Source organism: Mesoplodon bidens, assembly GCF_964165515.1.
Source record: "Mesoplodon bidens genome assembly, chromosome: 3".
NCBI lineage: Eukaryota > Metazoa > Chordata > Mammalia > Artiodactyla > Ziphiidae > Mesoplodon > Mesoplodon bidens.
This window is the reverse complement of record NC_138178.1, coordinates 35,498,551-35,570,639: the sequence shown is the minus strand read 5'-3', so window position 1 is coordinate 35,570,639 and position 72,089 is coordinate 35,498,551. Positions and strand designations below refer to the sequence as shown.

Here is a 72,089-nt window from a genome sequence, read left to right as displayed (position 1 = left end):
AAAGTCATTGCAGACAACTTTATGCTGTTACATTTGGAAATTTAGATGAAACTGACAACATACTAGGAAAACACTTCTTAACAGAATTCAAACAAGAAGAAAGAGAAATGTGACTAGTCCTAAATCTACTACCGAAAGAAATTCCATCTGTAAGTGAAATCTGCCCCCAAAGAAAATTCCAGGCCCAGATGGCTTCACTGGTATATTACACTAAACATTTTAGGAAGAAATAGTGCCAATTCACAGAAACTCTTTCAGAGAATAGGAAAAGAGAGAAGACTGGAAAGTTGTTTTATGAGGCCAGCACAATCTTAATATCAAAACCTGACAAGTATATAACACAAGAAAGGAAAACTATATACCAATCACTCTCACAACACAGATAAAAAAATCTCAACCAAAATATCAGCAAACCAAATGCTGGTATACATAAAAAGAATAATATATTATGACAAATTTGAATCTAATCCAGAATGCAGGTTGTTTAACATTGAAAATGTCATTCACAACATTAATATAGTAAAGGAGAAAAATTACATGATCCTTTTAAGAAATTCAGGAAAAGTGATAAAATTCAGCATATATATATATATATATATATATATATTTTTTTTTTTTTTTTTTTTGCGGTATGTGGGCCTCTCACTGTTGTGGCCTCTCCCGTTGTGGAGCACAGGCTCCGGACGCACAGGCCCAGCGGCCATAGCTCACGGGCCCAGCCGCTCCGCGGCATGTGGGATCTTCCCAGACCAGGGCACGAACCCGTTTCCCCTGCATTGGCAGGCGGACTCTCAACCACTGCGCCACCAGGGAAGCCCCAGCATATATTTTTTAAGCAACAGCAAACTAGGTATAGATAGGCACTTTCTTAATAGAATAAAGGGTATATACAAAAATCTATAACAAACATCATACTTAATGGTGAAACATTGAAAATTTTCCCTATGACTGTGAACAAGGCAAGGATATCTGCTATAACACCTTCTATTCATGATTGTACTAGATACTTTAGCTTATGAATTAAGATAAAGAGAAAAAACAGGGACTTCCCTGGTGACGCAGTGGCTAAGAATCCACCTGCCAATGCAGGGGACAAGGGTTCCAGCCCTGGTCTGGGAAGATCCCACATGCTGCGGAGCAACTGAACCCATGCGCCACAACTACTGATCCTGTGCTCTAGAGCCCGCAAGCCACAACTTCTGAAGCCCATGTGCCTAGAGCCCATGCTCCGCAACAGGAGAAGCCACCACAATGAGAAGCCCGCGCACTGCAACAAAGAGTAGCACCTGCTCACCGCAGCTAGAGAAAGCCTGCGCACAGCAACGAAGACCCAACGCAGCCAAAAATAAATAAATAAAATAAATAAATGTATAAAAAAAGAAAAAAACAAAGTATGAGGATTGGAAAAGAATAAATGTACTGTTATTTGCAGATGACGTAATTATGTATGTACTAAGTCTAAAAGAACCCATAGATAAACTATTAGAATTAATAAGTGAATTCAACGTCACCAACAAAAGGTCAATATAGAAAAATGATCAATTGCATTTCTATACACCAGCAATAAACAATTAGAAAATGAAATTTTAGAAATGCTATCATTTTCAATAGCATCAAAAACATCAACTGCTTAGGAATAAATTTGATGAAAGATTTGTTAGAACTTTGCACAGAAACTATATTATTTAGAGAATTTAAAGAAGAACTAAATAAATGAAGAGATATACCATTTTCATAGATTGGAAGACCCAATATCATAAATGTGTTATTCCTTCCCAGGGTGATGTATGGAATCTAATTAAACCAAATTAAAATCCCAACAATTTTTTTGGGGGGGGGTGAAAATTGACAAGCTGCTTCTAAAACTTGTATAAAATGCAAGGAGGTAACAATAGCCAAGACAACACTAAAGAAGTGAGTAAAAAGACAAACCACACAGAGTATCAGAAAATATTTGCAAGACATGTAATCAACAAGGGGCTTGTATTCAGAAAACAAAAAACTCCTACAGATCAGTAAGAAAAAGCAACAATCCAAAAGAAAGATGGTTAAAAAACTTGAACAAGCACTTCACAAAAGATGTTAGGTCTATGGAAAAAAAAAATGAAAAGCTTCTCAAATCATTAGGTATCAGAGAAATGCAAATTAGAATAATAATGAAATACCACTATCTTCCTAAGAGAATGGCTAAAATTAAAAGCACAAACAATTCCATGTGTCGGCAAGAATGTGGAGTAATTGAAACTCTCAAACACTGCTGGCAGAAGAATAAGTTGGTATAACCAATTTGGAAAATAATTTATCATTATTTTACTGAAGTTGAATATATTTACTAAAGTTTAATATAAAGCAATTCACTCCATAGGCATATAAATGTGAACATAAGTACAACAAAAGTCATGTACAAGGGTTTTCTTAGAAGTGTTATTCATAATAGTTAAAACATGGAATAAATCCAGATGTCCATCAACACTAGAATGGATAAATAATGGAACAGTCATATAATAGAATAATTTATGGGATGCAATACCCATAAATACCATAAATACTACCACATGTAATAATATGGATTAATCTTATAAACATAATGTTGAACAAAAGTAGCCAGGCACACGAAAGAATAAGTATTATGAGATTCCATTCACAAAAAGTTCAAAAGTTATCCATGGTATTAGAAGTCAGGATAGTGGTTATCTTTAGGAAGGAAGATGGAGATAATAATTGGGAATGGGCACAGGGGACTTTTGGGTGCTGGTAATGTTCTGTTTTTCCACCTGGCGAGTGTTTACACAGGTGTGTTCACTTTATGATAATCATGCTGTACACATGGTAGGCATGTTTTTTCACATCTTTATAATTGTTATACTTGAATAAAGTTTATTTCAAATTAAAAATGAATATTGGTGGACTATGGCTTAAAAATTCTGAAATCAACTCCATGTACATGCCTTTATGTCTAATGTTTGCTTTCCTTGACAAATCCCTAAAGGATGAAGGGGATTTCTGACTTTCAAAGTGACTTCAGGAAAGGGAGATAATTCTTAGAAAGTATACAGAATCCTTTCCGGATCATTAAGGACCACTTGCCAATAAAGTTTGAACTTCTCAAGGAGAGAGACTATTTCATTTACTTCTGTATGCCCAGCACCTATCACAAGGTCTGACCTAGCTTTAGGCCAGGGATGGCAAATAGATTTCACTAACCGTGCCAACTCCAAATTATTAATAATGGCTACCTGGAACACCATGTAGGAGAATGTATTTTGAAACTGCATCCAGGATCAGTGGGAAAGATTCTGTGTTCAGTTAGCAGTGTCTGCCATATGTATCACATAAAAAATGATGGCACACACAACACGCACTTGTCATTTGTGGCTTAAAGATGCCACAACCATGAGATCTTGGTTGATGATGCAGAACACTCAATTAAGAGAATTGTTTGCCCACGAACTCACCATAGGACCAAAGGCTTTTAAGTTAATAATGGATGATATCGGAGAAAAGTCAATGAATCAATCTGTAGAAATAATTACTGTGGAGGAAGCAAGTTTTGATGGGAAGAAAAATAATAGTAAAGGATGTTGGCAGTAAGTCAAAGTGAAATGGAAAGGGAATCAGAAATAGTACTTATGACCTCCAGTGTCTACACATCAACTTTTCCCAAACAAATACTTCTTTTTTAGGATATTCACAAGCAGGTTTCCTAACATTTGTGAGACCCAGGTCAATAGTGTAAATTGAAGCCAGGTATCATACAAAAATATTTAGAAGTTATAAGTCAAGCTAACGTACTGTTAGATAAAATATGTTCTGCCCACTTAATTTGGCAAGCGTACTTTCAAAATGATAAAACTGAAAAATGTGTAAGCAGCTATAATCTTTATGTGATTGAAACACGGCAAAAATCAAAGATGATGAATTTAATTATTATCGTGCATGTCTGCCTGTTCTCTTGACGGTCCAGTGATGTTTGGGTGAGTAATAAATTAAAAGTATACATGGTTAATCAATTGTTTATATATTTACTCCATAACATTTATTTTCCTGCCTTCATTTCAGCAAAATCAAGATTTCCATAACATGCATTTTATTGATAATGATGTCAATTTGACATTACTAATGTCTGTAATATAAAACTGTAGTTCTTGGATGATTTAAAAATTTTTTTAAATTATTTCAATTTGGAGAAATGTTGCTCTGCTGGGGAGCGGTAACAACTATAATTGCCAATATTCTCAAAGCAATACCTACATTTGGAAAGAAACCAAGAATTTTACATATTTTATATATCATGTATATCATGATATGCAACAATGGGGTTGCATATATAAAATGATTATTACAGAATATATTATAAAAATATTTTAATTTCATCATATACTGTTAATATTTATTATGATTTTTATAATCTTCTAAAGGAATATCTGTATACATACAGTATTTATTCAGTTATTTTCAAATATTTTTCAATGTTGAAATATTCTATAGAAAACCAAAGTAGCAGTATCTTGCTTGATTGGTGCAAATTTCTCTTTAAAAGAAGACTACTTCTTGATTTAATTTGACCAGAAAGGGATCTCCACAGAATTAGTTTTAGGATCATTTGTAAGTAAATCTTCTCCTTCAGAATCAAGCAAATTGTCTGTTTCCGTGTTCTGATATCCTACTATTTTATTGGACTATCACTTTTTTTGCATATTTTATATGTAGCTTCTTTTGATTTAGAAAAACATGTTCTCAAAAAATTAAAAGAATCCTTTTAAAAGTGAAATAGTTTTAAAAAATAAACTTCTGCTAATACTTTTAGTAGCAAGCAACAGTTTATACCAAATAACTGGATAATGCAAATTCAAAATTATTTTAATTTTCCAACAAATACTATGATTTGTTTTTCACCTGAGGATTTTCTGTGATTTCACTGAACTCTTTTTGGGCATTTCATATCTTGTCTAAATTAAGTCTACTAGCCTTAAAAACATTCAGCTGGATATAATTAGTGTCCTAGAATGGTTGTAAGGTCACAGTTTATATATATTTTCATCAATATTGTTCTATCTTTGGGCAGACCTAGAAAAATTGTAAGGGAGGAAAAAAACTATTCCTCTATCTTTTTCAGTTCTGTGACTGGGGCCTGAGAATTAAACTGACAAAGACAGATTAACAAAAGGAGAGGCACACAAATTTTATGTGATGTTAGTATTTTAATCTTTACATGCATGGAGGCCTTCATAGAAAAGCAGTTAGGACCCCGAACAAGCAGTTAGACCCAGGAGCTTGTATACCATGTTAACAAAGAACAATCAATGTGGAGAAGTGACAAGTCAAAGGAAAAGGGGTTTGGGCTTCTACGGGTGGTAAATTATGGGAAGGGAGGAAACTAATGGAAGATAATGGTGATTTTGGCAAGATTTGTTTGTCAGCACCCATCTTGGTGCTGACTTTCTGTCTCCAGTAATAAGAATCATTTTCCGGGCTTCCCTGGTGGTGCAGTGGTTGAGAGTCCGCCTGTCGATGCAGGGGTCACGGGTTCGTGCCCTGCTCCGGGAAGATCCCACATGCCGCGGAGCGGCTAGGCCCATGGGCCATGGCCGCTGAGCCTGCGTGTCCGGCAAAGAATCGTTTTCCTCCTGGTATAGGAGAGGGGAGGGGGAACACCTTCACAAAGGGAAACTTATGACCTGCTTTTAGGGAAAAAGCTTTTTTTTTTTCATTTGCACCTTCTTAATTGCCTTCTGCTCAAAATAATCCTTATGTCAAAGAGGCATATTTTGAGGTGGCATATTATGATCTTCTGATCTCCTACAATATCATACACAACCTTTGAACTGTTTCCAAGTATGTCTCTTATCAGAACAGATAAGGCCCCATCTTTTAATATTAAATTTGAACAATATGCCATATATGGCACAAAGAATACGTCTATATCCAGGGCCAAAATTCTGGTTTATCCACCCTTTTCTTAACTGTTAGTACCCTTGACAGTTTTTTGCCAGCTTTATTGAGATATAACATTGTGTACGTTTAGGTTCATAATGTGATGATTTAATATACATGTATATAGTGAAATGATTACCACAATAATGTTGGTTAACACAACCATCACCTCATGTAATTACCATTTCTTTTTTTTTTAAATATAAATTTTATTTATTTATTTATTTATTTTTGGCTGTGTTGGGTCTTCATTGCTGCACATGGGCTATCTCTAGTTGTGGTGAGTGGGGGCTACTCTTCATTGCGGTGCACGGGCTTCTGATTGCAGTGGCTTCTCTTGTGGAGCATGGGCTCTAGGCACATGGGCTTCAGTAGTTGCAGCACATGGGCTCAGTAGTTGTGGCGCACGGGCTTAGTTGCTCTGTGGCATGTGGGATCTTCCCAGACCAGGGATCAAACCTGTGTCCCCTGCATTGGCAGGCGGACTCTCAACCACTGCACCACCAGGGAAGTCCCTAGTTACCATTTCTATTAACGCATATATGTGGAATCTAGAAAAACGGTATAGATGAACTTATTTGCAAAGCAGAAATAGAGACACATATAGAGAACAAACGAATGGTTACCAAGTGGGGAGGGATGGATTGGGAGATTGGGACTGACATATATACACTACTATGTATAAAATAGATAACTAATGAGAACCGACTGTATAGCACAGAGAACTCTACTCAGTGCTCTGTAGTGACCTAAATGGGAAGGAAATCAAAAAACAGGGAATATGTGTATATGTATAACTGACTGACTTTGCTGTACAGCAGAAACTAACACAACATTGTAAAGCAACTATACTCCAATGTAACAACAAAAAAAGATTTACTCTCTTGGCAACTTTCAAGTATATAATTCAGTACTGTTAATTATAGCCGCCATGCTGTGCATTAGATTCCCCAGAACTTACCCATCTTATAACTGGAAGTTTGTACCCGTTGACCACCATCATCCCTTCCTGGTACCCTGGCGACCACCCATCTACTCTCTGTTCTATAAGTTTAGTTTTTCTAGTTTCCATATATGAGATCAGACAGCACAATTGACGCTTGAACAGTGTAGGAGTTAGGGGTGCTGACTCTCCTCACAGTTGAAAACCTGCATATAACTCATAGCTGGCCCTCTGCATATGTGGTTCCTCCATATTCACAGTTCCAAATCTGCAGATTCAACCAACCTCCGATTGTGTAGTACCATAGTATTTACTATTGGAAAAAATCTGATTATAAGTGGACCCATGCCATTCAAACCCATGTTGTTCAAGGGTCACCTGTATTTTTTTTTCTCTGTCTGACATTTCACTTAGCATAATACCCTCAAGTTTTATCCATGTTGGTACAAATGGCAGAATTTCCTTCTTTTTTATGGCTGAATTATATTCCATTTATATATATATATATATATATATATATATATATATAAAACAAAAGAAGAACAGGGAATTCCCTGGCGGTCCAATGGTTAGGACTCTGTGCTTCCACTGTAGGGGCCATGGGTTTGATCCCTGGTTGGGGAACTAAGATCCCAAAAAAGAAGAGCTGAGTGTTTTGCCCACCATCCAATTTTACAAAGATTAACCCACTGTAGTCGTTGACTGACAGTGCACCCTGTGCTTCAGACAGAGAAATTAAGGTGATGACAGGATGAAGCAATCTGTGCTTCAGACAGAGGAAATTAAAGGCGATAAAAGGATGCTCTGTGCTTTGGACAAGCAGACCCCTTAGATAGTTAGATGTATCTCAGGAAGAATTTTAATGAACCCAGCTTCTTGAATCTTCCCATACATAGAAAAGCACTAAAATCATTAACTTGTGATATCTTCTCTTTGTGACTAGTGGCAAGCTTTTACAAAGATGTATGCTTGGCTGCGTGTATTCCCCAGCAAAAAAAAAAAAAAAAAAAAAAAAGAGTCATATATAAACTAGACTTCTACCACCTCTTCAGAGCAGTTTCTCAGAACCCTCTTCAGATCTCCCAGGCTATAGTTAGTCCTCAGCAAGTTTAACTCACAACTCTTGCATTGTGCATTTTTCTTTCAGTCGACAATATACCACACACACACGCACACACACACACACACACACCTCACATTTTCTTTATCCATTCATCCATTGATGGATGGGAACTTAGGTTGTTTCCATAACTTGGCTACAGTGAATAATGCTGCAATGAACACATGAGTTCACATATGAGAGAGTGACTTTATTTCTTTTAGATATAATACCCAGAAATGGGACTGCTGATCATATGGTAACTCTATTTTGAATTTTTTGAGGAACCTCCATACTGTTCTCCATAGTGGCTGCACCAATTTACATTCCCACCAACAGTGCACAGGCTTCCCTTTTCCCCACATCCTTGCCAACACTTGTCTCTTGTCTTTTTGAGAATAGCCATTCTCACAGGTGTGAAGTGATATCTCACTGTGGTTTTGGTTTATATTTCCCTGATAATTAGTGATACTGAGCACCTTTTCTTCTACTTGTTGGCCATTTGTATATCTTCTTTGGAAAAATAGCCCTCAACAATTTTTGACATTACTTACATAATTTATATAAAACCAAAATGTTATTTTATTTTATTTTATTTATTTATTTTTGGTTGTGTTAGGTCTTTGTTGCTGCGCGCACGCTTTCTTTAGCTGTGGCGAGTGGGGGGCTACTCTTCATTGTGGTGCACGGGCTTCTCATTGCGGTGGCTTCTCTTGTGGTGGAGCACGGGCTCTAGGCACACTGCGCCTTCAGTAGTTGTGGCACGTGGGTTCAGTTGTTGTGGCTCAAGGGCTTAGCTGCTCCACAGCATGTGGAGTCTTCCCAGACCAGGGATCCAACCCATGTTCCCTGCACCAGCAGGCAGATTCTTAACCACTGTACCACCAGGGAAGTCCCCAAACCAAAATGTTTTAATTTTAACTTCAATTAAACTTCATAAAATATTTTCATGGAAATAAAAGCATTTGCCATTCGAGCATAAAATGTCCATTTTATGCCAAGGTAAAGAATCAGTATTGTATAGTATATGATAAATCTATATGAATATATATATGTATACACATTTAAAATTAGTTTAGGTTTTTTTTTTTGGCCGTGTGGCATGTGGGATCTTAGTTCACCAACCAGGGACTGAACCTGCACCACCTGCAGTGGAAGCTCGGAGTCTTAACCACTGGACCACCAGGGAAGTCCCCTAAAATTAGTTTTAATTGTTTAGTATTGCAACATATTCTTCTCCACCCTGTGCAACTGTTTGCTGAAACCTTACTAATTCACACCAGAAAGATGAATTGGAATACAAAGAAAGGAAAACAAGTAAACTCAGCCCTACCTGGAGAAGACATTTTGTTATGCAAAAATGTATTCAAGCTATCAGAGAAGGATTTGACATGTTAATTTTTCCTTTCTCTTACCTAAGCACTTCTCCCACTCAGAACTTCTCCAGACTCCCAGCCGGTGTTGATCATTCACACTGGCAGCAGAGCCACCCACAAACCTTCATTGTGTTTTGACATAGTCACCTTTGGTTTTGAGGATGCAGGGAAGGTGATGCAGAGAAGCTTTTCTCTGGGTCCTGAACAACGTTTGTGATATGCAGGGCCCAGGGCAAGGATTCCTCTCGTCTGGATCTGTGACTGGTACAGTAATAAGTGTAGGGCAAAAAGAATAGTCACATAAGTTCAGCAAATGCTAAGTTAAAGCACAGTTAAGCCATCTTTACTGTGGGGATTCTTAGAGCCTCTAATACGTTAGAGAATCTAATAAATGGGGGACAAATCTAACAAAATTTTTAATCTTCAAAAGGGGACAAAGTATGTAGCTCATGTCAAATGAATTCACCCTCAGGATCCTTTATTCTTGGAACATCTTATAGGATGGGTGCTCCAGGGAGCAGAGGTTGGGAGATGCTGTTGTACCTCAGTGCACAAGATTTCCTCTCCACAAAGTGCTGGGAAGGGGAGGAAGACACCCTGCAGGGCAGTGCAGTGTTTGAGAAGAGACTCTTTCCTCCACTTACCTCTTCAAAGCCAAGTCAGGGATTCCCCAAGGGAATCACTCATAGAATTTGGGAAAGTCTGTGAGATGGGGAGCCTGAGGTTTCCATTTGTGATTGAGTTCTTGCTTAGTCACTTGACTTGCTGACCTTTCCCTGGGATACCAGAGCAAGGGAAAAGAGCACTGGAGAAGACAGACGAGGGCCCAGGACCACATCCTGTACTTTGCAGAAGCCAAACATATGGAAGGGAGATCCCACAGAACTCCAAGGGCCTGTCAACTGAAAATAAGCACAACCTACAAGTTGAGAATTATGTTTTATTTGGGGCATTACTGAGGATTTAAGATCAGAATACTGGGGCATTACTGAGGATTTAAGACCAGGATGCAGCCTCTCAGCTCTGAGGGACTATTCCAAAGAGGTAAGGGAGGAGCCAGGATCTATAGGAATTTTTGCAAAAACAAAACAAAACAAATCAGATAATCGAGCATCAAAAGATTATTGCTAATTAAAGAAAAACCAGATATCTCAAGTTAATGAATTTAACACTTTTCATTGTACAGGAAGATGCAAGAGACTGGGCTTAATGAAATCATTCCTTTGATATGCACCTTAACTATCTAGGGCCAGGACCCTGTTTTTCTCCATCCTGAATCCCCTCAGGGTACACCGTTGTGGGTGGCTGCAGTGGCTCCTGGCTTGATGGCCACAACATCCTTTGTTTTCTGATATGGCAGATGATACCCTTTGTTTATAGTCACACAGGTTGCCATGGAGAGCAGATGATATAGGGAGCCTTAGTCTTTCAGGGGCCACCACAAAGGGGAATGACATTGTACAGATATCCTAGGAATGCAACACCATACCACCAGCTGGGGAATCATGGCGAAGATGTGGCCAAGTCTCCTAATGGCACCAGTGGTAACCCCTCACCATTGTTCACACCACACCAACAGACAATGAGCTAAGAGAGGCTTGTAACGTGGAGGACCCCAGGTTTCTATCCTCCTCCTGCCCTGGAGAGAGAGGAAGTCACCAGGAAGAGGTGGGGGTTGAACAGATCTATCCTGCTACCAACACTTTACAACATGACTCTATACTTTAGTCAGGATGGTGAAGTGGAGAGGGAGCTTTAAACCACATTTGCAATTGATACATTAAAGTCAACTGGACTGAATCTTAAAAAAAAAAAAAGAAAAGGTAACTGAATTTAGGGAATTAGTATGAGAGGTTAAGAGAGCCCTCTCCGCAGTAGGAAAAAATTTCTCCAGAGAAGAAAATAATAAATAAAACTATTTCATAGTGGTGGTTAAAAACAGGTTCTGGAGCCAGACTACTACCTGCACTGACTTGTTGGTTCCTCTTCTTATTAGCTGAGTGACCTTTGACATTTTACTTAATTTCTCTGGGACTCAGTTACATCATCTGTAAAATGGGGATGATGAGAGTATCTATTTCACAGGGTTATTCTGAGGATTAAACAAGTTGCTATTCGTAGGGCACTTAAGAACATACATGGCACAGAGTAAACTTTTTATAAATGGTTGTTAAGAATAAAATAAGTTGGATTTCCATCATACTCAATGGTGAAAGGCTGAAAGCATTTCCTCTAAGATTAGGAACAAGACAAGGATGCCCGCTCTTGCCACTTTTATTCAACATAGTTTCGGAAGTCCTAGCCACAGCAATCAGAGAAGAAAAAGAAATAAAAGGAATCCAAATTGGAAAAGTAAAACTGTCACTGTTTGCAGATGACATGATGCTATACATAGAAAAATCCTAAAGACACTACCAGACAACTACTAGAGCTCATTGGTAAAGTTGCTGGATACAAAATTAATATACAGAAATCTGTTGCATTTGTACACTAACAATGAAATATCAGAAAGAGAAATTCAGGAAACAACCCCATTTACCATCACATCAAAAAGAATTAAATACCTAGGAAGAAACCCACCTAAGGAGGCAAAAGACCTGTGCTCTGAAAACTATAAGATGCTGATGAAAGAAATTGAAGAAGACATGGATGGAAAGATGTACCATGTTCTTGGATTGGAAGAATCAATATTGTTAAAAATGACCATACTACCCAAGGCAATCCACAGATTCAATGCAATCCCTATCAAGTTACCAATAGCATTTTTCACAGAACTAGAACAAAACATTTTTAAATATGTATGGAAACACGAAAGACCCTGAATTGCCACAACAATCTTGAGAAAGAACGGAGCTGGAGGAATCATGCTCTCTGACTTCAGACTATACTACAAAGAGACAGTAATCACAACAGTATAGTACTGGCACAAAAACTGACATATAGATCAATGGAACAGAATAGAAAGCCCAGAAATAAACCCTCGCATTTATGATCAATTAATCTACGACAAAGGAGGCAAGAATATACAATGGAGAAGAGACAGTCTCTTCAATAAGTGATGTTGGGAAAACTGGACAGCCACATGTAAAATAATGAAATTAGAACATTCTCTAACACCATACACAAAAATAAACTCAAAATGGATTAAAGATCTAAAGGTAAGACTGGCTACTATAAAACTCCTAGAGGAAAACATAGGCAGAACACTTTTGACATAAATCACAGCAATATTTTTTTGGATCCGTCTCTTAGAGTAATGGAAATAAACACAAAAATAAACAAATGGGGCCTAATTAAACTTAAAAGCTTTTGCATAGCAAAGGAAACCATAAACAAAAGGAAAAGACAACCTACAGACTGGGAGAAAATATTTGCAAATGATGCTCCTGACTAGGGATTAATTTCTAAAATATACAAATAGCTCATACAGCTTAATATAAAAAAGAAAACAACCCAATCAAAAAATGGGCAGAAGACCTAAATAAACATGTCTCCAAAGAAGACATACTGCGGCCAACAGGCACATGAAAAGATGCTCCATATCACTAACTATTAAAGAAATGCAAATCAAAACTACAGTGAGATATCACCTCACACCAGTCAGAATGGCCATCATTAAAACTTCTACATATAATAAATGCTGGAGAGGGTGTGGAGAAAAAGGAACCCTCCTACAATGTTGGTGGGAATGTAAATTGGTGCAGCCACTATGCAGAACAGTATGGAGGTTCCTTAAAAACCTAAAAATAGAGTTACCATATGATCCTGCAATCCCACTCCTGGGCATATATCTGGAGAAAACTCTTAATACAAAAAGATACACGTACCTCAACCTTCATAGCAGTACTATTTACAATAGCCAAGATACAGAAGCAACCTAAATGCCCATCGACAGATGAATGGATACAGAAGATGTGGTACATATATAAAATGGAATATTACTCAGCCATAAAAAGGAATGAAATTGAGTCATTTGTTGAGACGTGGATGGACCTAGAGACTGTCATAGAATGAAGCAGGTCAGAGAAAAACAAATATTGTATATTAATGCATGTATGTGGAACCTAGAAAAATGGTACAGATGAACTGGTGTGCAGGGCAGAAGTTGAGACACAGATGTAGAGAACAAACGTATGGACACCAAGTGGGGGAAAACCATGGTGGGGTGGGGATGGTGGTATGCTGAATTGGGCGATTGGGATTGACATGTATACACTGATGTGTATAAAATTGATGACTAATAAGAACATGCAGTATAATAAAACAAACAAAAAAACAACTAATACTAAACTTTCTTTGGGTTATTTGTATGGAAATATGTTAATATAAATGTTTCAGACATTACATGAAATTTCTAAAAATCTTATACATTCTGGTATAATGTTATGTCATAATTCTAGTTATTACTTTAAAATGTATATCTCAGAAATAACTAAATTTCCTTGTCAATTGCATTACTATGAACTTTCATCAAATTTTTAACCGTGGTCATTTTAAAGTCTTTTGTCATTACAGACAGTTCTGGGTGTACTCTGATGCTTTTGCAAAAATGTTCCTATAAAAGGGTTTCATCTTCAAGGAATTCATGGAAGACTCTGACAAGTACAGGTTTCTGGTAACTGACCATACCGCTGAACTGAATAAGCATTTTCAGAACTCTAATGGAAAACTGATGAATTCATAAAAGTGCTAACAAAAGATCAAGATGAAAAAAAATTAATTACATGGACTGAGTGCACTGATGAGGATGATTATAATTTTTGTGACTTTCTGTTTGAATGAAAAAAATAATAATAATAAAAAATAAAATAAATCCCACAAGGACTCAGAGGCAAAAAATATACAAATCAATTTTCACTGCAAAGTAAAGGACCTGTTACAGTGGAGGATTACTGGACTGAATGTCAATATTATGACATAGTATGAGTGTTTCGTGTTTGGTAATTGCAATCATTGTTGTTTTTGTTGTGGTCATCCATTTACAATGCTTGGTGTCAGTTTATTTATCTCTTGTAAAAATAAAATACAGTGTGTGTGTGTGAAAAAAAAAAGTTAAAAAAAAAAAGCCAAAAGTTAACGTGTTGGTGAGGATGTGGAGAAAGGGGAACACTTGTGCACTGTTGGTGCAAATATAACTTAGTACAGCCACTATGGAAAACAGTATGAAGGTTTTTCAAAAAATAAAAAATAGAACTACCATATGATCTAGCAATCCCTGTTCTGGGTGTATGTCCAAAAGAAATGAAGTCACTATCTCGAAGAGATATCTGCACTCCCATGTTTGTTGTTGAATTATGCACAGTAGCCAAGACATGGAAACAACCTAAGTGTCTGTTGACAGATGAATGGATAAAGAAGATGTGGCATATTGGGACTTCCTTGGTGGTCCAGTGGCTAAGACTTAGTGCTCCCAGTGCAATGCAGGGGGCCTGGGTTCAATCATTGGTCAGGGAACTAGGTCCCACATGCACAACTGAAGATCCCGTGTGCCACAACTAAGACCCAGCGCAGCCAAATAAATAAATAAATGTTAAAAAAGATGTGGCATATATATATAATATACATATATTATATATATATATATATTTTTTTTTTTAGCAGAACACAAAGTATTAAAACCTAACATATGAGACCAGATAGAAGGGGAATGAACTCCTCTGGTGCTGGTCATTGCCCTCTTGGCTACTCCTTATACCCGCTTTGGCCTGTGAGGTCCCTGTGAGGTTCCTAGAACACTATGAAATACAATCTGAAACCACCATTTGGTCGATGGAGAAATGAGGTCTCCAAGCGTTAGAGATGTTTAAGGCCCCACAGCTAGGGATGTGCAGAGGTGGAAGATGAAGCCAGGAGCCTGGGGGCCCTAAACGTGTCCTTCCCACCTCATCACTCCTCCACATGCAGGCAGGTTGGAGAGCTGGAAGGGCTCTGGTTTCACCTTCTGTTCTAGGAAGGCAAGTGCCAAACTGGGGAGTGACAGAAGGAGCCTGTGTGAACTTACCCTGAACCAGTGCCCTAGGTGGAGACACTCAACTCCACGAAGCGGGCTTAAGAACATTCAGGAAACATGTCTTCTTTTCACCTGGCCTTGGCATTGGAGGACATGAGGGGAATTTCCAAACACATTATTTCCCAGGACAGACAGGACTCCAGCAGCACACAATGCCAATTGCAATAACCAAGACATTCCAGCAGAGGGCACTATTCACCAACAATCTGAAAGGTGGCCAAGCATCAAGGAAGATTGGAAAGCCAAGCACCTCCTTTAAAAAATCGTTTGTTTTTTCTTAGTATTCCCAGCCCTCTGCAAAGAACATAAAGAAAATATAGCAATACAGATGAATTAAGAATCAATCACAGATTTCTGGGATGTAGCTTTAAAAGCATCAGGTGCCTAATTGGCATTCAGTTCTTTATACAATTTGTCTGAAGCCACTTCTAAAGTTTCTTGGGGGACTTCCCTGGTGGTCCAGTGGTTAAGACTCTGCGCTTCCAATGCAGGGGGCACGGGTTCGATCCCTGGTCGGGGAACTGAGATCCAGCGTGCTGCAAGGCGTGGCCAAAAGATGAAAAAAAAAGTTGATTGGAAAATCTGGTTTTAATGAGTAGCCAAAAGTAGACCTTGCACAGGAGTTAAGGGTGAGGAGGGAGGGTGACAGGGGCTGGGCTACCTGTCAGGACTATAAAGCTGGTGTTCAGAGATTCAGACGTTTCTCTTGTACCCCACAACTGCCAGGGAGCTGGGCCAGGGTCTCATTTCCCCGTGAGTAAATCTTGGGTGAAAGATGTTGCCCCAGGGTGTCTCAGGCTCCTTTGTCGATGCCCCGCAGGATCTGAGGGGGTGGGAGAAGAGGCTGAGAGAGGTTGCCTGAGCCAGGGGACAACTCTCCTCTCCCAGGAATGGGATGAGTGACAGACCCTACCTTTTAGGAACGGTCTTGACCAGTGGTTCTCAACTGGGGGCTATTTTGTTACCCACTCCCACTAGGGGATATTTGGCAATGCTAGACAGTTTTAGCTGTCACAATTTTGGGGGTGCTACTGGCCTCTCGTGGGTAGAAGCCAGAGAAGCAGTTGAACATCCTACAATGCACAGCGCAGCCCCCTACAGATAATAAAGAATTATCTGGCCCCATGTGTCAACAGTGCTGAGATTGAGAAACCCTGGTCTGGACTTTAGACCAGGGATTCTCAAAGTGTGGTCCCCAGTCCAAGTGTATCAGCATCACCTGTTACAAGTGTAGATTCTCCGGCCATGCCTCGACCTACTAAATGAGAAGCTCCGAGAGCCACTTGTGCTTCAATGAGCCTTTAAGATAATGTAATGCATGTCCACTTTGAGAACCACTTGTCCAGGGACGATACGGCTTGAGATTTAGGAGTCTAAGTGTGCTTTTAAGATACGAATGTGCTTGGGACTTCCCTGGCGGTCCAGTGGTTGAGACTTCACCTTCCAATGAAGGGGGTGAGGGTTCGATCCTTGGTCGGGGAGCTAAGATCCCACACGTCTCATGGCCAAAAAAACCAAAGCATAAAACAGAAGCAATATTGTAACCAATTCAATAAAGACTTTAAAAATGGTCCACATCAAAAAATCTTTAAAAAAAGGAAAGATACGAATGTGCTTATAATCACTGTGGAATTGCTAAAATGCAGATTCTGATTTAGTTGTATGAGAATTTGCATTTCTTACAAGCTCCAGGTGATGCTGATGTGGCTGGCTGAGGCCTACACTTTGAGAAGCAAGGATCTATGATATTGCTTCCAAAACCTGCCAGATCATAAGGTAGACCTGAAATGTGCGTCGAAACTTCAGATTCCCAGGATCCCCCTGAGGCCCACTCTCTAAGCCATCTCCAGAGGAGGGGCCTATGAATCTGTATTTTTAGTAAGTGCCTCAGAAAATTCTCACGATCAAGCAGGTCTGAAAACACTGACTTCTGACAGCAGATTCAGGAGTTATTGATTAATGACATCATCTCTGAGTCCTCTTTGTCTGTATACTGGAAGTTCTCAACCAGGGCTGAGGAGAAACATCTGGGGAGCTTTGAAACTCTCCCTGCAAAGGCCACAAAGCAGGTTGATTACATCAGAACCTCGGAGGATGGGACCTAGGAAGTGCTACTTTTAAAAGATGCCCAGGTGACTCCAATGTGCAACTACATTTAAGAATTAGTGACCTTAGAAAACAGTCCCGCAGTTCCTCAGAAAGTTAAACATACAGTTACCATATGACCCAACAATTCCACTGCTAGGTACATACCCAAGTGAATTGAAAACGTATGTCTACATAAAAATTTGTATATGAATGTTCAGAGCAGCATTATTCAAAATAGTCAAAAAGTGGAAACAATCCAAATGTCCAGAAAAACAAGTTAAACATGGATGAACTTTGAAAACATTACATTAACTGAAAGAAGCCAGATACAAAAGACTATATATTTTATGATTCCATTTATATGATATACCCAGAATAAGCAAATCCATAGAGGTAGAAAGTAGATCAGTGGTTTCCAGGGGCCGGTGTGAAGGGGGAATGGAGAGTGATTGTTAATGGGTACAGGGTTGTATTTTGGGGTTATGAAAATGTTTTGGAACTAGATAGAGGTCGTGGTTGCACAACACTGTAAATGTACTAAATGCTGCTGAACTGTATACTTTAAAATAGTTAAAATGGTAAATTTTACATCATGTGAATTTTATCTCAAAAAAAGAAAAAGAAACAGTGACCTATACAATTCCTAATAGAGGTATAGAGTCTAAGAAATCAGGGAAAATCTGGATGTGAGTGGATTAGCTCATTCAGAATAAACCTTAAGATAGGCCATATTTATGCCCCCATGGTCTTTGACCCTCTGCTAGAGGAGGGAGAAAAGGGTTTTTGAAAGCTTGATTGGAGGAGTGAATATTATCAGATCCCTAAGATTAAGGGCAAAGAAGCTAGTTTTCATCTGTCAGTTGAAGTTGTAATGATTTGAAAGTTTGCTCCCAGAATTTGGGAGGCTTGTGTTTTTTTAACGTTCAAAGGCTGGTGGAGAAAGTGATTGCTGAGATGAGTCTTCTTAAAGTGTGGGCGTTATTTAATGTGAATATAAACAGAAGGATGACCCACAAGGCTGAAGGTTTAGGGACGTGCAGGCAATTGACAGTTAAGTTACATTTATGCAGCCACACACCTGGGCGTGGAGACAGAGTGCCCAACCTTGAGGAGGGGAGGTCATGGGGAGGTCATGACCCCATGCCCTCAGTTAGGTGGGCCTCGCAGGAAGGGATGCTAGTGAGAGAGGTTGAAGATAGAGAGACCTCTCTTCTGGAAATTCAGCTTGTATCATTTTTTAATTTTTTGGTTTATTATCAGTCTTCCTTGCTGGGCTTTAAATTCCAGAAGAGCAGGGACCACGTCTATTACATTTACCACCGTGTGCTCAGCATGCTTGGCACACGGTAGAGGGTTCTCTGTTGATTGACAGCCAGAGGTCACAAGTGAAGCCCCTTGGTGAGGGGTGAATGCTGACAGTAGAACTGCCAAAGGAGGGGCTGGGGTGGGGGAGGGCAAGTCTGTGGGTAAACCTGACAGCACGTGGGTGCCAAGAACTGGCTCACTTCACTCAACACTGAGAGGGAGAGACAGCGAGGTCACCAGGGGCTTTCAGGAAGCGATGACACCTGAGCTGAGTCTCAAAGGAGGACCAAGGGTTAGTGGGTCAGAGACTGGAAAGGCGATTCCTGCAGAGCAAGCAGCATATGCAGGGCCTTTGGGGCCTGACTAGCCTCGGGATTGTGGGGCCACTGCAGGGGGTCAGCCTGGCTGAGGCCTGGCTGGACCGGAAGTCCCTGGAGGGGGTGGCACCGTCAGACCTTGGGCTGCTGTCTGGAGGTTGGATTTGAGAGAGAAAAGAAATAGGAGGCTGCTGAAATACTCTCAGAGAACGGAGTGGAGGGTTGCCTTGATGAACTGACATCGATGATGAGCAGGGAAGAGGGGAAGGATGTGAGAGCGTTTTCGTAGGCAGAGCTGTTTGGATTTGGTGACTGAGTGCTGTTGTTGGGAGTGAGATGAAAGGAGAAGTCTAGGATAGGGATGATGATGGTGACAAAGACGATGCTTACGGCTGATGTTTGTTGAGGGTGTATGTGCCAGGCACTGTGCTAAGTGTTTCATATACACCATGTCAATTGAGTCTCATCATGAGCTATTGAAGCTCATGAGTATATTTTTATACTCATTATACAGATGAGGAAACTGAGACCCAAGGAAGCTGTTGCTTGGCCAAGGTCACCAGGTTAGTATGTGGAACAGCCAAGGACAGTCAGACCTAAAGAGCTATGCTCTTAACCATACTCAGTACCGCCCCCAGGGTTTTAGTTTGGGTTGGCCAGGTGATGGCACCACTCCCTCAATCTGAGGAAACAGAAGGAGAAAAATGTTTCATTGGTGGGGAAACGACGAACTGAGTTGAGGACAAGTTGAACTGGAGATGCTGTGGGTTATTCCATGATAACCAACAGTCAAGAGGGCAGCTCTGGAGGGATCCTGCTGGGGGTGCAAGTCACAGGGATGAATAAGGCAACCAAGGGCATGAGCATGAGGAGAAAAAGGCCAGGGAGGGACCAGGATACACCAAAGAACCAAATGTGTCCTTTGGATATGGCCATCCGGGAGCAAGAAGAGTGCAGCCATAGGACAGAGGCAAAATCTACTATTCTAAGGAAATTGGACGCACAAGGAGGAAAGAAGAGTCACCAGAAGGGATCGGGGGAGTGGGGACAGAGAGCTATGTTTTCTTTCTTTTAATCGTTAAGATGAGAGAGATTCGCAAATGTTACAGGCTAGAGAGATGGAACCATTAGAAAGAAGAATTTGATAATGAATGGGAGAGAAAAGTGATGGAACGACAACCTTGAGGCAGCTGGAGGGATGAGGTGACGGCATGAGTCTTCAAAAAGAAAATGAACACTTTTGAGTCTAGAGAAAACTATAGGCTTGACTGCACCTTGAACAGGACCCAGGGGCTTTAGAAAGGTAAGATTTGGCCAACCGCTACAGCTATCATGCTCTACATCCACTGCCACGTTTGCACAGCGGCCACACTTCCGTGGGTTGCTCGCAGCCAAGATGGAGCATGGCAGGGAAACGATTGCCAGGGAACCCATTCCCGGGAGATGGGGGAGGACGACTGCTCGGATGGTTCATCTGGACGCAGGGACTCCCCAAAGGCCGTGCTGAACCTTCCTCAGGTACATGGCAGTCTCAAGATACTTTCACCCAATCTTCCCTCCTTCCTTTCTTCACTTGGGGTCAGCCCTGCTTTGCATCTGCCGGCTCCTCCAGCTTTACCCAGCTCCTTATTTTCTCTCAAGAGTGTCTCTTAATACCATCCTTGTACATTTAGTCCTACTGGCATCTGCTTCTTAGAGGACCCAGACTAACATAGCCACCCAGGCACACATGGATAAAATCAGAAAGGTTGAGTTAGGGAGACTCGGATCCCTCAGGTGAAAAAAGGAGCCTAAGGAGGCGGTGACGGGTCTGCATGTGATGGCAGAATGGGCGGTGGGAGTCCAGGGGGGATCCTGGTCACCTTCTCAGAGAGGCCTGCAGCTCACTGTTGACTGTCTGCCAGGCACAAGATAGATTCTCAGGAGGTCCAGGCAGATGTGACCACATGAGGATGGGCATGAATACAGACAAATGGATGGGGGCTGGTGGGCACCGAGGGAGAAGCTGAAGGGGTTCCCACCTAATTCTCAGAGAGCAGGAAGTGAGGTCAGCTCTGAATATGACCAGTCCACGGGGTGGGACCTTGCAAACTGGAGGTTTGGAACAGCTGCTATGGTGAGAGGGAGGGAGAGACGGCTGACAAAGACTGTAATGAAAAGAGAATGGAGAAGCAGCAGGGGCAGGAAAATGTTTTAGGGCCTTGTAGGCCTTGGGATGGTCTCTGGATTTTACACTAACTGCTAAAGGGAAACCTTGGAGGGTTTCGAGCTGGGGCCCTACAGGACTGGGTCTGTAACTTAGAAGGACATTCTGGCTACTGTAGGAGATGAGAATGGATGCAGCAGACCAGTGAGGAGGTTATAGCAGTCATCCAGGCAAGAGATGACATGGCCCAGAGCAGGGCGGGAGCAGTGCAGATGCCGGTAGCTAAGAAAGTTCCCCTCTGATGACCCCTATTCTCCCACTGAAATAAGAAGCAGGGACACTGACATCACCTGAGAGGGGGGCTGGACAGGTAGGTGGGATTGTGCTTTTATCTATATGTTGGAAGGGTAGAAGAAAGAGGCAAAGTGGTTAAAAGATAAGTAATAAAAACTTACTTTAATGTATAAAATAGGTAACTAATTGAGTACCTATTGTCTAGCACAAGCAACTGTACTCAATGCTCTGTGGTGCCCTAAATGGGAAGGAAATCCAAAAAAGAGGGGATATATATATACGTATAGCTGACTCACTTTGCTGTACAGCAGAAACTAATACAGCATTGTAGAGCAACTATACTCCAATAAAAATTAAAAAAAATAAATTAAAAAACCCCTGAGTATTTAAGAAAGAAAGAAGATGCTTAAATCTTTCATTACACTCCATTTTGAGCATTGGCCATAAGACTTATCTTTGATAGCATAGATTTTTAAAAAATCCCTGTATTTTCCTTGATAAGTGATACCTAGCCCCTCCTCCCAGTGAAGTAACCACTTAATTCCTTTGCAACTCATGAACCGCTGCAGTTCCGGTTAGGATGGGGCCGTAGTTACTGATTCCTGTCCACCAGACCTTCCCTGGGTGGTTAGATCTGTAAAATTCATAAGTGTGTGTATGTGTGTATGTGTGTGTATGATGATCACATGCACTCACACAACACGCAGTATGTATGACAAAACTGCTTTGACAAAGGTTTGCCTTTTTAAACAAAAACTGTGTCATATATTTTTATTAACTCATAGAAAACTCATTTGTATACAAATTTTTCCACTTTGGGGACAATGGAATATTAAACAGCTGGGTAACAAAACAGTTGAAAGATACATCTCACTTTAAGCAGAGACAAATTTTAAGTTGTCACATTTATTTAAAAAAAAAAGTTGAAATAATCAGTAACAGGTTATTGGCTTTTTTCACCTTTGGGTCAGAGGAATAGTATCTCTTATAAAGCCCCAATTCTCTTTAAGGATGCTTTTCATTACTCAAACCAACCATGAGTTTAAGAAGGTGATTAACTTGAAGTTTTAATACAAAATCAATTTCTTTTTCCCAACCATGGACTTTTAGGGTATTGTAAATGCCGAATTTCAGGACAGGGTCTCCTTTCACTTGCTTCTTTTCTACAACAGCAAATGTGTATAATGGTACAGAATATATTTCAGAATAAGTTAAATATTAAGACATACAGTATGGCAACAATGTCCTACTTTTCTTTCTACCATGTAAATTCAAAAGTTCATCCTAATCTTACACATTTATAAAAGGGTGAAGACTGAGGGATCCAGTGATAATGAAAATGCGCAACAACCATCAGGACCACATTCTCTCAACACTTTGGCTGAATATATACAAATGGTCCCGCCAGAATCACGCCTGCATTTGTTCCACAGGGGATCTAAATGAACAGACGCTGAAGGTCACCAAACGAAAATGGGCAGTGGTTTTGCAGTTTAGGTTGTCACTCATTCTGCTTTTGAGCAGAGACCCAGAGGTCACACTGTGACATGTCTACACTCACCACACTCACATAACATAAACACAAATTAAATATTAGCAAACTTATTTTAAATTAAATTGAAGACTGCTATTTTTAAGTGCATGAAGTATTTCCCCCTAGCCTCTTAACGCGTGTTACAGAGTGAGAACTAACATCCTGGGTAACATTTGTATTCCTACGTATTAGAGGCCAACGTGCTTCCTTTGAGAACTCCCTGGAGTAACACATGAGATCTTCAGAGGGAAAAAAGGCAATTCTCCAATCTAAATGGAGGGATAGTCTCAAATAGTCATTTTCCCAAACTCCAGTTTGGATTTCAGACTCATTAAAGCAGGAACTCAAAAATGTGATCTTTGGGAGTGGCTCCTGGTGTCACCCGTGGTGACAGTCTGTGTGCCAGGACACTCGACTGACCCTTAATACTACAAGCCTCACTTCAAGCTGCCCCCAGGTCCTGGGCCTCTGCTGTCAACCTGCAGACCTGGAGCTCTCCCAGGGAATGTGTAAACAAATCTGGGGAAAACCACGTTTCTGCAAGTTTTTATGTCAGTTTTATTTTTCTTCTGGGCTAAGAAAAATAATAGGAAACGCCACCCCAATGGCAACTTCTCACAAGGCTTGTCTTCTGCTCATCCTGCTGTAGAAGACTATGAAGTCAACTCAAATATTCTTTGCCACGCTTGCCCCAAATGGTAACTAAACAGAGAAACTTTTCTTTGGACTATCTTATTCCTGAATTACGACCAATGCTTATCTGAGCAAACGTGGTCCACTACCTTGTTACTGGAGGTGACTTGGAGAGGAGGCTAGGCTTTTGTGCAGGTTGGGATTCTGGCTGTGTCTGTTTCGACTTCGAACAGACGAGAACATAGTGTTGCAGCCCGGGACTTTGCACTTGTGGAGCTGGCGGAGGTGCACAGTTCTGTAGTGAGCCCTGAAGGTCCCTTTATTACTGTACGTCTTTTGGCAGAGGTGACATGTTATGGGCAGCCCAGATGGCAGGCTGGCAAGGCTCTGGTCGGCCTTCTCCATCAGGACGCAGATGGGATAGTCATCCTCCCCGGGGACCAGGCTTGCCCCTTCACAGTTGCCATCGCTGTCCTCCATGAGCACGGTGCCTTCCTCGCTTGCCCCGTCTGAGTCCCAGGAGGAATGGCTGCTACTCTCCGATTTCATGCTCGAGGTAGTACTCAAATCCAGGATGGTGCCCTCGCTGGGCGGACCAGAGGTGTAGCTCTCCAGGCCGGCGCTGTGGACTTGGGCTACTGGGTAAACCAGGCTGCCCATCCGACTCGTTCCCTTGAAGATGACAGATGTCGGGGAGGCTTGCTGTGTGAAAGCCACATCCTGACAGGCTTCCTTAGCCATATCTTTCAACAAGTAAGCTGTATGGAAATGGTCTCCACCGCTCTCCAACACTTCTTGAGTCAACACTTTTTGGTGGAGGTTTAGGTTTGAACTGTGTCTACAAGAGTGAAAAGATGGTTAGCAATGGGTTGGGCTGTTGTTTCTGTTGTGTTAAAGACAGCCTTCATTCTGAGTAGAGACACTAGGCAGATACCAGGAAAGCTTGTGGCATGAGAGAAGTGATACAGTGTGTGTGTGGTGGACACTGCCCACTGCCGTTCACCACTTGTCACAAGTTAGCATTTGACCAGAAAGGTCAACAGAATATGTAGTTCTCTTCAGTTTCCACAATTTGATTGACACGTAAGTTCGTGTACCTCATCTTTAGAGAATGGCTAGACTACTTCAGTTAGGCCAGTTCAACTGGGACACTGGAACCAGGAGATCCCAGAAGAAAACTGGTCACAAACAATAAGGAACTAAGCAGACGACTTTATTTCAATGAAACCAGGAAATATTATCTTCTAGAGCTGCACTGTCCAGTATGACAGCTACTCATAAGTGTACGAGCACCTGAAAGGTGGCTAGTGTCATGTACTGAAATGATAATATTTTGGATAGGCTGAGTGAAATAAAATATGTTACTAACACTTACTTCACTTGTTTCTTTTTTAATGTGGCTACCAGAACATTTAAAATTTCCTATGTGGCTTGCATGGTGGTCTAGAGTATTTGCATACACACCCCCACGCAAGTTCTACAGGTGTGAAAATCTGACTGGCTAGAAATTGTATGTGTGTGCACGAGTGTGTGTGTGGGGTGTACACATGTGTGTGTGCTAAATTTAGTTCGTATTTGCAACATTTCACTATATACCAGACAGAAATCTTGCAAATGCAGCACTGTGAGCACACTGCCAATCATCTACCCAATGATTACTCCTAAAGGGCAGATAATGAGCATCCATTATGACACATGCCTTTTACTCATAAGATATCATTTGGATGTAACTTGTCAATCATGTTGGCCTTGCTCGGAGATCCCCTAACTATTGACGAGCAAAAACACCCCTTACCAGAGGGTACAATCTTAAAGGTGATTGGAGAATTATTCCAAACAGGGAAAATACCTCCCCCAACACAGATCAGAATGCATGCCAGGGTCAAATTGGGAAAAACACCCTCACCTAAATAACAAGGAATCAAATTTTCTCTTCTAGATCTCCAAGGACATATGGGAGGGGTGTTACTCATAAAATGTATCAAATTTATTTCTGAACTTCTTTTTAATCCTCTTATGCATTCTTTTCTTGGGACATAATCAGAATTATACTCCCAGATCACCCACTTTGCAAGCACCTCTTCTCAACTGCAACTCTGCCCTGTGATTATGTCAGCACCCTGGGTGAAGGGGCAGGTATGTCTCGGCAGAAAACCAGACATTAGATTGACATACAGGTTCCAGTATACACAAGTGGTCAAAAAAAAGTCTGACAAACACATTTACTGGAACACCTTGTACAGAAAGGTCCCTGACGCAACAAAGCAAACCTCTGGGCCCTTTGCTCAACTCCTGAGGATCCCATGAACACCAAGAGCTAACAGGTGGGCAGCCCTCTCTCCTCCTTAACCATCCTCAGAGGGTTAGATACACTTCCCAAGGTGCCATGTCCCCTGAGACCAGTGAGTATCACAGCTGCAAAAACCCTGTGGACCACGTGCCAGGCTTTCTACTTCCAGAACTAATACTGTGCCTACTGCCCAGGTCTGTATTTCTTCCCTTCAACTTCTACACCTCCCCCTCCAACTCTTCCCTCCCATTTTTGACTATTTAGATAAGCTGAGACCAGCGGTTTTCAAATTGCGGTCTGGGTACCCCTAGTGGTCCCTGAGATCCTTTCAGGATGTCCCTCAAGTCAGACTCCTTTCATGATGATACTAAGACACTGTTTTCCCTTTTCAGGCTCATTCTCTCACTAGTGTAGAGTGGAGTTTTCCAGAGGTTACGTGACATGTGATATTGCAACAGACTGAATGCAGAAGCTGGTATGAGAACCCAGTCATCTTCTACCGGACCAGACATTAAAGATATTTGCAAAATGTAAAACAAAGCCACTTCTCACTAAGTTTTTGATCCAGAAAATGTAGTTATTTTTTATAAAAATGTAATGGTAACATATAATAGGTTTATTAAGTGATGTGATACATATATTTTCAATTTTTTTTTTTTTTTGGTACGCAGGCCTCTCACTGCCGTGGCCTCTCCCACTGCGGAGCACAGGCTCCGGACGCGCAGGCCCCGTGGCCATGGCTCACGGGCCTAGCTGCTCCGCGGCACGCGGGATCCTCCTGGACCGGGGCACGAACCTGCGCCCCCTGCATCGGCAGGCGGACCCCCAACCACGGCGTCACCAGGGAAGCCCATAATTTTTCAATGTTAATTTCTAATACAGTAAATATTGATAGATATAAACCCAAATAGACAGAAGTTCTTGAGGGTGTTGAGGTTTTAAGAATTTGTAAAGGGGCTGTGAGACCAAAACCTCTGCGAGCTGCTGGATCAGACAGAACTCCTGCGGGAAACCATCCCTAACTTCTCAGAGGGTTTGGGTAGGCGCCCTCCCACGTGCCCATAACAGAATACCCCGCTTCTAGCAGCCACCACCTTCAGCTGTAATCACCTGCTCACTGCTCTGTCTTCCCCACTGGCTGTCGTGGGCAGGGACTGTGTCGAGAGCACCTAACACAGAAGGTTATTGACTATTTCTTGGCTAAATAAGTATCCACAGTTCTGTCCTCGCCCCTTGCTGATGGATCCTAGGAACTGCTGTTGGCAGTAGCAGTGGCTTGAAGAGAGGACGTCAGTTATCCTTACAGCCATGCAAGTCTCATCTCTGACTCAGAAAAATGGTGGTGGGCCCGGGACTGCTCACAAAGTCCTGTTTAAGATGGTATCATTTTAATCACAGATGCTAGGGAAAATGCAGTCCAAGTTCTAGACTACTAGAATTAGTGGTTTACATTTAGAACGAAAGATGTCTTCCTGTGGTGGGGCAGGAGGCTGGCATCACAAATAGGTCCCCAAATAAGAAAATGTTAAATATATGAAAAATAAATATAAATAGTATCTTAAATTCAATATGTCTTCTAATTTAGTAGACAATGTAGGTCAGAACAGTATCATAAATATCAAGGATAACCTGACCGATATGACTATCTCTTCTTTATAATGACAGCTTATTCAGGAACGAACACCCTTCTTGGAGGGTGGAGGAGGGGCACTGGCTCACTAATTTGGGTATCTTGGTGGTTTGGTGCAACATCCAGCAACAGAAACAGGAATTTTAACTAATATCACCCCTGCCCTATCCTCTCTGCTCAAGACAATGTATGTGTTCTTAGGAGCCCTGTCCAGGAATGTGTGTGGGAGTCTATACATTTTCACCCTCTTAATAAATTAGGTGCTACAACTTGGACTGAGGCAGTGGTGGTGTTGAGCTGCTCGAAGTCAAGCTTGTTTAAGCGAATGTAACATTTTGATATTCTGTGAACCATTTAGCATCCACAATGCTGCATTTCATCAGTGAGCTGGTTCTCTCCTTAAAGCCTCCTGGGGTCATCTTTTGGTAAGCTTCCTCTTCCCTTTATAGGCTGGGGAGGAAGGCGACCTCAAGAGCGGTTATGCGACTCAAGTTCATTAAGAAAAGCACAAGTAAGATAGGAACGCCAGTGCTGTGTCCCCAGAGTGATGAGAGATACTCTATACCCGGGCACTCTGTACAAACAGTCTGACTCTGTGTGGTGGGGCCATGAAAACCCGGCACTGAAAGACTTCTCATCTTTGAACCACACACTGCAGACACTGAAATAACCTGTTAATTGCCTTTACTCTTTGGTATCTTAGTATTTCAAAAATCTTCAATCAGGCAGTTATTCTTCCTTTCAAAAAAATAGTGGTTAAATAGAAATCGGAGAAAACGTTTCATTCTGTGGACTTCATAGTGTGAAATGAAAATCAGACAAGTTTTGGGGGGCTACAAGCCTAACTTTAAAAGCTCCCCTGCTTCCCCCCCCTCTAATGTGTGAACTAGTTCATGATGCCTTATCCCAAACCCTTGGGGCCAGATGTTTCCGAAGCCAGAATTTCTCAGGCTTGAAAAAGGCAGAATGATGCATATAGTGTCGTATCATGGCAACGCCCCCGTAAGAGATCCTTTACCATTTCTCTATGGAACATACATTAAAAAATCCCCACAAAGGGAGATTTAAGAAGATTAAAAGAGCCTCACATCATTTCAGGTCAGGTTTTGTGGCTAAATGAGATTAAATTCTGGAATTGAAAATCCAGCAATCTGGATCTATAGAACACTGTTTCTCAATCTGTGGTCCCTGGAATAGCATCAGTGTCCCCTGGGAACTTAGCAATGCAAACTCTCACATCTCGTCCCAGACCAACCGAAGCAGAAATTCTAGGGGGAGGGCTCAGAAGTCTGTTTTAACAACCCTCCAGGTGACTCAGATGCATGCTGAAGTTTAAGAACCACTGCCTTGGAAGAAATGATTGCCACCAGATGTCTTACCTGTCTCTGCTCCTGCGGGAAGGGAATGTGGCCTTACAGCCCTCCGTCGTGCACGTGTGCGTTTCTTTGGCATGCATGTTCTTGTGATGCATCTTCACACCACAAGCGTTTTTAAAAGTCTTCTTGCAGATGTCACACTGGAAGCGATTTTCCTCCTTCGGCCTCGCTAATGTGTGCTGACCTGAGTGCTCCAGCTCTTTGGAATCTTCAAAACAAGGAAAAGCCATCCCCCGGCTGGACAAAGCACTGAGGAGGCCCCCAGCCAGCAGGCGCTGCTGCAGCTTGACGTAGTCAGGAAAAGGGACACAGGGCTCCACCCCGGGGGCGAGGTGAGGTTCACGGCCACCATCCTCCCTGTCCCGTGGCACCACGGTCAGCACTGACTTCTGCTCAGTCTCCCTCTCCGAGTTGTATGTGGCCTGCTCAGGGGTTTGGCGGATGGCTCCGCTGGACTCGATCGCCGGTTTGAGATGGCAGGGCCTCTCTCCTTCAGGACCAGGCTTCCCTAAGCTTCCCAATGGGGCTCTGTCTGACCGGGGGCTGCAGGCCTCCAGCTCGTCTTCACTGACCACCTGCAGGGGCATGTCTTCATCTGAGCTGAGAGTGTGCCTCTTCTCATCCGCTATCTCCACAGCCTCCTTCTCTATTTTGATGGGCATACTGGACTTCCGCGATTTCTTCTTGGGCAGGGCATCGAATGGCATTTCGTTGGAAACCAGTTGTTCCGGGATTGAAGAGGACAGCAGAGGGAGGGAAGGCAGCATCCCAGGTGTGTTTGCTAGCTCAGCCGGGGTGGCCGGACTGCGGTAGAAAGGAAGGACCGGCTGGACCGTCTTCAGGTTGGGAAAAAGCACTCCATTTTGGCCGATGCTTGGGAAGGCTGGCTGGCTCCGGGAATCCTCCCCTGAACCAGTGTAGCCAGGGAAAGGTCGACAGTCTGGAGAAGTCACCCTGAAACCTGGGCGCTTATAGCTCTCAGAGGCAGCCAGGTTCAGGCTGTTCCTCAGGTCTTTGTCCCTGTTGTTTCTGTTCATTGGCATGTGCAGCCGGGGGTTGGGGTTGGCGCTGTGGCGGTTCCGGCTCCTCAGGGAGCTGAACACCATGTTACAGCCTTCGATGGTGCACTTATGCTTGATCTTCAGGTGGACGGCGTTGTAGTGGATCTTGAGGGTGCCTTTGTCGTAGAAGGTCTTCTCACACGCTGTACAGAACACCCGGCCCTTCTTTGTGCCGAGGCTGTTCCTCTCGGACTTCACTTTGCCCTCTGGGGACAACTGTGTCCTTTCGAGCTTTGTGATGATGTTGTATGAGCTGGAGTCGCTTAAATGGGCGCTGTCTTCCTTTTTAGTAACAGGACTTGGACAGTTTAGACACTGTTCTTTTTCAACCTGAAATGGGGTGGAACTGGAAGTTAAGAAGCTGCTGTTGGGGAAGGGTCCGTGGATTTCCTGTTTGGGGTCCTGACTTTGGTCCTGACCCTGCTCCAGCACATATGGTTCGGGCACTGACCCTATCAGTGAGGGAGGCACAGGGTTGAAGAACTGGAAGGGCAGCATGAAGGTCATGTTGTTTATGAGGTTCTCAAAGGGGTGTATATTGCCAGGGTTTCCTTTGTCTACCGGAGGGGGGAGGCTGACACTCCGGTGGCTGCAGCTCTCGATGAAAGCCCTGATATCTACGTTCGCCGTGGAGGGCGGGATGATGATGGACTGCTCTTCCTTCTCTTGAATTGCCATGAGCTCAACGATAGACTTGGTCTCTCCAAAACGAAGGAACTGCTGCAAGGTGGCCACCTCTTCCTCACTGGTCATGATGCTCCAGTGGTCTAACACCTTTCCTGATGCATCCTAAACCCAAACCAGAATTAAAAAGGGCAATTAATTTACTATTCCTTACCCTTTTCTCTAAGAAAGGAACCATGTATGTGGTCAGGGCCTCCATCAGCACCACAGGGCACTTTTGTACATATTAGAAAAAGACACCCCTGTGAGCACAAGGCTTGATGAGTTCAGCCCTCGCTCACCCCACTGTCCTAGGACAGAAACTCTGTGCAGAAAATAAACTGCACAAATGCAAGCAGTGGTCCAGAAGAGAGAAATAAAATTATATCACTCAAGCCTAAGGGAAGTTTGGTGATTATTTTCCATCTTATTTCAAACCAATTGGTTGTCTTGCATCAGGCATAATTTTCCTCCACTAAAATTAAAATATGTATCATTTGAACAATAGTAACTTCTTTATCTAAAGAGTATAGATGAGGCAATCAGGCCTAGATATAGTTCAAGTATTTATTCGCTGCAAGTTTAATAATCTTTCCCAAGCAACTAACATTGAAAAACAAATGAACCTGTATTGATCTATTGCCTATGTTCACAAAGCAGAGCTGTAATTACACTGGAGTGTTGGAGATCTTTCAAACTCTAGCAAGGCCTAACTTTTCCCAAAACTACAATAAATATTTTATCACAGAACATGTATTTGATGGCCTACTGAGATTTTTCACAGTGCATGTAAGAGTTCTGAAGATGATGAGGAATGTAACATCATAAATTTTTCATGCACTAGAGGTTCAAGGTAATTGATTCCATATTTTTAATCCTAACACTAGAAAGCAAGATTATTAGGATCATTAAATATTGATCTATGTCATAATGCTGCTCTACATAAAAGGTGGTTTCTAGCCTGCTGGGGGTCCTGCACTCGAGGTGAGCAAACATGTTTCCACAGGAAGACTGGAGGCATTGTCAGAGTTCGAAAGAAGTGGGTTCAAATTCTCAGTCTGCTGCATACAAGTTGAGTGACTTCAGCAAGATTTAGAAGCACTCAGTCTCTGGTTTTCCAACTGGAAAATGGGGATAGTGTACCTACCTTGTGAGATTACTGGAAGAGGGTCTAAGTCAATAAATGGTTGTTATTAGTGTTTGTTTCAGGGTTATGGCCCAGCTGAGTTAGACTGAAGTGTATGTTAGTCTTGGAAATAACATTCATCTGCCCATTTCGTTGAAATTTTTATCAAAGTTAGCTGACATTTTCTAGCGTAGTGACAAGGAAGAAAATGCTGTAGCTGTTTCATATGTCAGAGAAGTGATGTAATTCACATCAGGGAATATGTTCTTTGCTATTGAAACACCTTGATAGCCTCTCTGGATAGGAAGCATAAGGCCTACCCCCCACAGTATGGTACAGAAAAAGAGGTAAAACTACTCTGCAAAGGAAAGAGATGAGAGAAGGGACGAAAGGCATGGAATGATGGGAGAGACATAGAGAAAATGAGAGGAGGCCAAAAGGAACTGGGGAGGCAGAGAGAGAATGAGCCAGAGCATGCACACAGAAATATCACAAGGTGATGGAGCCTGGGAAGGAAAATTAGCAGTAGGATGGATGGCAGAGGGTTTTAAAGAACAGGAAGGTGTGGCATGAAATTGTAACTGTTTGCTGTGCCGTTCTGCAATGTAAGTTCCCTTCCTCAACCCCCAACTCTCAGTAAAATCTGAAACATGATGTCTTGCGTCAGTAAATAGTTTGAGGCTAATGAAAGAAACGGAGGCAGCACCAAGGATGGGGCAAATGGTTGACTGTGGAAGAGCTGGCTGAGTGCAACCTACATCAGAGAACATGGAACGCTCCCGCATCCTGAAGTCTTACAGATACCTTGAGGAAAGGCACTGGAGTTCACCCAGAACAGGAGGTAGGGCTTAAGACATTAGAAATAACGATGAAAGGGAAGGATGACTACCAATGGCTGTAGCACTGTAGGCAACTGGGTTACATCAGTTCCATGGACATGAGCTTCGGAAGACATTCTAGGAGAACAGTGCCCATGGTCCCCATACCTGCAGCACGTATCCACGGATGTAATCCTGGAGGGTCCAGTCCAAGGCATGGAGGATCTGGAGGACCTCATCTTGCTTCAACACACTGAAGAGCCGGTCCAGTAGGATTTTCAGGCGAACAGGGATGGCCTGGGTCCCATACAGCATGAGGCTGCTAATATCAAACACCACGTTGGACTGGACAATCTCCACCTGGCTTGTTGGATACACGGGGGGAATCCTTAGCTTACTTAGAGCTGAAAAAGTGAATTGAAGAAATATCATTTTTCAAGATTCTACTTTTAAGAGAAACACTGCACAGAAGTAGGTTAGCGCTAACTCTCAGTTATTTGTTCCAGTAGAAAACCCACAAATATGCAAACAATTAATAATCTTAATAGCTATCTGGCTCCAAGTTATTCTCAGGAACTTCTAAAATAAAATGGACTAGCCTGAGAGGCTTCTTTTCTCCCTTTCCTGTGGCATGCCTAAGGAGTAAAACAGCCGCAAGTAGGGACCGTGCACGGAAAACGGGTAAAAACGAAGGTGGCAGGTGCATAATCAAGAGGATGGAAAACCAGGAAGCATGGGGTCTGGAGAAGAACCTGGACTTGGAAAGCCAACAGATCTGGGTTTGAGCCCTAGTGTGCCACTATCTAGTTGTTGGGCTGGGCAAGTTAAGCCACTGAACTCCATGCTGTCCAATGCAACAGTCATCAGTCACATATGGCTATTCAAATTTAGATTTAAATTAATTAACATTAAATAAAACTAAAAATTCAATTCAGCAGTTGCACTAATCACATTTCAAGTACTTGTAGCCACATGTGGCTAGTGTAGGGCTGTCAGGTATAGCAAATAAAAAAACAAATAAAAATTAAACTTGAATATACATTTCAGATAAAAAATGAATAAGTGGTATACACTTACAACAGAAATATTCATTGGGATATACTTAGGCTAAAAAATTATGTATAATTTAACTGAAATTCAAATTCAACTGAGCATTCTGTTTTTCCATCTAGCAACCCTGGGTTAGAGGCTACTATATTAGATAGCACAGAACATTTCTACTGTTGCAGAATGACAGCCCTGAAGCACCATTTTCTACATCTTTAGAAGGGGGTTGATAAACACTTATCATACAGAGTTGTTAAGATTCAAAGAGATAACGTATATAAAGCTCTTAGGCTGTTACCTGGCACACAGCAGTAACTTACAAATGTTAGCTGTCATTCTTAGATATTAAATCTGTTGCTGAATAACTGTAATTTATTTAAAGGGTACACTAAAGGCCAAGAGAGGGGGCAAAATAGTTACCGTGGGCCACCCATCCATGTCTGCACTGCTCACACTGACGGTGGTTTATTTTTCCTGGTTTGAAGCTTTGGCAACTACAGTTCAGAGTACAGCCGATGGCCTGCAGAAGAGAACACAGGGATACCTGGCATGTTAGTGAGGCGTGGAACACACATCACATTTACATAACAAAACACACTCCTCCACTGAGCAACGTTCTTTGAGTGATGTGTGCTCACTCTGTGCCAGGCCCAGACCTGTATAGTGTATCCTGGAAAGAGGGGAAGCTGGCCCCAGACCTGGAGACAGTGAACATGCTACACAGATATTCTGCATGCGAGAATGGGCTAAAATCCCAGAACTCTTTATAAGAAAGGATTACAGGTGGGAAGGAAACATCTTGCTTGTTATTAAGGACACAGAAAGGGTGAAGAAGAGTCACATTCTCACTGAATCTCTAAGTTGACCAGAACAGCAACCCTGAAAGGTATACACGGGCTACCCTGACACAAGTAAATAGGAGAGCGATCAGAACTGAGAGTAACACACATGTGTAATTCGTTACCCCCCAACATGAGGCAGAGGCTGAATATCAAGATAGATTTGAGGACATGCAATGGCTGACCACACTGACGATGATTCCCCAACTCCGCTCACTGGACTGTGTGACTGACAGACGCACACAGGCTGGACAAGCCCTGCATCGATGCGCAGGTGCAGGTCGAAGTGTTGGGTGTGGTGTGGGGGTGTGGAGTGTGCAAACACACAACTGAAATTGAAACTAGAGATGTACGTGACAACAAAGTTCTAGTATTAAGAACAAAGCTTCACGTGTATTTTTTTTTTTTTTTTTTTGCGGTACGCGGGCCTCTCACTGTTGTGGCCTCTCCTGTTGCGGAGCACAGGCTCCAGACGCGCAGGCTCAGCGGCCATGGCTCACGGGCCCAGCCGCTCCGCGGCATGTGGGATCCTCCTGGACCGGGGCATGAACCCGCGTCCCCTGCATCGGCAGGTGGACTCTCAACCACTGCGCCACCAGGGAAGCCCACTTCATGTGTATTTTTAAGATGAATTTCTCAAAAGGGGATAGAGGCCTGAGGAACGTAATCTATTATTAAAGAGAAAAAGCTCTCACAGGAGCTCTGTCAGTGAGATTCCTGGGAAGCACCGCTGTGTGGAATCTGTATGATTCAAGAGAGCTTTGACACTGGGGAGTGTCTCTGTGTTTGGAGGGGATGAAAGAGCCCTACGACTATGGGTTTAAACCCTCCATGTGACAATTAAGGGACTATGTGGCCTTGGGTGGGGACAGGGAAGGGGAGAATCTGGCCTAAGGCACTTTAAGGAGTATATAACTAGTCTTCACTCAAAAATCAGTTGCTGGTGGGATTGTAAAATGGTGCAGCCGCTTTGGAAAACAGTCTGGCTGATCCTCACAAACACAGTTACTATACGACCAAGCAATTCCACTCCTAGGTATAAGCCCAAGAGAACTGAAGACATATGTCCATACAAAACTTGTACCCGAACTTTAAAATCAGCATTATTTATATTAGCCCCAAAGTGGAAACAACCTCAATATTGATCAGCTGATGAATGGATAAACAAAATGTGGTATGTCCATACAATGGGATATCACCAGGCAATAAGAAAGAATGAAGTACTGATACCTGCTAAAACATGGGTGAACTCTGAAAATATTATGCTAATGAAAGAAGCCAAGTACAAAAAGTCACAGGTGGAATGATTCCATTTATGTGAAATGTCAAGAACAGGCCAATCCATAGAGGCACAAAGCAGACTAGTGGTTACCGGGGTCGTGGGGAGCAGGTAGAGATAAGGAGTGACTGCTAATGGTGGTAGTGGGGGGAAAGGGTTATCTTTTTTGTCTTTTAAAAAAATTTTGTTTATTTATTTATTTATTTATGGCTGCGTTGGGTCTTTGTTTCTGTGGGCGGGCTTTCTCTAGTTGCGGCCAGCAGGGGCTACTCTTCATTGCAGTGCGTGGGATATATTCCTAGGAGTAGAACTGCTGGATGATATAGTAACTCTATGTTTAACTTTTTGAGAAAATCCCAAACTGTTTTTCAAAGTTTATATTCCCACCAGCAGTCTATGAGGGCTCTGATTTCTCCACATCCCCACCAACACTAGTTACTGTTTGCCTTTTCTACTGTAGTTATCCTACTGGGCATAAGTGGTATCTCATTGTGGTTTTGATTTGCATTTCCCTGACGGCTAATGGTGTTCAGCATCTTTTCATGTGCTTGATGGACATCTGTATGTCTGTTCAGATCTTTTGCCCATTTTTAAATTGGGTTGTCTTTTTAGCATTGAGTCATAAGAGTTATTTATATACTCTATGTACAAGTCCCTTACCAGATATATGATTTGCAAATATTTTCTCCAATCCTTGGCTTATCCTTTCACTTTTTTCATGGTACCCTTTGAAACACAGATAGTTTAAATTTTGACCAGAGTTTCTTTTTGAGGTGATGAAAATGTTCTAAAATCAGGTAGTAGTGATGGTTGCACAACTCAATGAATACAGTGAAACCACTCAGTTGTATACTTTATAAGGGTGAATTTTATAGTATGTGAATTATATTTTGATAAAAATATTATTTCAAAAAATCAGTTCACTATACTCCTATTAGAATAGCCAGAATCCAGAACACTGACAGCATCAAATGATTGTGAGGATGTGGAGCAACAGAAATCTCATTCATTGCTGATGAGAATGCAAAATAGTAACAAAGCTACTTTGGAAGACAGTTTGGTGGTTTCTTATAAAACTAAGCACACTCTTACCATACAATCCAGTAACTGCACTCTTTGGTATTTACCCAAAGGAGCTGAAAACTTATGCCCACACAAAACCTGCACATGGATGTTAATAGCAGCTTTATTCATAATTTCTAAGACTTGGAAGTAATTAAGATGTCCTTTAGTTGGCAAATAGATAAACTGTGGTACACCCAAACAACAGAATATTATTCAGCACAAAAAAGACATGAGCTATAAAGCCATGAAAAGACATGGAGGAAATGTAAATGCATATTATTAAGTGAAAGAAGCCAATCTGAAAAGGCTACATACTGCATGACTCCAACTATAAAACATTCTGGAAAAGGGAAAACTATGGAGACAGTAAAAAGATCAGTGGTTGCCAGGGGGTTGGCAGGGGTTGGGGAATGAACAGGAAGAACACAGAGGATTTTTAGGTCAGTGAAAATACTTTGTATGATACTACAATGATAGATACTTGTCATTGTACATTTTTCCAAACCCATAGGATGTACAACACCAAGAGTGAACTCTAAGGTTAAACCATGGATTTTGGGTGATTATGATGTGTCAAATGTTGGTTCATCAATTGTAACAAATGTACCCTCCGGTGAGGGATGTTGAAAATAGGGGAGGCTATGCCTACGTGGAGGTAGGAGATACACAGGAAATCTCTGTACTTTCCTTTCAATTTTTCTATGGATCTAAAAGTATTCTAAAGAAATAAAGTCTTTTAAAAAACCAGTGACCTTCCTTAAATACAGGTTAAACTTTACATGATTTGACTGTTATCTACAATTTCTTTTGGATTACAATGGGCCTGAACAGAAAACTAGACAGAGATTTTCAGGTGAAGGAATAGGGCTGTTTATAACTGACGTGTGCAGCAGACAGCAACAGTGTTACCTAATCCCTTCAACAGGCTATCAAAAAACAGGAAATATGGGTAAAAGGGTTTTGCTCTTTGTAAAGTCATAGAATATAACATAAAGAACTCCAGATGATCAGAACAGTCTCTCACTCTAATAATGCATACATTCTCACCTGGGGTATACCATCCCCAAAGGGTGAAAACTGTTCCATTCTTTTTATGTATAAAGCACACATATACATACATAAACAGATATATAGTATATGGTGTGAAACTAAAATTTCATTGTGGTAGGCACAATTAGAAAAAAATTTCTAAAGTCTCCTTAGATGCGTATGTGGGGGGGTGAATAATGAAAAATAAGATCAAGAAATAATGCTCTAATGACAGAAATTATTTTACTTTTTGGTTATAGAGTTTCTACTTGTGTACACATATACAAATGTATTATTGATAAATATACAAACACACACATCTATATACCTACACACATAATTATATAGTTATCTTGACTGGAAGTTAAAGGATAAAAATGAGTAATGGTTTAGTTTCTACTACACACTGTCAAAATTTAAAAGAGTGTCATTACCTCAGTGTGCAGCATTCCTATGTTGTCCAGCTTCTAAACTTCCCTGCAACTCCCTGAACGTCAGCTCACAGGCAAACCAATCATCTATACTCTCAGTAGCTACCAGCACACTTAGTACTAAACCTCTGAAATATTTCACCACCTATATTCTACAAATATGACTGTTTTAATGGAAATTTTTAAAAGAAGAAAAGTTCTTCTTTTGGATTATGTCCCTCAAGATGCTATTCATTCTTTAAAAACAAGATATTGGAACTATATGAAGTGAATTCACGTTTTATTTACTTGGAAAATAGGACCTGCCTGAATTAGAGAAAGATGTCCTTGAGCACATACTTCCTCCACTCCCTAAAGAGTCTGCTCAGAAGGCTGACTCATGGGAAGCCCCCAGGAAACTCTGAGTGACACTATCTCAGGCCCAGCACAGTGAAACTACAGAGGGAACAATTCCAAGCACATTTCCTAGCCTAGGGTTGAAACTCATTTTTTTCTGCATCTCTTGACACCAACTCAGGGTTTCTCAACGTCAGCATTAGAGACATTTTGAGCTGGATAATTATTTGTGGTGGGCGCTGTCCTGTGCATTGTAGGATGTCGAGCAGCATCCCTGGCTTCTACCCACCAGGTGTCACAGTAACACCTCCCTTCTTCCCCAGCTGTGAAAACCAAAATGTTTCCAGACATTGTCAAATGCCCCTAGGGGCAACTGCCCCCAGTCGACACTCCCTGATCTAACCTGACTATTCACAGTTATAGCAGCTTCTAGTTTGGGGACTGAATTTTAAGCAGTTTTATCTGTAATTCCAATGTATGAATGCTGCTTTATAAAAAACATTCATGTGGTTCTATATGAACCTGTTTGAATAAGGCTTAATAAAGCTCATTAAACATCTATGGAAATAAATCTCAGAAGAATTATTTATGAACTAAAAGTGCTAATTACAGTGTCTAAGAAAACTTCCAATATTAAAGCCCTTGGGTTTTTTCCACCAATCTCAGAATTCCACGATGCAGTCAAATTATAGCACCATTATCTACAGACAAATTAAAACTTCTAAGATGAAATCAAATCAAAAATTCTCATTACAGGACAAAAAGTACTCATGTAAATCAATAATGGAAAACTCTTAAAACTTACATCCTTTCTTTCAGAATCCTGATACTTGTTCCATTCTTCAGAAACATAAAACAGATGTTTACCACATTCCGAACTCATCAAGACATGATTATTGCTTTTTACGCACTCATTTTAATCAGACTATTTCCAAATTGTTATTAGTCACTTTGATGTGCTACAAATCAACATTCAAAATTCTGGTTTGCTTTTTTGTAACTATCATTTGCTCATTCATTCACCCAGAAATTACTGACACACCTAGTATAGGATGGATGATTTGGTTATTTTCAGTTTGGGGACGGAAAGTTATGACCTAGATTTTAGGTAGATTTGAGGGTCCCACTTCCTCTCCCAGATACCCTCTACCTTCAGCTTGGGGAGATGCTGCCATGGGCCTTTTGTCAGTAGATGCCGACTTGAACTTCTAGCAGTGGCCAGGGCAGGCACACAGTGGGGTAGATGCACAGACATCCACTGCTGGACAGTGCAGGCCTTTGATGGGATGTGAATTATTGAGCTTGAGAGTAAGAACTGTCCACTTCAAAGCTGTTTTCATCTCTAGTACATGCAAACATTTTCATATCACTGAAGATAAATTCAGGGGGATACTCTTGGGGGACCAGATGGAAGTGGGGAGGAGAAAAATCATAGAGGGCTTTTGGGATTTCCAGATTCATGGTATTGACCCTTTGAGGGGAGTCATTTGCCATCTGGCTCAGGAACAAAACTGAACTGCATACCAGCCAGACAACTTTGTAGGGTTAAGTTACTTAGTCTGCCTTGTCCAACAGTAGCCACTAACCACATGTGGCTAGTTAATTAAAATAAAATAAAATAAAAAATTCAGTTCTCTGGTCAGTCTAGTCATATTTCAAGTGCTTGGGAGCCACATGTGGCTAGTGGCTACTGTACAGGACAGCAGAGATGAGAACATTGCCATCATCACACAAAATTCTACTGGGTAGTTCTGAGTCCAAAGGCGAGACTAGCTATTCTTTCAACACCTGCCCTTCCACATGGTGGCATTCGTATGTCATAGGTGTTCACATTCAATCCTCACTATATCACTGTGAGGAGGGAATTATTCTCAGGAAACAAACTTATGGAAGATTGTAATTTGCCCAAGGTCACATAGTTTATGATACTGATTGCTTATTTATTATGTGTGAGGCACTGCAGTAAGCAGTACCTATGTGTTATCTCATTTCTTACCACCACCCCGTTTTATAGATGAGGAAGCTAGGAACATATAGGCTACTTGAGGGTGGTCTCAAATCTGGATATTGAGCACAGATTATATCTTGAATTACCAGTATCTGGTACTAACTGCACTTATATTTATGGTTTCATTTAATCTCGACAGTAACTATAAGGATATTAAAGTTCCACATGGTAAAGAAACCCCATTCATTGAACAAATATTTACTGAGTGTTTATGAGCCAGGCATTCTAAACTCTGGGGGCTAAAGTGTTGAACGAGAATGATGAGGTCCCTGACCTCAAGGAGCTTATATTCTACAAGAGAGAGACAGAATAAACAAGTAAACAAACAAACAATACCTTTTCAGAATAAGGTAAGTGCTATTGAAGAAATAAGCAGAAAGCTTTGCTAGCAATTTTACTGGGTGGCATGGAGAAGCAGGAGTAGTGGTAAGTGCCTTTTAGACAGGGTCATCATCAAAGGCTTTTGAGGAGGTGACACTTGAACTGAGTCCTAAGGCCTGGCAAGGAGCCAGTGAAGAAATGGAGATTGAAGGAGTGTTTCGGGCAGAGCAAATGCAAAGGCTCTGAGGCATAAAAGAGGCTGGAAGTGCTCAGGGAACAGAAAGGGGGCCAGGGTAGCTGGAGTGGAGTTAGTAAGGTTAATGGTAGAAAATGAGGGTCAGAAAGGTGACAGAGACCACTGTGCATAGGATCTTGTGGGGCAGGCCAAGGAACATGGTTTTGTCCTAAGTCTAACAGTGAGCCTTTGAAAAAAGTATGAAACTAATATGATTTGCCTGTTAAAATGACACCTCTGGAGGCAGAGCTGGGGAGACTAAACTCCTTCTGCCTCATCACACTGGGCATCTTTCACTGAGAGGTAGTACAATCTATGATTGTCCTCAGTCTATGTCTTACTTTTTGTTAAGCCATATAACCTTCAGCTCCATGCCTTGGAGTCTTTGACTATAAAATGGGCTAGATATGTGTTCCTGCCTATCTCAGAGGCCTATTAGTCATATTAATGAGGATATACAGATAGAGAGTTGAAAAGACCGATTAGCACAGTGAAACTGTTGTTGCTAACAGGCCTACAACAAGCAAGATCTTAGGTCCTCTGGGCTCTAGTGATCTGACTCTGCACAGACAGAGCTACCAAAAATACCCATGATAAAAACCTCCAAAAAGTTGTTCTATAATGAATCATTCCCTAAAGAGGCAACAAAAGTGAAACTCCAAACCAATACCTAGTGGCTAGCACTGGGCCTGATACTTGGTAAGCTTTCCACTGGTATTAAGAGAATAATGAGATGAGAAAGCTGCACCATGCTTACTAATTATAGACACCCATCCAATATCCTTTGCCTGATCTGCCTTAGTAAAGGAAACTTAATTTCCAAGTCTCCTTTGGTGGCCAGGGGACTAAGGATTGACCAATGTGTGCAAGCAGAAGTAGCTGGGTGGAGCTTTACAGAAAGCTCCTTATAAATGGGAGCTGACACTATGGAGAACAGTATGGAGGTTCCTTAAAAAATTAAAAATAAAACTACCATATGACCCACTAATCCCATTACTGGGCATATACCCTGAGAAAACCATAATTCAAAAACAGTCATGTACCACAATGTTCACTGCAGCTCTATTTACAATAGCCAGGACATGGAAGCAACCTAAGTATCCATCGACAAATGAATGGATAAAGAAGATGTGGCACATATATACAATGGAATATTACTCAGCCATAAAAAGAAACAAAATTGAGTTATTTGTAGTGAGGTGGATGGACCTGGAGTCTCTCATACAGAGTGAAGTAAGTCAGAAAGAGGAAAACAAATACCATATGCTAACACATATATATGGAATCTAAAAAAAAAAAAGAGGTTATGAAGAACCTAGGGGCAGGACAAGAATAAAGATGCAGATGTAGAGAATGGACTTGAGGACATGGGGAAGGGGAAGGGTAAGCTGGGACGAAGTGAGAGAGTGGCATGGACATATATACACTACCAAATGTAAGAGAGATAGCTAGTGGGAAGCAGCCACGTAGCACAGGGAGATCAGCTCGGTGCTTTGTGACCACCTAGAGGGGTGGGATACGGAGGGTGGGAGGGAGACGCAAGAGGGAGGAGATATGGGGATATATGAATATGTATAACTGATTCACTTTGTTATAAAGCAGAAACTAACACACCATTTGTAAAGCAATTATACTCCAATAAAGATGTTAAAAAAATAAAAATAAATGGGAGCTGACTCAGCTGGGGGAATTCTTTGCCTTTCCTCCTTCCTCCTTCTTGGAACAAGAACACGATGGCTGGACCTCATGGATGCAAACTTGAGGTCAACCTCGAAGTCAAGCCCTAAGGATGGCTGAGCAGAAAGGATGGCAACCATTATTAAGGAGCTCTTTTACTAGCAGACAAATGCTGTTCCTAATTTACACATTGATCTTCCCATCGACCGTGGAGAGTGACACATAAAAATCATGTGAAAAACTGCTAATTAGTAGAGATCACTGAGGCCAAGTTTAGAGTCTATGGTCCTCTCTTAAATGTGAGATTCTAAGACTGTGTCAGATTCTCAGTTCTGAGAATCATAATTTCCCAACTTGAAATCAAAGGACCCAGTCAGCTAAATCACAAATCACTTTTTAAAAGTCACCAAGCTTTAGAATAAAAATGATTCAGGTTTTTCCAAGTTGTATTTTTAAATGTTGAATATAGACAATGGCTTTTCATAGGTTTGAGTTCTGGAAATCTACAGTGCATATCAAAAACTGCCCATCTATAATATAAAACATCTTCTAAAGCGGCTGGACCACCCTTAGCTTGTGGGGACAGAACTTACTTTCTTTTCATCTCCAGTGAAATTGTATTCCCATTCTCTCTGTGGCTGCAGAGTAAGACTTCCTGGTTTGGGAAAATGCTTGATTCAAGGACGGGAGGTCTCTACCCCATTGCTCTTTGGAGCTACTCTGCCTCTTAACACACATTTTATACTTCTAACATCTCTTACTAGAACTGGCTTTTTTTCTTGTTTTTGCTCCCTACCTTCCCTCCTCTCATTTTTCTCTAACTTCTTACACTTTTCATTAAGTTTTTCATTGTTTTTCTAACATATGCAAAACCACAGAGGTACAGCTAGGATTCTGAAAATAGTAACATCATTTGCCAGGTGTCCCAGGACAACCGGGATGAAGGGAGAAGAAAACCCATGAGGTCCTTTTGTGTGAGGTAGCTTATCTGCTGCTGGCAGCACTGGACTGATGCCCACCTGGAGAATTACACATGGACCAGATGTTCATCATGCCTTCACCTTCCATTAGTAGTTTGACAAAATGAAACCAATTTATTTAACAAATTGTTTTTTTTGTGGGGGTCATTGTTTGTTTTTAAAGCATCTACCATGTACAGGTAACAGTGGGGAGCCTCAGGGAGATACAAAGATGAGGAACTCTCAGTGTCCGCTCTAGGGGAGCACATGGCTTCACTGGGGAAAAAAAGTCAGACACCTTGATTGGTCAAGAATTGCTGAACAAGGACTTCCCTGGTGGCGCAGTGGTTAAGAATCTGCCTGCCTTTGCTGAATGGATACAAAAACAAGACCCATATATATGCTACAAGAGACCCACTTCAGACCTAGGGACACATACAGACTGAAAGTGAGGGGATGGAAAAAGATATTCCATGCAAATGGAAATCAAAAGAAAGCTGGAGTAGCAATACTCAAATCAGATAAAATAGACTTTAAAATAAAGAATGTTACAAGAGACAAAGAGAAGACTACATAATGATCAAGGGATCAATCCAAGAAGAAGATATAACAATTATAAATATATATGCATCCAACATAGGAGCACCTCAATACATAAGGCAACTGCTAACAGCTATAAAAGAGGAAATCGACAGCAACACAATAACAGTGGGGGACCTTAACACCTCACTTACACCAATGGACAGATCATCCAAAATGAAAATAAATAAGGAAACAGAAGCTTTAAATGACACAAGAGACCAGATAGATTTAATGGATATTTATAGGACATTCCATCCAAAAACAGCAGATTATGCTTTCTTCTCAAGTACACACGGAACATTCTTCAGGATAGATCACATCCTGGATCACAAATGAAGCCTCAGTAAATTTAAGAAAATTAAAATCATATCGAGCATCTTTTCTGACCACAATGCTATGAGATTAGGAATCAATTACAGGGAAAAAAATGTAAAAAACACAAAACACATGGAGGTTAAACAATACGTTACTAAATAACCAAAAGATCACTGAAGAAATCAAAGAGGAAATCAAAAAATACCTGGAGACAAATGACAATGAAAATACAATGATCCAAAACCTATGCGATGCAGCAAAAGCAGTTCTAAGAGGGAAGTTTATAGCTATACAAGCCTACCTCAAGAAACAAGAAAAATCTCAAATAAACAATCTAACCTTACACCTAAAGAAACTAGAGAAAGAAGAAGAAACAAAACGCAAAGTTAGCAGAAAGAAAGAAATCATAAAGATGAGAACAGAAATAAATGAAATAGAAACAAAGAAAACAATAGCAAAGATCAATAAAACTAAGAGCTGGTTCTTTGAGAAGATAAACAAAATTGATTAACCATTAGCCAGACTCATCAAGAAAAAGAGGGAGAAGACTCAAATCAATAAAATTAGAAATGAAAAAGGAGAAGTTACAACAGATACGGCAGAAATACAAAGCATCCTAAGAGACTACTACAAGCAACTCTATGCCAATAAAATGCACAACCTGGAAGAAACAGACAAATTCTTAGAAAGGTATAACCTTCCAAGACTGAACCAGGAAGAAACAGAAAATATGAACAGACCAATCACAAGTAATGAAATTGAAACTGTGATTAAAAATCTTCCAACAAACAGAAGTCCAGGACCAGATGGCTTCACAAGTGAATTCTATCAAACATTTAGAGAAGAGCTAACACCCATCCTTCTCAAACTCTTCCAAAAAATTGCAGAGGAAGAAACACTCCCAAACTCATTCTATGAGGCCACCATCACCCTGACACCAAAACCAGACAAAGATACTACAAAAAAAGAAAATTACAGGGCTTCCCTGGTGGCGCAGTGGTTGAGGGTCCGCCTGCCGGTGCAGGGGACACGGGTTCGTGCCCCGGTCTGGGGGGATCCCACATGCCGCGGAGCGGTTGGGCCCGTGAGCCATGGCCGTTGGGCCTGCGCGTCCGGAGCCTGTGCTCCGCAACGGGAGAGGCCACAACAGTGAGAGGCCCGCATACAGCAAAAAAAAAAAAAAAAAAAAAAAAAAAAAAAAAAAGAAAATTACAGACCAATACCACCGATGAATATAGATGCAAAAATCCTCAACAAAATACTAGCAAACAGAATCCAACAACACATTAAAAGGATCATACACCATGACCAAGTGGGATTTATCCCAGGGATGCAAGGATTCTTCAATATACACAAATCAATCAATGTGATACACCATATTAACAAGCTGAAGAATAAAAACCATATGATCATCTCAATAGATGCAGAAAAAGCTTCTGACAAAATTCAACACCCATTTATGATAAAAAGTCTCCAGAAAGTGGGCATAGAGGGAACCTACCTCAACATAATAAAGGCCATATACGACAAACCCACAGCAAACATCATTCTCAATGGTGGAAAACTGAAAGCATTTTCTCTAAGATCAGGAACGAGACAAGGATGTCCACTCTCGCCACTATTATTCAACATAGTTTTGGAAGCCCTAGCCATGGTAATCAGAGAAGAAAAAGAAATAAAAGGAAGACAAATTGGAAAAGAAGAAGTAAAACTGTCACTGTCTGCAGCTGACATGATACTCTACATAGAGAATCCTAAAGATGCCACCAGAATACTAACAGAGCTAATCAATGAATTTGGTAAAGTTGCAGGATACAAAATTAATGCACAGAAATCTCTTGCATTCTTATACACTAACGACAAAAGATCAGAAAGAGAAATTAAGGAAACAATCTCATTCACCATTGCAACGAAAAGAATAAAATACCTAGGAACAAACCTACCTAAGGAGGTAAAAGACCTGTACTCAGAAAACTGTAAGACACTGATGAAAGAAATTAAAGATGATACCAACAGATGGAGAGATATACCATGTTCTTGGATTGGAAGAATCAATATTGTGAAAATGACTATACTACCCAAAGCAATCTACAGATTCAATGCAACCCCTATCAAATTACCAATGGCATTTTTTACAGAACTAGAACAAAAAATCTTAAAATTTGCATGGAGACACAGAAGTCCCTGAATAGCCAAAGCAGACTTGAGGGAAAAAAAAGGAGCTGGAGGAATCAGACTCCCTGACTTCAGACTATACTACAAAGCTACAGTAATCAAGACAATCTGGTACTGGCACAAAAACAGAAACACAGATCAATGGAACAAGATAGAAAGCCCAGAGATAAACCCACGCACCTACGGTCAACTTATCTATGACAAAGGAGGCAAGGATATACAATGGAGAAAAGACAGTCTCTTCAAAAGTGGTGCTGGGAAAACTGGACAGCTACATGTAAAAGAATGAAATTAGAACACTCCCTAACACCATACACAAAAATACACTCAAAATGGATTAGAGACCTAAATGTAAGAATGGACACTGTAAAACTCTTAGAGGAAAACATAGGAAGAACACTCTTTGACATTAATCACAGCAAGATTCTTTTTGACCCACCTCCTAGAGTAATGGAAATAAAAACAAAAATAAACAAATGGGACCTAATGAAACTTCAAAGCTTTTGCAAAGCAAAGGAAACCATAAACAAGATGAAAAGACAACCCTCAGAATGGGAGAAAATATTTGCAAATGAATCAATGGACAAAGGATTAATCTCCAAAATATATAAACAGCTCATGCAGCTCAATACTAAAAAAACAAACAACCCAATCCAAAAATGGGCAGAAGACCTAAACAGACATTTCTCCAAAGAAGACATACAGATGGCCAAGAAGCACATGAAAAGTTGCTCAACATCACTAATTATTAGAGAAATGCAAATCAAAACTGCAATGAGGTATCACCTCACACCAGTCAGAATGGGCATCATTGGAAAGTCTACAGACAACAAATGCTGGAGAGGGTGTGGAGAAAAGGGAACCCTCTTGCACTGTTGGTGGAAATGTAAATTGATACAGCCACTATGGAGAATGGTATGGAGGTTCCTTAAAAAACTAAAAATAGAACTACCATACGACCCAGCAATCCCACTACTGGGCATATACCCTGAGAAAACCATAATTCAAAAAGACACATGCACCCCAATGTTCAGTGCAACACTGTTTACAATAGCCAGGTCATGGAAGCAACCTAAATGCCCATCGACAGATGAATGGATACAGAAGATGTGGTACATATAAAAAATGGAATATTACTCAGCCATAAAAAGGAATGAAATTGAGTCATTTGTTGAGACGTGGATGAACCCAGAGACTGTTATACAGAGTGAAGTAAGTCAGAAAAAGAAAAACAAATATCGTATATTAACGCACATATGTGGAACCTAGAAAAATAGTACAGATGAACTGGTTTGCAGGGCAGAAGTTGAGACACAGATATAGAGAACAAATGTATGGACACCAAGCGGGGGAAACCGCGGTGGAGTGGGGATGGTGGTGTGCTGAATTGGGCGATTGGGATTGACATATATACACTGATGTGTATAAAATGGATGACTAATAAGAACCTGCTGTATAAAAAAATAAATTAAAAAAATAAAGAAAAAAAGAATCTGCCTGCCAATGCAGGGGACATGGGTTCCAGCCCTGGTCTGGGAAGATTCCACATGACACGGGGCAACTAAGCCCGTGTGCCACAAGTACTGAGCCCGCCTTCCACAACTACTGAAGCCCACGCGCCTAGAGCCCGTGCTCCGCAATAAGAGAAGCCTCTGCAATGAGAAGCCCGCGCACTGCAACGAAGACCCAACACAGCCAAAAATAAATAAATAAATAAATAAAAATTGCTGTGTTGTATCATAGTCACACAACAAAATACACACTTTAAAAATTTCATTAAAAAAGAATTGCTGAACAGAAAATATGATTTGCTAAAAAGCAGTGCGAGTCATTTACTACATTAAAATCTAGCAATTCATAAGGCAGTTAAAAACAAATGCAAAACTCACTGGCCCCCTTTAGAGGATGCTATGGAACCAAAAAATGTTAAACAAAGGGAAAGAATTAAGCATGTATCCTTTATCATACCAATTGTAGTTCAGGGCAACCAAATCACTGATGAGGCAAATATTCTCTTTATAGTATTCCAGTAAATAAACAAATGAAGAATTAGAATATCAGCATTCTGCAACTCTTAATGAAAAAGACAACAACGAGGTCACCTGCCTCTGCATTGGAGGATACATACTACTACATATGGGGTGTTCTTGCCCAAAAAGTTCAAATCTGAATTAGATCAAGCCTTTTGGTATAGGGGATAGAGGAATGTTTACATGATATCATGAGGAAACAACCACCAAAATCCAGGCTGGGGAGTACTCCACAAGACAAATGACCCAGGTTTTTCAACAGATAAATTGCAAGGAAAAAAGTAAACCTATAGATTAATAGATACAATTTATGGACCTTACTTGAATACTGATTTGAACAAACCAATGATAATGTAAACTTAAAGGGACAATCAAGGGAATTTGAACACTTTAGAAATTTAATGACATTACATAGTTATTGTTAATTTTTAGATGCTATATGGTATATTGCTTCTCTTAACAAAAGAGCCTTTTATTTTAGAGCTACATATTAAAGTATTTATGAATGAATGCTCAGGATTTGCTTCAAAGGAATTTAGTGTTGGTGACGGTGAGGAGAATGGGTAGGGAAAACAGACGAAACAGGATTGGCCCAAAGTTGATCACTGTTGAATCCCCAAGCACATATCACCAAGCTTCATTAAACTAGTCCAATTTTGCTTGAAATACTCTATAATAAAAAGTGAAAAAAAAGGGGCTTCCCCGGTGGTGCAGTGGGACACGGGTTCGTGACCCGGTCCGGGAAGATCCCACATGCCGCGGAGCGGCTGGGCCCGTGAGCCATGGCCGCTGAGCCTGCGCGTCCAGAGCCTGTGCTCCGCAACAGGAGAGGCCACAACAGTGAGAGGCCCGCGTACCGCAAAAAACAAACAAACAAACAAAAAAAAGTGAAAAAAAAATAAATCAAGACTCCACCTCTCCCCCAAATTTTAGTTTTGAGTAAGACGGCGTAGAGGGAGAGAGCAGTGTTATTCAGAGAGCCCAGAGGAGGCTTTCTCCAGGAGGCAGCAGCCATGCTCTCAGCAATGCATGTAGGAAATGCCACAGTCCTAGGCGTAAGAAGGCTCACCCTGTACATGTCTGTCAAGACCAGGAGGCTGGGCCACAGAGCACAGATTTCTGTCATGGGCAACAAGAGCCGACCGAGAAAGGCAAAAAGCGGGGGGTGCTGTCCAGATGGGCAGCCATGAGTCTCTCTCCTGGGTTCATGGAACCATCAGCGTTCTGAACAATGGGAAGACACCGTTTATCACGAGCATGGTTGAAAGAGGGGACCCTGGGAAGGCTCAGAAACCAGGCAGGTAGCATTTGCAACATAAAAATGACACTAAAGGAGAACTGACAGAATCTGGTTTCTCGCTGCAAGGATGGGGATGAAAAGAGGCCGGTCAAAGAAGACGGAGAGGGTGGAGAAGGGTCTGGCAGAGAAACGGCAGGTGGGAGGTAGAACTCAGGGAACAGATGTTGGGCCAAGTCTACCTGTTAGTAGAAAGTATGCATGAGGCACTTGTAGTGTTTTCTCTTGCTGCTTAGTTCAAAGAGGGAGATGGGGAAAATACTTGTTCTTTTGATCTCTATAAATCAAAGTATAAACTCTGTGCCAAAATAATTTAACAGCTGTGCCTTTTTCCTTAAAATTATTAGTTCTAAAAACAGAAAATATAAAAAGTAGAAAAATCTGCGAATCCTACCTTAGAAACCAAACCAAACATTTCTTCTTAAAAAAACTAACAACAACAACAAAAATCTATACAGGTATATAAATGATATGGAGACATTTTTTTCCTTTATAACCTAAGTTTCAGAGACCTCAGTTGTAATCTTCAGAAAACTTTGACAACAAAAAACAAAAGGACATTAACTGTACATGTAGGGAACTTCTGGATACAACAGTCAGCCTAAGGAAAAAAATAAAAACCCAAACAAAAAAAGACATTTACATTTCAGGATAATTTCAACTATACAAACAATGTAACTTCACCATTGCTGCTGATGTAAAATAACAATGACATTATGAACATTGCTAAGTAAAATTTTGCAAATATTTCTTTTAGGGACTTAGGGAGAACTAGATTTTAAAAATGAAGTGTAAAAAACCCCCTAGATTTTCCAATTGAAATTTTTGAAAAGAAAAGATCAGACTCACTTATGACATCCTGATCACTGTCTTAACATTCAGCATGGGGTATCGTGAAACAAAGTTGTCTGTATAAAAATTTTATCCTCATAATGAATAACGAAAGAAATAATCAGAGGGCTACAGAGCAAGGACAATGCTTCTGGAAGCTGATGTAGACCTGGAAAATAATTTTGATGTTTGCTAGCATGTACTGAAGGATCACACAAATAATGTGTAAGAGGAGACAAACTAACATAACTCTATGAAAAAAGTTAGCAGCCTGAATTAACTTTACCTGAGACAACCACTTCCCTCCACATAGGCTGTTTGGACCTGGCCTTCACAACATTTTATTTGTCCATTTTTCTTTTCTCTCACATTAGCTGTGTGAAATTATCAACCCCCAAGGCAGCGTCCTCTTGTGATATGTTAGGCTGGTTTATAATAATGAGTCCATGTGTGGACGGGAACAGCGATAGCTGGTTTGCTTATTTGTGCGAAGTTTGAGAAGGCCCCAAGTTGGACCCTGGTGAAGCAGGTCTGCACTGTTTAGACCCACCTTTTTGGATAAAATAGGCGTGTGTCTGAGTAGAGAAATGAGGCTGCACCAGAATCGTGGAATTTCCAGAATTAGGAAAAAGGGCTTCAAAGAATGACAAGATAAGAGGAAATAAGGTTTTCAGGTGGAAACCGATTTAAAAGGGAAAAAAAGACCGAAAAAACAACCCTTTCCAGATGCCCCTTCTGTGCAGAATCAGTTAGCTTTAATATCTCTCAGATAAGTCATCAAAAATAAAATATCTAAATAAATAAAATTTAAAAATCTACAGAATACTCAGAATAAAGTAATTTAGAAAATTTATTGACTCTAGCACTGAGATTTCACCTTAGCTAAGATATTTCTAGTTCTTTTTAAACAGGACTGTTTCTGACAAAAGTAACTCATTCTAAATGTCGTCTGTAGAGGTGAAAATTCACCCTGGGGTAAAGCATGCTCCTCCTGAAAGTAATTTACCTTGTGGAATCTTCAGGGCAACTCTTTAATGGCCACTGTCAAAACAACTTCTAAAGCCTACACAAAAGCTAGAAGACACTTATGCCCCTCACCCCATATGCTGTGGTTTAATTTTACTGACAAACTGAACTTTTAAAATGTTTTCCCATTTATATTTGTCCATAGGCATTCAGAAATAATAAGTGTATGCTTAAAGGACAATTATTACTTGTTCCACAGGGAAACCGATATGGCTTTTCTCACCCAATGGGTTGGTTCGTCCTTCTTTCCAAGCTGATGCTTCTGAGGTACAGAATATGGGCATGGGCTTGGGACACAGGCCTAACTGATCCATGGGAGAGGCATAAAAATTAAAATAAAATAAAGATAACCCTCTATGTAAACTTTATGCTTCCACTGCAATTACTCCACTTTCATTAACATTTCTAGTGTGAATTATAACCAGAGCAAACAGATCATCGTTCCACATCCCAGTAGATGTCAACAGCCAAATAACCACTTCAAACTAACCACTCTCTCTGTCTGACTGAAGAAGTGGCACATCGCTAAATCCTTATTATTCTGAAGGGAATAGGAACTATGGGTACAGGTGATATTCTAAATTAAATTATGCAGATGTCTGAACATATTTGAGTTCCCAGAGTATGAGCAGTACTTGTTCTAAGATTTCACCACCTCTTCTATAACAGAACATGTTCAACCAACAGTTGAGTTGAAACAGTAACACTTTCTTGGGGAAATTAAAGTTAGCAAACTTTTTAGATGAGAAATCAAATAATGACTCACATCTTATTCTTTTAGGTATGACAAAAAAGATAAAGCTATTTATCAAAATTTATTTTAGCAAAAGTTGTGGCTATCTTTTTACACCTATTTAAAGCAAAAATCAAATCCTGGACAATCTGTAACATCTGAAGTAATGCTCTTTTACATCATGCACAAAATTTTTATTTTGACGTATTCAATTTTAATGAAATTTTAGTAATATATATCAACAGATTTGGGGACAGCTGAGAAGCCAGTATATTTATCACTGAACAAGTTTTAACACGTAAGCATGTATTTGCAAAAAGCAATCTAAGAAATCTTATGAAAAGATCCCATGGAATCCAATATCAAATTAAAACAGCAAGGAATAAAAGGACACCAGAAAAAAAAAAGATATGCTAAATGCTGGTTTTCAATTCACTTACTGTCCAACAAAAATCTTTGTTGCTTCGATGAGAAGAATATATTAAAAAAAAATTCTTGCTAGATCTACTCTATGGGACACACACACACACACACTCTCTCTCTCTCTCTCTCTCTCTCTGACAGGGCTTCCCAGGACACCAATGGGGCCTCTTTTAGGCCCCTTAAGTGTTAACAGCAGAGGCCTGGCTGGGACCAGGCGCGTCTGGCCCGATTTAAATGCCCTGTCCTCAGAGGACTGCGGTGAGCATGGCCATAAAACTAGGGGACATTACTGAACCTTAGAGTGTCTGATCCTCCCCCCAACAATACACACAACTTTACTCATACAATTAAGGCTGCTAGTTGGCATTCCATTTAACTGTCAAAGTCAGACCGGTGGCAGCCCCGCAGCCACAAAGAGATGCCTTAAATGAGAAGAACATGTTTCTACACCGCATTTGAGAAAGTTTGGCTCCGAGCTATGCACTGATTAATATCAGATCTCCTCCTTCATTCTCTGCTCGACAATCTTGTCACATCTGGCTGACAAATCCTTAGGAGGTTATGCAAAACCAGGCGGCCGGTGGGGCTCGGGGTCTGGCCAGCGGCGCCCGAGGGGCAGCGGGGACCACGCTGCGGCCTCCTCCTCCGCCCTCGGGCACCCCCCACCCCCGTTCCCCTGCCCCGCCGCCAGTCGGCAGCGGGGACCCGCCTGGGCGCTCGGGTGGCGAGGGAGCGCGGCGCCCCCGGGGCCGGGAAGCCGAGTGCGGCCGGGGTTCAACACCCGCGACGCGGGACCGGCCGCCCCGGCGCTTGCAGGCGATGTCGAGTGCGGCGGGGGCACCGCCGCCGGCTCCGCAGCCCGGTCCAGCCCTGTCACCTAAAGGCTGCCCGTCCCCAAGTAGCCAGAGCCCACTGTGTCTGGCTTGGACGTGGAAACCCTAGACTGACCCCGATTCCCGGGGCTGCCTGAACCAGGGGGGAAACACCTAGCGCTGAACTGTTCCGCGCACCCGGCAGGTCAGCTGTAACCTTTATAAAAACCTGACCTTGCACCCTCGAATCTATCCTGTCCCGGAAGCTTCCTGACCCGACCTGTCTGCGTCTTCATTTGCAGTTTTGTACAAAAGATCTGTAGACAACCCCTCCCCACCGCCCCGGACAAGAGGCCCCGTCACTGTCCCTCGCCCGGCTCCGCAGTTCTCCGAGTGACCGAAGGCTACCGCACGCTTAAGTCTCCGGAAACAGAATCCAGGTAAAGAAAAAAAAAAAAGGCCACTTTAAAAATCAGCTGTTTAATTAATTCTGAGGTAAAAGCGGTTGAAACAGTCCCAATGTCCTTGGACCGAAAGCCGAGGTGCTGAGGGGGCGGGAAGAAGTGCGGAAGGCGGCCGCCCAGTCTCTCCCGACCCCGCACTTTCGACGCGCCGGGGCTGCCCCGGGGACGCCGGGGTCCCGCCCCCGCCCGCCAACCCCGGTCGCTCACCCAGAGAGCGTCGGGCGGCTCCGAGACGTCGGGGGGCGAGGGGTCCGGGCGCCCCCACGGGCCCTCCTCGCCGCAAAGACGCTCCCGCACGCCCTGCCTCGGGGAAGGACCGCGCCGCCGCCGCGCAGGTGGCCCTCGGGGAGATGGCCCCTGGCGCACCCCCGAGTACCGACCTGCTCGGGGTCCGAGCGGCGTCCCCGGCCGCCCCGCCCTGCGCGCTGAGGGGGCCCCGCGTCCGGGGAGGGCGCCACGCTTACCTCAGCCATCCTGCGGCCGTTGCAGTGCCGTGGCTACCGACGCGTGTCCCCGGCTTGGGCCACCCCGCGTCCGCCTCGGCTCGGCGGGCGCCACCGCATCCAAGCTCTGGCCGTCGGGGCCCGCCGCGGAGAAGTGGGCGGCTTCCCGTGCTCCCAGGCCGCGCGACGCGGTGGCCGCCCCCGCCCTCCGGAGCGCCGCGCACCGCGTGTGCCCGCACGCCCGCCCCCTGCGCCCCGGGGGGGGCGCCCCTCCTCCTCTCCCCTCCCCCTCCTCCTGGGCTGCCGAGTCGCCCGAGGCTCGGGCGCTGCTGCGCCGCACGGGAAGCCGCCTCCTTCTCCCGCGGCCCACTAACGCGCTAAATCGATGCAGCTGATGCGAGGCCGTGGCCCCCGCAGACAGCGGAGACCTAGCCGGCGGCCTGCGAGGAGGTGTCTGCCCCCGCCGGGCTTGAAGGCACTTGTCGGTAAAGATACAGACGTGTCGGTGTTTGCCTGTCCCGGGGAAGGGCGAAATGCTCTGAAGTTCTCTGGCTCCCATGTCGGGGATGATTCTGCCGCCCTGTCTGCTCCGGGGCGCCCTCGGGTCCCACCGCGGCCAAGAAGAGGGCTGTGCCACCCTCGTCACTAGAAACTTTATTTCCAGAGGAAGTTTGGGGACGTGTCCCAGGATGTGGAGAAAGAGGGGCGCCAGGAAGTTTTATTACGAGCTCCAACAGGCATCCCCGCTTCCCTTCTGTGGTATAAGGAGTTATAGTCTTCAGCTTTACCACTTTCCTGGGACAAGTCTTTGCTCCCTGAGCCTCAATTGCTTCCGTTGTAAAATGGGATTAAGTTTTCACCTCTCTTATTGAGTAGTAAGGACGAAATGTAATTAAATGCCCTGGAAAACCAAACAGGAGCTTGGCCGCCATGAGCAGATGGGGAGGGGGCCTGCCGGGAGAACCGGTTTCCTGTCCTGGGGACAGGGGATGCTTCACCCCTAGGAGCTGACAGAGATGGCCCACAGCTGCTGAAGCAGGACCCAGCTTTTCTTCTGCCCCGCCCTGGGGCAGACACAGAACCTGAGGAGAGTCAGGCCTTCTCTCCCTTTTCAGGTCCCTAAAAGGATTCTCTGAAGGCTGGATTTGGGGGAATCCTACTTCCTTCTCCCCCAAGTTAACCCACCTACCTTGCTGCTAGTGGAGGTCCTTGGAGGGAAAGAAAACCCTTGCCCATTGTGGAAAAAGATGTGAGATGAAAGGGGAAAAGAAGCGAGTTGCACTCATTCAGACGGAGGGTACTGGTCCTGGCTCTGAATGGCGCAGGCCTCTGAATGGAAGGGGAGGGAAAGGAGCGACCATGGTGCTTGTGGAAGAAAGTATCTGGGCTTCATAGGGTCCAGAGAGCCCCTGCTGCCTGTGCTCCGCAGGCTGGACACACATAGCTGGCGTTCTGGCCATGCCCTGGGTCTGCAGTGTGGTGCCCTTCCTTGCAGGTATGAGGTTGCCTGGCCTCATGTGATGGACTCTGCTCTCCCTGCCTTAACTGGTGGTGGCAAGATTCATTTTCTCACATGGCTGACTTTATTATGAAGCTTTGCTTTGTGAATTCCAAACCTAAACTGCTTACCTTCCGTTTGTGTCCTCCTCCTTCCTACTCCCAGCATTTCGACCTTTCTCCTTGCTGCTCTTCTCTGCTTGTTGTAACACAGTGCATCCTTCAAGACCTTTCTCAAACGTCACTGCTTCTCAGAAGCCCTCCCTGATCCACCAACCCTCCACTCTGTGTGCTTTTGTCCTCTTCTGACCCCCAAGCACTTGTATCTGCCTCTCTAATTGTGTTTATTACATTCTCTAGCCTGGTTGTGATGTGTCCTTGTCTTAACTTCTTTGGTCATTACTCATCTTAGTGGCTTCTGTGTTATGAGTTGCTGCAGCAGACAAAGCTCAGGTTTTGACGTTAGAATGGCTTGAGTGTAGCTGGTTCGCGCAATTGGAAACTGAGGAAGTCAGCTTTCTAGGCCTCATACTGTCCTCATCTTTAAAAGTAGGTATGAAGCCCTGTTTCTGGCTAGATTGGTAGAGCTAAATCAGATAGTTTCTGTTCTGCAAACGCTGGTCTCCTTCCTTTCTCCTGCACATAAAACTGATTTTGTAATTAATTTAAATTTGTTACCAGAGGAGTCCTTGGTTGCAGTATTATTGAATGGCCGTATATGCTTATTATAAATACACTGAAATGTCTAAGACCCAGACAGTGGCCCACTTAAATACCTTTAATCTGTCTGATTGATGGTTTTTGTCAGTACCTTTGTGTGGCAACTGAATTATATTTTAGTAAAACTTTTCACTAGCAACAAATATCATGATCAACCTGTTTAACTCTGTTTCTGGTTACAGACAAGGAGGATTTTTAGCAATACACAATTTGAAAACGTGAAAATAGGCCACCTCTCCCAAGACGCACCATTGGGATCCACATACACATTTCTTCAAATATGACAGTTTGGACCCCCATGTATGGAATCAGTAGGACTAGATGAAAATTGCTAATTAATCTTCTGCAGGTTCATTTAGAATCATATACCTGATAAATGTGACTCCTGAAATCAGTCCTCATATTTATTCCCAGATTTGATGGGCTTCTCTGCCACTCGTTGGAAACGTGTAAGCAGAACCTGGGACGGAGGAACCATCCTTGAATATACAAAACAATGTGGCACCGGCTGGGTAAAGATCATCCAGATCACACTTCTGTTCTCCTACTGGTCAGTAATGGGACCTGGGCATGACTTTCCTGTCTCTAGGCCTCAGCTTCTTTATCTGGCAAGTGGGGCATCCTGAGGGCCTACCCTGTTCTCACAGTCCTCCCTTTTTGCTTCTATGTGCTTCTGTGCTTCCACCTTGCCATTTTTCTTTTGTGTCCAATTTTTTGTTGTAGCAAGCACGAAAAACAGAATGTCTTCACTGATACCAGGGATTAAAAGAACCTTTATTAAAAAGGGTAAAAGTCGAGAAGGCACAAAATAAGAAAATCCCTGTGACCTGTTCTTATGGAGGCATGAAGCAGCTCTTCTTAAACGAGAGACTTGGTTGGGTTGCTGTCTCCCTGAGTGAGGCCTTGCCTGAGGTGGGTGTGCTGAGATTGCCCATCCTGAGACCCACTGGTGTATACCGAGGGGTGGGGCAGGTTGAGTCAGGGGAAGCAGGGCAGGTGGGGGTTGTGTGAACTGAGAGCCAGTGCATGGGTGAGGTGATCAGTTGTTGTTCTGCTTGTCATCAGCTGGGAATGTGGGCTCACTTTTGCCAGATTTCCTGAGTTTGCAAGAGAAGCTGGAAATATTCTGATATTTAAAAGTTGGCAACTAATTCAAATTTTTGATAAATATGGTGTGAGTCAAACAAAATATGTTTTTGGGCTGAATCTGGCCTATGTGCTGTTCATTTGCACCCTCTGCTGTATACAGGGATGTCTTCTTGAGGCCTGGGCTTGTAGTATATAGTAGGTGTGCAGTAAACATTTGTAGAGTGAATATGACTCCTGGTGGTGAATGGCTCACAGCCCGCCTAACCGTTAAATGGAATTCTCAGAAGCCACACAGAGACGACTAACAACCTTTGTGTGTTGGATTCAGAGCCCACTGATGGGCTGGTAAACATCTATAATATTTATACCCTGATAAGTCTCCATCTAGTTGTTAATAGTTCTGTGAAATTCAGAATAGCCTCTTGTTGGGAAACTAATTCTCACAAGAAAATTTTTCCCCAGTGGGCACAAATGAACTTGAAAAAAAATTTTTTTAATTAAAAAAGGGTATTTTTAATCATGGGATCATCGTGTTAAAAAGGGAAAAAAAACCCCACCTTTACCTATGGAGGTTTGGGCACCACTGATGGGAACAGCGTATTACAGCAGGGCAGGTGGGTAGCTGTCTCCCTCCTGAGCTTACCAGTGGCCCGGAGGAGGAGCTAGCCCTGGGGCAGTTGGCAGGAGGACTGTGTTGAGGGCCAAAGGGGCAGGACAGGGAAAGGCTTTTGACATGGCAGCGTGGGCAGAGAGCTGTGGCTCTGCCGAAAGTCTTCTGAGGTGGCCTCACTTGGAGTCTTCCACATTCCTCTGAGGATGGTGCCGGCAAACACTGGAAGACAAGAGTCACATTTGTTCCTTCCCCTCCCAGCCCAGACACAGACACCTGGCAGGTCTGGGCACATCTGCTGCTCAGCTCAGCATTGGAGCCTGACTAAGCCACGTTGAGGCCAAGCTGCACACGCCCCCCATTCCCCAGCTGCCTGCTGGGGGACAGGCTGGCCTGCCACAGGCCTGGCCCAGGTGTCGCAACTTCTTCCCTCTAGCCCCTGGGCTGCTCCCTATTGAGAGGAAGGAGATGAGGCCATTCCGGAGGTGGCACAGAGTTTTGGTGGCAGAAAACTGTTCCTGTTTCTCCACCTCTCACACAAGGTCAGGGATTGAGGAGACCAAAATGCCCTGAAGGTCCTGCTACCCCAAGGGGAATGCACTGTGTCTTGCATTTGGAGTTTTGGTAGCCAAGACTGCCGGATCTCAAGGAGGGGGATGTCAGTAAGGAAGAGTGATAAATACTGTTGTAAATTCCAACCTGCAAACAAACCCAGGCCCGATTCTAAACTGCTTCCCTGTGTGCGTCTGACAGTGATGCAGTTTGCGAGCATCCGTGACACCCTCTGCAATCAGGAAAGAATATTCATTTCTGATGCGGACAAATTGAAGGCTTATGATGGTTCTTTCAAGTGTAATGCTTGGAGAAAACACTGCAAGTTTGGCTACCATTGTTTTGATATGTCTGGGATGCGTGAAGTTAGCTTCTCATTTATACTGTCCTCCATGGCCTTTAAACAATCAATGACAGTCGTGAGAAGGCTGTGGCCTGCCTTCCAAACAGCTCATCCTGTCTTCACCAAGGCAGTGGAAAGAAAATATCACAGGTGGACTCCTCCCTGGACACTTTATTTAGTACTGCAATTGCAAGTCTGAACTCAAGGAGCTCTATTTCTATGTAAAGTGTAGAAGAAATACTTGTTGAAAATCCCTTAGACTGGCACTTTGCATATTGAGTTGATGAATTTGGAGTGGATTTTATCAGGACAGGACAGTTTTGGGAGGTGGGTGAACATGTGTCAGAAGAAAACTTTTAAGGTTCATTATACCTTGGAACATGGCATCTTCTGCAAATTTAACAACCTATTTATTCAAGTTGAAGGAGAAAATATTTGGGTTACTATAACTGAGAATTCCAAGCTAGGTCACATTGCTTTTGGAAGTAGGGAAGAAAGGGTTAGGGAAGATGGACTATAGGATGGACTTTAAATCATTCTCAATTACTAACTGATAGCAAACTTCTAAAATATTTCTTTGGGAGTTTCAGTGTATTCTTAAGGGAAAAGAGAGCTATGAAAAAACAAACAGTTATGCATTTTATGATTTTGAAAAAATAAAACCACCTTTAAATTTGATTTATCAAATTTAGAGGAAATAGATTCCTCTTTACAGCCCTCATTTCTGATACTGAATAAAAATTAATTAGTAATCCAGAGTCTAGGCATGAACAAGGATTGCAGCAGATACTACGCTGTGATTGCCTCCTCAACCTCCATTTCATTCCTTCTAAACCATGTCGCAGCCGTTTCTTCTGGGTGGGTACCCAACCCCAATCCCACAGGTAATTGGTTCAGGTGACCCAATCACAGGGCTTTTCCTGGTCCCAGGGATTGGTTCCAGGGTAGTCCAATGAGCTCAAAGCTCAGGACTTTGGTTTGATGGTCATGGGAAGCCAAGTTCTTCTTTCCCCATAGGCATGAAGAAGGAGACATGTAATCCCGGATGTTACCTGCAGCTTGAGTAGAGTTGAGAGAATTGTAGGGAAATTCAGCTGCAGCTTTGATCAAACCATGCATGAAGCCTTCAGCCTTCTTAGATTTGTGAACAATTAAATCACTTTTATCATTTAAGCCAATTTGAGATTTTTCCCCCTTATTTTCAATGGAAAGCTTCTCAGCTGATATAGATTTTTTAAAATAAATTTATTTATTTATTTAATTAATTTATTTTTGGCTGTGTTGGGTCTTTGTTGCTGTGCACACGCTTTCTTAGTTGTGGCAAACGGGGGCTACTCTTCGTGGCGGTGCGAGGGCTGCTCATTGCAGTGGCTTCTCTTGTTGCGGAGCACAGGCTCTAGGTGCGTGGGCTTCAGTAGTTGTGGCGCACGGATCCAGTTGCTCCGGGGTATTACATACAGTTCTACTGGAAGATTATTCTGGGATAAAGGATAAATGAAATACCAAGTGCCCTATGTTGATAACAGTCTTTGTTCATTCTTTCACTCTTAGATGACCTTGGTGATAGACGATTAGGAGAGAATCTCCGAACACAGGCCCTCAATCCACAGACCCTGGGCAAGTGAGGAGAACCTTCTAATTAAAGCACATTGATGCTGTAGTCATGATTATCTCCTTGATCTTAAGTAAAATATTTTCCAGAAATATACTGACCACATACTTTAATTATTTTTTTAATTAAAAAATTTATTTATTTATTTAGGCTGTGCCAGGTCTTAGTTGTGGCACACAGGATCTTTGTTGCAGCATGAGGAATCTTTAGTTGTGACATGCAAACTGTTAGTTGAGACATGCATGTGGGATCTAGTTCCCTGACCAGGGATCGAACCCTGGCCCCTTGCATTGGGAGTGCAGAGTCTTAGCCACTGGACCACGAGGGAAGTCCCCACATAGTTTAATTTTTGAAGAGGCTTTTCTTCTTGGCTTTTGAGATTCAGAGGGTAGGGACTGTTGACTTTTACTGTTCTAGAACAGTACTCTTCTGTATGCAGTCGGTGCTTCTTAAAATATGGGCTTACCTATAAATGTATATATGAAGAGATTTAAAAACACACTCCTGACTTGTAGCTTCTTAAAAGTGCCTTCTTGTAAATGGCATAATTGAAGTCTTCTAAAAATGTAATTGCCAACTGCACTTGGGAATCCACTTTGTCAAACTGTGGCTTCTAACACCTTGTGTCTGACACCAAATCAGTTTTGATACCGACGTTTCCCAGAGGTGTGGCTTTAAATCCTCAAGTTACAACACAAGTTTTAACAGGCCAGTTTTGTCTGTTACCAGGAGTTTAGTAATTAACAAAATGCCCCGGTACTAATGGTTTATCAAAAGGTGAGTCAGTAAGTAAGAGACATTATACAGGAAAATAGACCTGTATGTTTATGAAGGAACTCATGTAAGGAACATGCCAGTTACATGTTATGCTCAGTTTGGACCAGCCACTGAAGCTCAATCTAAGACTTCAAAGGGAGACCAAAAGCAAGCTCTGGGCATAGATCCTATATATTAAAATCTGCTGACCTTCATAACGTCCATTCTGGGATTCACACACCTCAGAATCATTTTCACAGCTGTGGGTATTTTGCAACAGCCTTTGTTACACACCTTCTAATAAAAGTTAGTGGTTTTCTTGGGAGTCTGAAACAGAGCACATAACAGCCAGTGAGTAACCTGCAAGTAATGCCGTGGTGACAATTTTGCTTTGTTCTGTGGGAATGTAAGAAGCCGAGTCAGGACACCGATTGCTCTCGTGAGTGCTGGGAAAGGAAGGTCCACACGCTCCAAGAGGGGAATGTTCTTTTTATCTGAGATGGCTGCCAAGTCTTAAATACTAAAACATGTAGGTGTACTTGAGTAAAGAGGAGGCACTGACATTTCAGAGATAACGTGATGGAAGGAAAGGAAAAAGAGGAACTGGTTTACTGGGTAGAGATGTAAATTTACCCCTGAAAAGGTAACCTGTTATAGAACCTCGGCGTCCTCAGATCCTGACAGAAGGGTCCACACACGTCCTCATGCTTGTGTTTCTGCAGAGCAGGCTTTCTGCCTGAACCTCCCCTCTCACTTTCTCTCTTCAGGACACCCCTAATGGATTGCAGATGTCCCATTTGGTTAGAAACACGTTTCAGATACATCTGCCCTGCTTGCTTTTATGCAAAAAACACCTGCAAATCTTTATCTTTGGTTAGATTTACCACACATTTGAAGCTTTGAAATTTTGGTCCAGTGGGAAAGAGGAACATGTCACCACCCTCCTTCTTCTTCAGTTGGATTCCATAATGGACAATAGCCTTTTGGGGAGATGTTCTCATTTTTCTTTAAAGATAAGAGCCGGGAAGGCTTTAACAGCCCAGACCTACTCAGCTGAAGGCTAATTAATTTCTTTAAGCCTGTAGAGTCTATGGAAAAATCTATGGTGACTGTGGGTGGACAGCTATGGTGCGTGTGTGTGACTTCCTGATTTTCTGAATCTTAGTGAAGAAGATGGGGCCACAGCACCTGAAGACAAGAGAACAATGAAATGTTGGAAAACTGGCGAGGATATGGTTACAGAACCAGCTTCCTTGAGTGTGCCTTGAAAATGCATGTGATGTATTTCTAATAAGTGAGTCCCTCTAGGCCTCAGGGAAGGTTTTTAGCCACTCCCTTTAGTCATTCAACTTTAGGATATTCCATCCCAGCACCCAAGGGATGACAAATGCCGCTTCAGTGGTTTTGGGATAATAAAGTAATAAAATCATGAGCTGCCTCTGGGAAGGTTGAGAAGGACATCCATATTTAGTGTGGTTTTGTAAGGAGGTGGGAAGCATTGGCTAGCTGAACACGAGCTGTGTAGCTTTGGGAGCCTCAGTTTTCTCAGCTGTTAAGTGAAGAAGGTAGATTAAAGTCATTTGTTTATTGCACAATAATTATTGATACTGAATGCCTTCTATGTGTCAGGCACTGTACTGGTGCCTGAGGACACAACAGACCCAGTCTTTGTCCTTGTGAACAGCCCCTCGGCAGAACTGTCACCTCCTGGTCTCTTCCCATCGTTCACTGCTGACCCTGGGGATTGGCCTAGAACTTTCCACCCTAACTGGACCTTCATTAATTCCTGGATTTCAGTGTTCATGTGGTCTGCCCACCCAGTAATCTGGCCCTACGATTCTTGGACCTCCTTGGCCTTCAATTTCTCTTCCCTTTCTCACATCTTTGTTCACACTTCAGTGTATTTTGAACTTATAAAGACCTCTAGTTTCCTGACTCTTCTATTTCCTCCATCAGTCTCTTCCTGGCCTCTGTCTCTTACCTGTGGAGTAAAAACTCCCTTTCTATTATTCAAATTACCCTCTCCAGTAATCCATAATTCCATGGCACCACTATCCTTTTGCAGCATCCAACAACCAAATTCTAAACCTGGGTCAGGGGACCTCTCTGGTGGTCCAGTGGTTAAGACTCGGAGCTTCCACTGCAGGGTGCATGGGTTCCATCCCTGGTCAGGGAGCTAAGATCCCACGTGCCACACAGCGCGGCCAAAAATAAAATAAAATAAAATAAAATTCCTCTTTAAAAAAACCCCCCTGGATCAATATTATAATCAGCCTCCTCAGCTTCAACATGCAGACTGAGCGTTGATGGAGGAGCAAAATGATGGTGGGGTTGGTGTTACAAGTGTTACAAGTCTCTACCCAAGTGCCACATTTCCGTGGACAACTCCCCTTTTTTTCCCCTCAGTGATTTAACCAAAATATATTTAAACACCTGTTTTATTTTATTTTTTTAATTTTTAATTGTTTCTTCTCTTTTTCTCTCTTTTTTTGGCTGCACCATGCAGCATGTGAGATCTTAGTTCTCCAACCTGGGATGGAACCCATGCTCCCTGCAGTGGAAATGTGGCATCCTAACCACTGGACTGCCAGGGAAGTCCTAAACACCTGTTTTAAATCTCACCTCCTCCAGTCTCAGAGGATGCTGTTCCTCTTCCTTCCCCCACCAAGTGCACCCGCTGGGGTTCTATTAGTGATAATCTCTCTTTATTGTATCTTCAATGTCTCCCATTCAGTTAGTTCTTTTGGGCCCAGGCTATAAACATTTTAAACTCTCTCCCATTTTAAGGGGAAAAGAAACACCATTACAGTGAACTGTTATATCGATAGATTTGTCCTTCCAAGTCTCCCAGTATTCACACCCTCTTGTAGTCCCCTCCCACGTGGACTCTAGGCTTGACCATGTAGTTTGCTTTGGCTAAAAGGTCATTAGCAGGTGTGATGCAAGTAGAGGCTTGGCAACGCTGAGCTTATCTCTCTTAGATTACAATAAGTCCCCTACATACGATCGAGTTCTGTTCTGAGAGCGGGTTTGTAAGCCCAATTTGTACATTAAGTCCAACAAAGTTAGCCTAGGTACCCAACTAACACAATCGGCTATGTAGTACTGTACTGTAATAGGTTTACAATACTTTTCACACAAGTAATACGTAAAAAAAACCCAAAAATAATGAAAACATTTTTTTTTTTTAATTTTTTTTTTTTTAACCCCACATTTGTTTATTTATTTATTTTTGGCTGTGATGGGTCTTCGTTTCTGTGCGAGGGCTTTCTCTAGTTGTGGCGAGCGGGGGCCACTCTTCATCGCGGTGAGCGGGCCTCTCACTGTCGCGGCCTCTCTTGTTGCGGAGCACAGGCTCCAGACGCGCAGGCTCAGTAGTTGTGGCTCACGGGCCTAGTTGCTCCGTGGCATGTGGGATCTTCCCAGACCAGGGCTCGAACCCATGTCCCCTGCATTAGCAGGCAGATTCTCAACCACTGCGCCACCAGGGAAGCCCTGAAAACATTTTTAATCTTACAGTACAGTACCTTGAAAAGTACAGTACAACAGATGGCACTTCTTAGCAGTACCATCTGTATCACCGCTGCTTTTACACTTGCTTCCAGACATCCTGGGCTTGAAATAAAGATACTGTATTACTGCATTCTATACAGTACTGTACAGTAAAGTACACAAATGCGCAACCAGTTGTAGAAGATGCATGCACGTGACAATGTATGACAGACACATGAACTAACTTACGTGATTGGACCTGGGAACACACGTTCCCATCTTTGAAAGTTCACAACTTAAAGGCTTGTATGTAGGGGACTTACTGTATTCCCTTTTGGAGCCCAGCCACCATGTTGTAAGGAAGTCCAGACTGTCTTGCTGGAGAGAATGGCCATATGGAAGAGGCCCTGTAGAGTGACTGACCAGTTTGGGAGAGAGGATCTGAGACCATGTGGAGCGAGAAGCCTAGTGTCCCAACCAGCCCAAGCACATGACCCACCAGTTGAATATAGCCCGAGAGTGACCGAAGGAGAGACCAGCAGAAGAGCTACTGCATCAGTTGATAGAATCCTGAGAAATAATAAGTCCTTGTTTTAAGTCATAACCTTTAGAGTGGTTTGGTGTGCAGCAGCAGATATCTGAAACAACCCCGAGAAACAAAAAACCAGAACATTCCCTTGATCTCACACCTTCTCCACTCTTTCTCTTCTTCTTGTCCAAGCTTTTCAAAGTAGGCTACACTTGCTGCTCGCTTCCTTGATTTCTCATCTGATGGGCATTCTTCAGTTGTCCACACCACTCTCTGCTGTATTAGTCTCTGTGGACCACAATTTCCCTGAGTTCCATGGCATCTCATGCTCCTGGTTCTCCTCATTCCTCTCTCACCAGATATTTTCCCTGTCCTTCATGGGCTCCTTTATCTCCACCTGCATTTTTCATGTTCCTCAGTCTCTGTCCTCAGCCTCCTGTTGTTTATACTTCACACTCTGCCTCTTTTGGTTTAGACCCTACACATACAGTATGAAAAACCATATGCACCGTCTTAGGCCTGTAGACCATTGTGGTGCATAGTAGTTTTTTATAAGCAAGCTTGTCTCCATGCCTCCACTCCTATCTCTTTTGCCTGGAATAACCCCACCGGCTGAGGTGGAACACTGCTCCCCCCACCTCCCTGTTGGCTAATTCCTACTCTTCCTTTAGGCTTGGTTTAAGCTCACTGTCCTCCAAGAAGTCTTTACTGATAGCCCTCTGTTTTCCTTTTCCACACTGGGCTAGATGTCCCTATTCCATGCTGTACTCTGAGAATAGATTTCCTTTGCATTTAACACATTTTAATTGTTTTTATATCTCCCCTCCTCCCCCCACAATTAGACTCTTTGCTCCTTGATGACAAGGACCATATCTTACTGATTTAGTATCTCCCAGGGTTCAGCATAATGCTTGATGTATCATCTTTGCCCAGTAATAGGTGTTCAGTGAATGACTGTAGAGGGACTGAATGGTAGAGTTAATGTCCTTCAGAGTTCCATTCCATTTTAGGTTTTCATATCTCTATTTGTAAGGGAAATTGGCCTGTAATTGTGTGTATGTAAGTCAAAGAAGTTTGGAGTCCATGGACGTGTTTGTTTTGTAACATCAGTTGGTAGCTTCCCATTTTTCCCAGTGCTATGGAAAAGTTTTTTTAGCGTGGAAATTATGTTCCTCTAAGATTTGACAGCATTCACCTGTGTATTCCCTTATTCCTGAAATCTGCTGGTAGGAGTAGAGAGGTTTTTTTTAATAGTTTATTTTTTCCTTTATTACTCTTTTCAAGTTTTCTGTTTCTTCTGCTTTTAATTATTTCATTTATTTTTAGGGAGAAATATCCATCTAGTTGCTATTTTTAAATTAAATAACATAATTGTGTGCAATTATATAATAATTTAAAATATAGCTATTGTTATGTCAATTTTCTCAATTCTAATTTTGTTTCCTTTTTTCTCTTAATCAGATTTGTCACTATATTGTCTATTTCATTTGTTCCTTCAACAAGTCACCTTGTTTTATCTTTATTATTTTCTTAATCTAATTTTTCTTAGGATTCCTTTAGTGTTCTATATCTGGAACTTTAAGTTGAATGTTAAATTCTTTTAAAAAAACATTTCATGCTACAAATTCAACTCTGAATATATCATTAACCACATTTGCCATATTTTCTTATGCAATATATCCATAATTATTTTTTTCTGGATCATCTCTTATTGTACTATTAGTATTTTTCTTTGAGCCAGATGTTATGTAAGGCTTTCCAGTTTATTAATGCCTTCTTTTTTTGGTCTTAAACTTTATGCTTTATCACTTTACTACACTATGATCAGAGATTATAGCTAATGTAATTTCTATTTGTGTGTGCTTTAGGGTTAGGACTTGGGAATCTTGAAAGGCTGCTTGGAGAGTGGTGCTGATATGTGGATTGTCTAAAATAAAAGGGGTTAAAAATACTAAGGTAGAAAAGGTTACATCAATCAACTTTTCTTATGTCCTTTACTTCCCTCATTGTTGCATTTACTATCCTGTGTTATAATTGCTTGTTTGTATTTAATGTGAGATTGAATCAGGCTTGTTCATCAGGTATCCCAGTAGGGGCTCAGTAGATATATTTGTTTACCAAATAAGTAAATATTGTTAGATTCTCTTTTTTAAACCAGCCTGAGATTCCTTGTTCTCTAAAATGGTGCCTGGTCTAATTGCTATACTTGCTCTGACTTAAGAGATTTCATTTCACGCTTTCTCAGTGTTTCTTTGCTATTTTCATGCTATTTCAACACACAAAATATGTTCTGTTTACTTTTGGCTATTTGGAAGCCAATCACCATATTGTTAATCCTAGTAATAATTTTCTTGAAACATTTTATAAATTTTTTGTTCTGTACTTAATCAAAGCTGGTATCTTTTGACTCCCTTTGATGGAAAAAAAGTATTATGCCCTCTTGCACTTCCCTCTTCTTTCTCTTCCTCTTCCCATTCTTCGAAAATCTAAAATATAATCAGACAATACAGGACTTCCCTGGTGGCGCAGTGGTTAAGAATCCGCCTGCCAATACAGGGGACACAGGTTCGATCCCTGGTCTGGGAAGATCCCACATGCCGTGGAGCAACTAAGCCCGTGTGCCACAACTACTGAGCCCGTGTGCTACAACTACTGAAGCCCACATCCTTAGAGCCCGTGCTCCACAACAAGAGAAGCCACCGCAATGAGAAGCCCGCGCACAGCAACGAAGACTATCCCCTGCTCGCCGCAACTAGAGAAAGTTCACGTGCAGCAACAAAGACCCAATGTAGCCAAAAATAAATTAATTAATTAAAAAAATAAAATATAATCAGACAATAGGTATGATAGTTATATATTGCCATGTAACAAATTATCCTAAAATTTAGTGTCTTAAAATAACAGACATTTGTTGTCTCATAGGACATAGGACATGGCTTAGCTAGGACCTCTGGCCCAGTGTCTCTAATAAGACTGCAGTCATCCCAAGGCTTAGCTGGGAGAGCATTTGCTTCTCACTCACCCATGTGGCTGTTGGCAGACCTCAAAAGATCAACTTCCAAGCTCACTCATGTGACTTTTGGCAGGCGCCAGATCCTGGCTGGCTGTTTGCCAGAGTTATCAGTTTCTCGCTACTTGGGTCTTTCTATAGGGCTGCTTACAACAACATGGTAGAGCAAGCAAGAGAGAACAAGAAATGGTGAGCAAGGTGGAAGCCAGAATCTTTTTGTAACCTAATCTTGGAAGTGACATCCCATTACTTCCTCTCTACTTTGTTAGAAGAGTGTCCCTAGGTCCAGCTCACATTGCAGGGTAGGAGATTTCACAGAGCCCTGATTACTGATTATCAGATAATAGGTGTATTCTTTCCTTTGAGGTTTAAGAATACATGAGGATGTGTGTTAATATTATTTCCTTTTTATTGCTCCTATCTGGGATAATCCAGGGAGTCCTCTTGATTTCCAATGTCAGGTTTTTTTCCCTCCAAATTCTGCTTTGATATATCCAAATTGAGCTTTGATAATCAATTCTTAACCAGCTGTTCATTCTTTATCAGGAACATTTTTTTCATAGTTTGGCTATCAGATCTGTGTTCTGTTTTTAATATCTCTTGTCTTTTTTTGTTTCATTTAAAATATTTTATATTGATTTATTCTGTATTTGGTGTATCATTCTTGACATTATCATCTATTTGAATGAATAGATTCTCTCTAGTGTTCATTCTGCTTTTATTACTTTTAATGAAGACCAAATTTCAACTGTTATGGGTGTAATTTTGTTGCATTCTTTTTATGCTGACCTGTTCATTGATTGATGTAATGAATTCTTTTACATCATTGGAAATATAAAGCAGCTTTATCTTCAAGTTTACCTACTTGAGGAGGAAGAGTTTCCCTTGGGGTCTTACATATTCTTTAGTGCTGCAGAATTATTTCATAGGTCCCATGTTTCTTCTTCCTTTGAGTTTGAGTTTTTCTAAAAGTCTTTACTATGTTTGGAAGACTTGAGGGACTGGATTGCTTAAAAAACCCACATCCCATGATTCATTTTAACATGGAGAGCCCTCCCTGGGACTAGTGCCAAAGGTTCAATCAAAAGGCTGCCAATGACTCCCTTAGGAAGTTCCTGGATCTGAAAATGAAGGATAGACCAGGAATAGCTGAAGGTTAGCTAACCTAAATCTTTCTTGGAATAAGACTGGAGTATAAGGAAATCAATAGATTGCAAGTTACTCCTTCCTCCTCTGCTGAATGGCTGAACAAAGAGAATCTAGGGCAGACCAATTGCTTTCTTATTAATGCTGGTGAATTATTTCTTTGTTTTGGCTCATGTTTCAACATTTCCTCTTTATCTTATGCATCTTCAGGTAACTTCTGGCCCAAACTTACAGTCAACAGTTAATCTACCAATACATTTTCCCTATTTTGGGCTCTGTTTCTTTGTTCATACCGCCTTGCATCCCTTTGGGTTCACTTTTCTTCTTGCTGAAGTAAGTCCTTTGGTAGTCTTTCCCGTGAGGATTGTGAATGGCACATACCCTTAGACTTTGTAAATCTGAAAAAGCCTTTATTTTGCTCTGACTCATAAATGGTAGTTTAGCTGTGCGAAGAATTCTGAACGGGTGGTTACTTATTCCATTAGAAGTCTTCTGGCTTCTGATATTGTTGATGAGTGGTTCACTGTTGATCTAACATCTTTCTGTTGCAGGGAATCTGTCTTGCCTCTTACACAGATATAAGTTTTTTCTTTTTATCCCTGATTTTTTTCAGTTTCATAAAGATGTGCCTAGGAATGATTTATTTTAAGTTATCCTGCTCAATATTTGGTGTGCATTTCAATATAAGGATAAATTCTCAGCCAGCATTTCTTCAACTATTGCTCTCCTCATTTTTTCTATTCTCTTACTCCAGACTTCTGTTAAACATATGCTCTTTGTTATTTATCTTTATCTTTCTATGCTCAATTTGGGTAAATTTCCTGGTATTATCTCTCAACATTCTACTTTTCTTTTTGTGTTCAATATAGAAGAATATAGTTTACATTAATAAATATATTTTTCAATTCTAAGATTTATTATAAGTTCTTTATCATATTCCCCTGTTCGTGTTTCATTTCTGCCTATTTTGTTTCATAACTTTTTGTTCTTTTATTTTATTCTTTTATGGATGTTACTCACTCATTTAGCTCTTTGAAGACCCTGAAACAGTCACCTTAAAATCATTTTCAGGTAGCTCTTTTATTGTCATTTCATCTGGATTGAATTCATCTACTCACTGTTCATTTAAAAAGAGTGGGGACCAGATACGGTATCACTGTATAAAACTGAGATTAAGGTGGGACTCCCTTACCCATTAAAGAAGCCTGAAAAAAAAAATAGACAAAGACTACTACCTCTTAAAAAAGCCACATACTTATGGAGGTGAGAGAAGCTCCACCTAGCATCCAGGACCTGAGAAAAGCCATGTCATTGCTCAGTGTTTGGATCTGTGTGGTTCTGCAGTGATCCTGGCTTTGGTTCCCCATCTTTTATGGGGTACTTGTGAACCCATCAAAAGTACCACTGCTTACTACTTGTAAGCTTGTATTTCTGATAAATATATAGTCCGTGGAAGTGCTTATTTTCTTTTTGAGCATGATTATACATTTTTAGTATTCTGTTTTTATATTTTATCTATCATTGTCATGTGGTTAGAGTTGGAGAGGGGCTTAAAGTGTAAACTTAACTCAATTTTGACTAAGTCCTGCTTCCAAATGTATAATTTATATTAGAAGTTCAGTATCAGTTTCATGTCTTCAGTGTCTCTACATTTCAATAGGTGTTCTGATTTCCAAGAACAATTTTATAGTTCACTTACAGCAAGCACGCATTAGATATGATTCTTTAATTTT

The 72,089-nt window shown here is 41.9% G+C and overlaps 1 protein-coding gene across 1 annotated transcript; it reads right to left on the bottom strand.

Moving 5' to 3' along the window:
* Positions 1–23,832: 23,832 nt before the first annotated feature.
* BNC1 (basonuclin zinc finger protein 1) lies at positions 23,833–53,736 on the bottom strand (the record flags this gene model as incomplete). The annotated part of the gene is made up of 5 exons (XM_081228898.1): positions 23,833–24,517; positions 28,979–30,825; positions 32,812–33,047; positions 34,111–34,210; positions 53,659–53,736. 5 exons carry the CDS (start codon positions 53,734–53,736, stop codon positions 23,833–23,835), a joined length of 2,946 nt encoding a protein of 981 aa, XP_081085024.1.
* Between the last annotated feature and the right edge of the window lie 18,353 nt (positions 53,737–72,089).